The 55,995-nt window shown below is 34.7% G+C and overlaps 1 protein-coding gene across 1 annotated transcript; it reads left to right on the top strand.

Annotated features, from left to right (window-relative positions):
* Positions 1 to 21,780: 21,780 nt before the first annotated feature.
* Positions 21,781 to 44,940, top strand: LOC142346099 (uncharacterized). Its single transcript, XM_075398601.1, has 4 exons — positions 21,781 to 22,069; positions 22,693 to 22,886; positions 39,975 to 40,106; positions 43,586 to 44,940. The coding sequence occupies exons 1-4, from the start codon at positions 21,865 to 21,867 to the stop codon at positions 44,717 to 44,719; spliced, it is 1,665 nt and encodes a 554-aa protein (XP_075254716.1). The 5' UTR covers positions 21,781 to 21,864; the 3' UTR covers positions 44,720 to 44,940.
* The last annotated feature ends 11,055 nt before the right edge of the window (positions 44,941 to 55,995 follow it).

Raw genomic sequence — 55,995 nt, 5'->3', positions numbered from 1 at the left:
TTTTTAAGTCGCCGTCTCGCTCAATGCGCAGGGACACCTATTACTTAATCAATAAAGATACAATTGCGCTGGCCATGAATAATGTGGTACAAAATATTTGTTCAAATTGAAAACCCGACTGTACCAAGGTGTCACAAGTAATGATTTGATTTTTCTGCTGTTTGATTGAAAAAATGAGAATTTTCCGATTAGCCTAGATTGCTTCAAGTGATGTCTAACAAAGGAAGTTAATCAAAATAAATCAATTCCACAGAATTTTTTATGAGACTTAACACAATAAAAAAGAAAAATTTTAATTTTTTTTCAAAAATAAAGATGAACGGAAATATATTAAAACAAGCGGATATGACACAGCAAATGCAAATCTGGATAGAAAAAGAACTGGGTTTCCTCCCATGGAATTGGGTTACCTTATAGTTACGTAATATCATTGATGAGAAAATTTTTTTGTGAAAAATATTTTTCTTCAAAAGTAGCATAAAGTTCAAATTAAGCAGTTCCGTGATAAAATTATGTACTAATTCAGCAATTAAAAAGTTGGATAAACATCTAGCCAAACGTGATTGTTACTATAGTTAGACCTAGTTTTTTTTAAATGCAGACAACGTAAAACAATTCTGATTTAAATTTTGCGTTTTTGTTTTCTATTGCTCCAGGATTTTCGTACCACAAAACGTAATCGCAATTTTTTTAAGAAATATGAAAACTTAGAGGTTGAGTTCAATGCAATATCAAAACGAGCAGTTACACGTTTGTGAAAAAAACTTCACTCTTCCTATCATAAAAGTTAAAACCTATTTCTTCTTGAAAAACTTAACATTTTTGATGATTTCGTAGAACAATGTAATCTTGAAACCAGAATAGGAGAGGAAAATACTTTTATTTGTAGTTGTAGTTTTGCAAAGAATCAAAATCAGTTTTTTTCACTGTATCAAAAATCATCAGCAATATTTTAGTTTTGATTATTTCGGCTAGAGTTTTTGCCATTTTGCTCCAAAATCTATATAAAACAATAAATAAACTGATGCAAAGTCTTTTTGTGTCTTTGCAGTGTAGAACAAACATTCTCATTAGCTCTCTCATTCAGAGCCAATTGAAAAATGCATTTTAAGATTTCCTCTGATCCGGAGAACTTCAGAAAACACTCTTTCTTTTTTTTCGTTCTGATTCACAGAGGTTTCAGAATGGGTACAGAAAACTTTTTAAAATTGTTCTGAAACAGAAATCAGCGGCCGTGAGGAAGCCATTTTTCAAGAACTTTGCCAGATGTCTATAAATTGTGATAAAAATTTGCTAAGCATTTATACCTATACCTTGATTAAAAATTCTAAAGGTAATCAACAATAGTTTCCTTCATTTGCCAACCAAATTTTTGCAAAAATTCGGCAGATAGTCTTGCTCACTTCTAGCATTAAATCAACGATTACAAAAAAATGAAATTGTTGTTTTCAGAACGTTTCCCTAATATTGTAATCTCAAAAAATCTGATTTCAGCGCTATTAGCCATTTTTATTTCATTCTTGTACTTTTTTCCGTCATCGCTTTTTTCTGGAGGTACTATTCGATATTTGGTTACTATAAAGATATATCCTCAAAATTTTTTTCTGAAATTACGTTTTTTAAATCACCAACATCATACTTTTTGTGTAAAACCCAAAATCTCACAACTGATGACTTTTAAATTCAATCATATAATGCGAGTATTAATAGTTGTCGCATTGTAGTTTCCACCTAGAGAAAAAAGGTTTACAATTTGTCAACAGTAATGAAACAAAGTTTCTTAACTTCTACATCTGTAAGCTGCTCACTCATTTTTCCATCTTTTTGCAATTGTCAATGTATCTCCTTTTTTAAAGCTAGGAACTTTTTTAAGTTCAAGGCTAGAAAAGAAAATGATTTCAATGGTGTAAAAGCGTTAAAATTGAAGTTGGAAATGAATTGCCGGAAAAATGTATTTTTACGCTCTTGTTATATTGTTTATTTTTTTTTAAAATGTTCAAGGAAAGTCAAGGAAACACTTTTTTGAAAAGTGGAACAAACTCGGAATTATTTTGTCCGCTAATGATTGCTTGCTAGCTCTGATTTACAAAGCGTATGTCGAAACTGCGCAAAATAACGACACTGGCAAATCTTTAGGAAAGTTAAACAGCAACGTTTACCCGGTTCTTTTAACAATTAATGCGCGACTCAGAAGAAACCCACCGACACCGAGCTCTTACTTTGGAAACATGTCTGTTCTGGCCGGATATGATTTCACTTTGCAGGAAGTTACCAGTTTGAATTTATTCGATATTGCACTGGAAATTCGAAGGAGTATTTTAAAAGTGGACGAAGACTTTTTCCAGTCTTTTCTGGACACTCTATCTGGCATGCAGTTTTTCAAATTCACTGGGATGGGGAAATTTTCAAAATTTTAATGTGCACCTGGATTTAGACTGACGAGCGCAAAAAGTGATGCGATCATAGTGATCATAATTCTGAATAAGTAATGGCAAGTAGATTTAATATAAGAGCTGCGCTCTACTAAAATTGAATTGGCATTAGAATTAGATCCGGGAAGATGGCTACCCAGGTGGCTACCAGGAGGCCGACTTGACCGCACGATAGTCTGACCAGAGGAGGGTTTTGGGCGCACTTGTAATGGACGCAGTGTTTCGGACAGGCGCTGGTCTGATCGGAGATCACTTCTGTCTGGAGTGGTCTGATGAGATTATTTTTTTCTGCACCTCAACCACGGTAGCCTATCGTTTTTCAATGCACTGTGCAGAGGAGTTTTAGATTAATAGAGAAAGCACACAAAATTGTCAAGAATTTTAAAGATTCGCCGTAAAGCTCAATTCTAGATAATTCGAATGACTGAGAAGCTTTGCTCTATCAATTACATCAAAAACAAGGATGCTCGTTAATGTGCGGTTGCATATGATGTTCGGACCCGAGCTCATCTACATTGTTGACTTAATTGTCAACCAAATTAGAAGATAACCAAAGATTGTCAACCAAAGAGAAAACAAAAATAGATAGTTGACTTTAAAAAAATTGTTACACAAGCTCAATACCCATTGAAATACATAATGCCATGCTTCAATAAAGCGCTGATGAGATCTGCAATTAAAAAGACTACGAGGAAAAAAACAAACAAAAAAATCAGCAAAAACAAACATTTCACGGCAAAAACTCAATTTTTAATTTAAAACCACCTAGTAACAACGTCAAAATGCATTCAGATAAAACCTCAACTCTAGTTACACAGCAGATGGGAGTTTTCCTTAATGAGACTGTGTAACAAGTCGACAAAAAGAAGAAATGATGAGAAGAAATTCAAAAATCAATCAACTTTTTTAAACCAATTAATTTCAAAAGTCTCAAAAATCATTAGCTTATGACAAAAAAATTCTTACTAAATTTACTAAATGGACTAAAGATGCAGAAGAACTCAAATTACTGAAGTCAATAAAATCATTAGCTATTATCCAAATATTTTGTATTTTTATTTCAGTTTTCATTTATACTAATTCAGTTAAAATTATATTGAAAGTTCAAACAAGTTCATTCGGGTCGCATTTGAAAATCATTGGAATCTTTTATTACGCGATTGTGCTAAAGGAAGAGAAAAAGAAACAAAATTTTAGCCCTCAGAAAAATTTTATGAAAACGCATATTTTCCAAAAAAAAAAACAAAGCATCAATTACGGCATAAAATAAGCAAAAATTTTAATTTTGAAAAACTCGGAATTGGATGGGACATCTCAATTGTGAAAATAAGTTACAAAAAGTCGAAAAGACCCACAAAATCTGAAAATTTTGAAAAACTTTGAAAATCTTTGATATCATAAACTTCAAGACTGTTCACTATAAACTGACTGCTTTGGGCAACATCATTCATTCAGTCTTTAATTACATTTTATAAGACCGGTCAACATTTAACGGCTACCTGAGGAAAAAAATAAGCAAAAACAGGAAATTCAAAAAGAAATGAGCCAGAAAAGTGTCGAGCCATTAGAAAATGAAAATTTCAGTAAAAACTTTTCTGTTTTCAATTACCTTTTCCACAGCAATGGGATTGTTTTTTTAAACAATATGACTTCAAAAAATCAACAAATTTGAGCAAATACTTTAAAACCACAAAATTTTTGCCTCGATGGAACAATAAGACTGCTTGTTATTCATATTTATTGAAAAGACATTATAACAAGTCATTGACCATGAAAACAAAAACAGGCATAATCCAAAAACTCAGTAGAAAAATTAGAGAAGAAAGTGTTGACGCCATTTAAACCATAAGTTTTTCTCTGAAAAGTTTATCTATGGTCCATTGAGTGTATTCCCTCAGCCAATGGGAACTATCAATTTTAAGGTAATGTGATAAGATTTCAAAAGGTATCAAATTTACAAAAAATAACAAAATCAAAAAGTTTAAAAAACTGTCTGAAAACTCGTGCATCGAAATCTTAAAACTAATAATTGGAAGAAGCGCTAACTAGATAAGTTTCAACAGAATTAAAGAAACTCCTGTCATCACTGAGGCTTACTTATAGCTCACACAAATACGTTTAAGTTTGGTTATTGTCCATAAAAAAATTTCGGAAAACTTAACAGCCGTTAAGTTCAATAGCTTTCGACAGAAGTCAATAAACACGATCCGTTATGCCTCCATGGGAGAACAAGATTTTTTGTCATGCGTAGTTAATCAATAAGATATCAATATCAATCTTATGATTTTGAAAACAACAAGCAATACAGGAAAAAAAGTTCAGTACAAAATTGCGAGAAGAAGGTTTTGAAGCCATTTAAACCATTAACTTTTCTCTGAAAATTTTATCTATGATAAATTGAACGTCTTCATTGATCTGATGAGAGCTAGTAATATTAAAATGTTGTGATATGATTTCAAAAGAGACCAATAATACGAAAGTATCCAAAAATTTTATAATTTTTTTCTAATATTGTGGCATTGAAGTCATATAACAAACAGTTAGAAGATAAAACCGATCAGCAGATTAACTGTGGTTGATGCTGGAAGGAAAGGGTTCTTGTCGTTACTGAGACTGACATACAGTTCACGAAAATAAGTTTATGATTTCTTATTGTTTAAAAATTTTTTTCTAAAATTTATTTTTAAAGTCTTAACAGCCATTAGCTGTCCACTCAAAGCACTAGATAGGTTCACTTAAAGCTTATTACAAAACCAATTGCAAACTTACTCAACGAGCGTATGGTATAGGATTCCAAAAGTTTAGTAAAACTTCAAAAAAAATCAAAAGTTCATTCAATATTACGAAAATTCAGAGTCGAAGCCAAAAAAAAACATGATCAATTCCTTGAAAACGATATTTTTTTCCATTGAGCTTCTTTAATGAGGTTTGTTGTTAACGGAACCTCAATATGAAAAGTAACTAGTCTCTAGGTGACTTAAAAAATAAAAATAATATGGAAAATTTTCCAAAAAGAGCTTTCAAATGGAATTCGATTTTTTCGATTTTAAACTTCCCTCTGAGACCAGAACTAGTCTTTTTATTGCCTTTCGTCTATTAGGAACACAAAGTTTTTTCATTTTGTGGCCTAAATTGTACCTTTGAATTCCTTTTTTCTTAAGAAAAATCTTAATTTGAAGAAAAATTACACTAAAAGTGAACAAAATCATGCCAAATATTCCTTTTTCACACAAAATTTCAGTCCTCGATAACTCCTAAAAAACGAAATTAAAAAAAGTCTTTTTAATTTTGAATTCTATGCTGCACGTGCTTTTTAATGATACCACTCACATTTCTCTACGCTGAATATATCGATCGGCCAAAATTGTCTGAGCAAAAAAAAACCATTTGAGTACACAGTTCCTCCCCCAGGGGTCGGAATCACATCAACTTTTTATAATCACAACAAAATCGTATTGGCTGGATTCAATTTTCGGTTCTGAAAACTCTTAAATTATTTCATAATTTGATCGCCCGATTTTACGGTCATTTTCAAACTGCATTTTGTAGTTTCTCTCTGAAAATGCTAAATTTTGCATATAGAGTTAATATTGTTCAATTTTTGGCTAAGTAAATAAATACACACATAGCCATGCATGGCAATTTAAATATAATGCCAGCTGTTGATTTGACTTGTTTCACGAACGCAAAATTTATTGACAGTTCACGGACTATCAGTGTCTGAAAGTTATATACAATTTTTTGCGTCAAAGAGAAATGACTGATTTGGCCATTATTTTTATAACTTATTATAGATGCCCCCTTAAGTTTCCGATCATTTTTTTCAAAATACGGTACCCAGCTATTTTTATACAAAAGGCCGTCCGCATTAATCATGTAAAGCTATCATAAAAGTTCAAAACCCACAGAAAGAAAAGCTTAATTAATTTTTTCAATGCATTGGGCCACATAAAGTATATGATTACTTTATATGGCGGCCCAATGCCATATATAATATGATTACTAACAATCAGATATGACCTAGTTTGATTACAAAAATCATATATGACATACAAGGAGGCTCGGTAAGGTGCGTACGCTCCTAATGTTTTGACCTCGCTCATCCACATTCTTGACTATAAGCAATAATAACATCAAATAACAAACAATATTTACGACAAAAAATCGATGTCTGTATTCGAAAAAATCATAAAATTTAAACTTGCATCAGATAAAACCTAATCAAAACAAATTAACCGAGACTTCACTAGAAAAGATGTGGGACCTGTCCTCAATCCTCAATCTGGGTAACAGGTCGGCAAAAAACGAGCAAAAGGGTGCAAAGTTCAAAAATACGTCTCTATTTTTGAAATAACCTGCAAAATTATAAAGTTCATTTGAACTTTGCACGAAAATGGCATTGAAGCCGATATAACATTAAAATTGACAGTCAGGGCATTTAAAAACATCAATCGCGAAATATTTCAAAGCCAAAGGGATCTACCATTTCTCTTATAAATCAGAAAGGAAACAAAAATCCGTTAAAATGTACAAAAATTTAAAAATCTGAAGCATTTTATAAAATCTCGTAGTAACAGCACTAACGAATTCGAGAACCAAAAGGTTGAAACTAAAACCGTTATAAAGATTAAATAATTGAAGTAAAGTATAGAAAAGTAAAGTAAAAATTGAACAGTATAGAAATATCGAAACTTTTTTATGGAACTAAGTGGTCAAAGCCATCAGTCAAAGCCATCAATTATAACCAACTGAGGAAAAAGTGTTTGCATTCACAGAAGTAGTTGTGATTTCTTATTAGTCAGATTGATTAACATGGCGAGGAAAATAGCAGCAAAAGGAGACCGTTGAAAGAATCTTTTTAGATGTTAATTTGAAAGTCATTAAAACACAGCATGAACTGAAATCCTTAAATAAGTTCATTTTATGTTCTGTGGGAGCCAATGAGACCTATCATTATCAGGTATAAGTCACAAGACAACAGAAAGAAAGACAAATAGGGGCAACATTTTAAAAAACTCTACTAAATTTTGTAAGAGGTATCAAAAGCAGTAACGATTTATCAAAAACAAATAACATATTCCTTTTTTCAATGTTTTGAGCTTTTCCAACTACGCAGTTGGACCTGTCAATAATGTGATAGTTCGACAAGGAAATAAAGTGAACTTATGGAATGTGCAATAATGCTCAAAATTAAAAAAAAATGAATATTCGTATTATGCAAACTAAGAAAAGATTAGTTCAACATAAAATCGTTGGATTAATAACATACATAGTAAACTCAAAGCAAATGTTTTTGACTGTTTTTTTTCAGACTAGACGAGAAGATGAGAGAAATATTATAAAATAGTGACAGAGTTCAAAAATATACAGACATTTTTTTAAAACATATAAGTTTAAAATCATGAGAGGCATTAGATAACAATTGATGGCCTCATTTGGGTTCTCTCATACCTCCTAAAAGCCAGCTAGAATTTTCATGGGAGAGACTGAGTCATTGGATTACAAAAGTGTAACAAATGGAAGCAAAATTTAAGAAATCCATGAAAACCCTGAACTTACCTCTGAAACCATTATATATGGTCCTTGGGATTCATTTTTTGTCAATAGTATCAATCACTAGTTGAGCTCTGATTTGAAATTGTTGTCAGCAATTTACATAAAAAACTAAACATGCGGAGGTGTTTTAAAGAAAACCACTCCCCATTAAAATCTAAATGTTGTTAACCGTAAGGATCCATGGTGAGATCAATATCAGCCTTGATTTTGCTGCACGGCTAAAAGACTATTAAATTTTTCAAATATTGCGAAATTGATCAATTTTTGAACAAAATTTTTATATATCGAAAATAAATAAAGCTTTTTGTAAAATTATTGAGTTTAAATTTGCAAAAAATTGTCAAAATTTTAATTCCAAAAGAATCTCATAGCCAGTGGGAGTATAACTAGCCCTTTTTAGAGCTTGAACAGAATTTGAATGCAGTTTTAAGGTGTCTACTTACAGCAAAAAATAGGCTAAAAAGCATGATAAAGCTAAATTTTACCGGAGAAACTGGGATCGAACAATTCGGCAGCCCTCCTCTATCTCTCAAAGATAAAATCAATAACACTACCGTTAACAAATGAAACTTATTTTTGCAAAAAAGACAACAACTTGGTCAAAAGTACAAAAAATGTGATTAAAAACAACCGAATAGTCTCCTATTCACAGAACTTTAAATCTCGATAACTCCATGTAAAAGCGAGAAACAAAAAATCCTAACAGTTGCATGTTCACTCACAACTCTCTACGATGATTGTGTCGATCGGCCAAAATTGACTGAACAAAAAGAAAACCCATTTGAGTATATAGTTCCTCCCCCACTAAAGCTTTGGGTCGGAGCAAATATATGATTACTAATAATCAGATATGACCAAGCATGATTACTACGAAATTTGTATGATGAACGACCCGGGAAATCTCACAACTTAGAAATCTTAACTAGAATTAACACAGAAATCTTCAGGTCAATTTCACTCGATGTGAACCTATTTGGAAATACATTTTCGGAGCATACAATTGGACTCAAAACGATAAACATGATCATTAGGCATGAACAAGAAAGTAAGAAAACAAATTCTTAATTGGTTTATAGATAACTTTAGCTTAGTTGTATATATTGATACGATTAATAGAATCACATGGCAAGGGAGCAAATCCCACAAGAAAGTTAGTTTTATTATTTAAAAAAATTTAATTTGTTCCCGAAAATTTTATTAAGAGATCTAGATCAAACAAGGAACTTCTAAAAATTGTGACGACGTGAAAGTTTTCCCATTGACACCCTACATTACAGCGGCTTTTGACCCACGAGTGATGATGTTTACAAATTGGAATAAACTTTTCGACTGGTACGGACAATCTGACTTAGGAGGAGGAAAACCAGTCAAGTTTACCACGATCAGTTTGTATGACGATAGATTTTGTTTCATAATACCCGCCAAAACTGATGGAGATTTGGAGTTGATTCTATCAATTCCGAAAGAACAAGTCTCGGCGTTTAAAGAGTACGGCGACATTCCAAAATACTTTCAATTTTTTAATTGATTTTTGTGAGCGTAATGTCGATCATTGGTAATATTGGTATAACCATTTGTAATCTTTTACCCCCCCTCCCCCTGAGAAACAACTTTAACCATCTGATTAAACTAGAGATTAAAAATCTGATTTTCTTGACAGAACCTGGAATCCCTTAAATTTCAATGATAAATCTTGACATGTCTGAATAAAATCTTGAGAAAAATTTTTCTTGAAACGCAAGCAAAGGTCTTACAAGTTCTCACATATCTTGAAATTCTGCTATCAAAAATCTTTTCATGATTTTATTTCAGGTTTCGTTACACATAAACGTATTACAAAAAAGTGCTAATAATTTTAGCAGTTGAAAATAATTCATTGTAACCAAAACTAGTGACTTTTGTTTGGTCGAACTTTGTATTAGTAAAAGAGATACTAAATCATATGTTAAGATAGATACCTTTGAATAGATTTACAACTACAGCGCTGGGAGATTTCATAGTCTCGATCAGAAACATTTTGCGGAGTAATAGATGTAAATTGTGTATAGGATAGGTTTGACGTAGCCTTTTTGTTCAGCGTACAGTTGGCTAGATGAATATCCCAGGAACAGAGGAACCAGTTATAAGAGATGACGAGCGTCAGACGTTGGTGTAATGGTTAGCAAATTAACAAGTAAGAGATGCTATTTGGAATCCAATACTGATCCATTTTCTCAGTATATGCTCCTGCTTAGACCACCTAACAAGCACAAATTTGGAACAGGCAATGGTATAAAAATCGGTTTGGAGTTTTTAAGGTCGTTCAAACGCTTTGTTTTCTTCGTTCATTAAATGCTAGTTAAAAATTTATAGGTCATACGAAAAATTACTGAAATGAGATAATTAAATGTTTCTCGGCTCATAACTATAGTTTGTTAATTTTGGTTTCGTTTTTGAAATAACTGTCTCATCGTGCCAAGTATGCAAGTATTTTTTAAAAAAACACTCTAAGGATTTTATCAGAAATCCAAAAAATTTTTACTCATAGAAATTTGAGTTAAAGATTTGGATTGCGCAATAAATTTGTCAAGACAAGGTGTGCCAACAGCCGCATGTAGTTGGAATATTACTGTTAAAGCGCCCTGTAAACTATTTTGAGTAAAGTTACCAGTAATCACTTACAACCGCCCCTGGAATACCTTAAATTTCAAGGATTAATGTTGACATGTCTTAACAAAGTCTTTAGAAAAATTTTTCCCGAAACGCAGGCAAAGGTCATGCAAGTTCTCAAATATCTTGAACTTTTGCTATGAAAACAATTTGATAAATTTTTTTGCACTTTGTTTCACATAAACGTATTACAAAAATGTGCTAGTAATTTTAGCAATGCAAAAAACTTCATCGTAAATAAAACATGTGTCTTGTTAGGCTGAACCTTGTATTTAAAAAGGAGATACAAAATAATATTATAAGAGAAGTTTGAATAAATTTACAATTACACCGGTGGGCGACTTCACAGTCTTGATAAAAAACGTTTTGCTTTTTTTGTCTCTCCAGTACGTTATGCACTCCTCCTGTTGTAGATATGTTTCATTTCTTAAAATGTTATTGTGTAAAAAATGGCACGTGCGTTGGAGGTTAAAACAAAATTCAAACACTACACTGCTTGTAAGGCGGGGCAGGGTCTCAAACGGAGACGATCCAAAATATGCTTAGACATGGTTATTGATGACAAGATCTTACATCTGCTTGTTAAAAAGAAAACACTGGAAAACTTGCTAAATTTTTGCATGTTTTTTAACGAACAAGATATTGTTGAGAATAAACATGAAAGGTAAATTCAAACTCCGGAAAAAGAGAAAAGAATATGGAAAATTAAATTACACAATTAAGCTAAACCTCACGAAAAATCTTACCAGCGTTATAACGTCGAAAGATAACAAACCAATGTAAATTGGCATTTGTTTTGTTTTCGCCGCCGTGATTTTTATGCTCTCACTTGCAAATGTTGCGTTGTTATTTAACATGTTACTATGTAAAGTTTTAGGAGGAAACATTATTTTATATGCCCACTAACCGGGAGGCAGCGGTATGGATGTTAACTGTGTATAAGATAACTTTGACAGAGCCTCTTTTTTCAGCGTAGATATGGATAGATGAATCTCAGAGGAACAGAGGAACTATTTATAAGAGATGAAGAGCATCAGACGTTGGTGTAATGGTTAGCATAGTAAGCAAATAATTAAGAGGTGGTATTTGAATCCAGTACTGATCCATTTTCTCAGTATATGCTGCTGCTTAGACCACCAAACAAGCACAAATTTGGAACAGGCAATGGTATAAAAATCGGTTTGGAGTTTTTAAGATCGTTCAAACGCTTTGTTTTCTTCGTTCATTAAGTGCTAGTTAAAAATTTATAAGTCATACGAAAAATTACTGAAATGAGATAATTAAATTTTTCTCGGCTCATAACTATAGTTCGTTAATTTTGGTTTCGTTTTTGAAATAACTGTCTCATCGTGCCAAGTATGCAAGTATTTTTTTAAAAAACACCTTAAGGATTTTATCAGAATTCCAAAAAATTTTTACTCATAGAAATTTGAGTTAAAGATTTGGATTGCCCAATAAATTTGTCAAGACAAGGTGTGCCAACAGCCGCATGTAGTTGGAATATTACTGTGAAAGCGCCCTGTAAACTATTTTGAGTAAAGTTACTTGTAATCACTTACAACTGCCCCTGGAAAACCTTAAATTTCAAGGATTAATCTTGACATATCTTAACAAAGTCTTTAGAAAAATCTTTCCCGAAACGCAGGCAAAGATCATGCAAGTTCTCAAATATCTTGCACTTTTGCTATGAAAAACATTTCATCATTTTTTTCGAATTTTGTTTCACATAAAGGTATTACAAAAATGTGCTAGTAATTTCAGCACTGCAAAAAATTTCATCGTAAACAAAACTTGTGTCTTGTTAGGTTGAACCTTTTATTAAAAAAGAGTTACAAAATAATATGATAAGAGCAGTTTGGATAAATTTACAATTACACCGCTGGGCGACTTCACAGTCTTGATAAAAAACGTTTTGCTTTTTTGTCTCTCCAGTACGTTATGCACTCCTCCTGTTGTAGATATGTTTCATTTCTTAAAATGTTATTGTGTAAAAAATGGCACTTGCGTTGGGGGTAAAAACAAAATTCAAACACTACAATGCTTGTAAAGCGGGGCTGGGTCTCAAACGGAGACGATCCAAAACATGCTAAGACATGGTTATTAATGACGAGATCTTACATCTGCTTGTTAAAAAGAAAACACTGGAAAACTTGCTAGATTTTTGCATGTTCTTTAACGAACAAGATATTGTTGAGAATAAACATGAAAGGGAAATTCAACCTCCGGAAAAAGAGAAAAGAATATGGAAAATTATATTACACAATTAAGCTAAACCTCACGAAAAAATCTTACCAGCGTTATAAGGTCGAAAGAGAACAACCCAATGTAAATTTTTGAAAGTTTTGTTTTCGTCGCCGTGATTTTTATGCGCTCACTTGCAAATTTTGCGTTGTTAATTAACATGTTACTATGTAATGTTTTAGGAGGAAAAATTATGTTATATGCCCACTAACCGGGAGGCAGCTGTATAGATGTAAATTGTGTATAAAATAAATTTGACATAGCCTATTTTTTTCAGCGCACATTTGGATAGATGAAACTCAGAGGAACAGAGGAACTATTTATAGGAGATGAAGAGCATCAGACGTTGGTGTAATGGTTAGCATAGTAGGCAAACAATAAAGAGATGCTATTTCGAATCCAGTACTGATCCATGCTTAGACAACATAACAAGCAGAAATGTGGAATAGGCAATAATATAAAAATCGGCATTGATTTTTTAAGGTTGCCCAAAGATTTGTTTTCTTCGTTTATTAAGTGATCGTTAAAATTTTACAGGTCATACGAAAATTTTCTGAGATCAGATAATTAAATGGGTCTTGGCTGATAACTATAGTTCGTTATGTTTGGTTTCTTTTTTTGAAATAATTGTCTCATCGTTCCAAATATGCAAGCTTATTTTTTAATAATTTTTTATTGATTTAATCAATAATCCGAAAAAATTTGACCTGTAGAAATTTGAGTAAAACTTTTGGATTTCGCAAATTAAATGTGTGAAGACACGGTGTGCCAACAACCGTTTGTAATTGGAATATTACCGTTAGAGCTTCCTGTAAATTGATTTGTGTAAAGTTATTTGTAATTATTTACAACCGCACCTGAAATGCCTTAAATTTCAATGAGAAATTTTGACATGTCCTAACAAAATCTTTAGGAAAATTGTTACCGAAACGCAAGCAAAGGTCATGCAAGTTCTCACATATATTGAATTTCTGCAATGAAAATGTTTCATCATTATATTTCAAGCTTCGGTTCACATAAACGTATTACAAAAATGTGCTATTGTTTTAAGCCGTGCAATATATTTCATCGGAACCAAAACAAGTGACTTTGTTTGGTCGAACTTTGTTTTTGTCAAAAAAATTCAAAATCTTATGATAAGATACCTTTGAATAAGTTTACAACTACAGTTGGGTAAACACGAAAGGTGAATTAAGACATTGCAAGAAAATAAAAATTTGGAAAGTTAATTGACACCTTTAAACTGAATCTCACGAAAAAGAAATCTGACCAGTGTTAGAATATCGAGAGCAAACAATCCATTTTAAATTGGTATTTGTTTTGTTTTCGCCCCGAGTTTTTATACGAAAAATTATAGGTCATACGAAAAATTTCTGAGTTGAGATGATTAAATAGTTGTTGGCTGATAACTATAGTTCGGAGGTTGTCCAAACAATTTGTTTTCTTTAGTCATTATGTAATAGTTAACAATTTACGGGTCATACGAAAAATTTTTGAGTTGAGATCAAAAAAATGGTTCTTGGCTGATAACTATAGTTCTTTAAATTTGATTTCTTTAATTTTTTAAAACAATTTTTTCATTGTTCCCAATATGCATGATAACATTAGCAGTGTTCAGAATTTAATCTAAACTTGTTGTTATTTACGCAAATCTTTTTGATTGACCGTTTTGACATTGCGAGTGACTCGGTATCATTATTGGTATCATTTTTTCACTTTAATTGTTTAGGCCTCATAGTAGTAGTATAGAAAAACAGAAAAACGTCATTTGAAGCCATCTTTAGTGAACTCAGTTCCCCTCCTACTAAGCAGGCTGCAATAGATTCGAGCTCTCAGCAGTCGTTTGCGAGATTTTTCCGACGTTATTCGGTAGTGTGTAGTTGTTCAAAACTGAACCATGCTTTTTCCATTTTTCAATGATGTCTTCATTTTTATCAAAAAAAGCAGCTGTATAGATGTAAATTGTGTATAAAAAAAATTTGACATAGCCTATTTTTTCAGCGTACATTTGGATAGATGAAACTCAGAGGAACAGAGGAACTATTTATAAGAGATGAAGAGCATCAGACGTTGGTGTAATGGTTAGCATAGTAGGCAAACAATAAAGAGATGCTATTTCGAATCCGGTACTGATCCATGCTTAGACAACATAACAAGCAGAAATGTGGAATAGGCAATGATATAAAAATCGGCATTGATTTTTTTAAGGTTGCCCAAAGATTTGTTTTCTTTGTTTTTTAAGTGATCGTTAAAATTTTACAGGTCATACGAAAATTTTCTGAGATCAGATAATTAAAAGGGTCTTGGCTGATAACTATAGTTCGTTATGTTTGGTTTCCTTTTTTGAAATAAATGTCTCGTCGTTCCAAATATGCAAGCTTATTTTTTAATAATTTTTTATTGATTTAATCAATAATCCGAAAAAATTTGACTTATAGAAATTTGAGTAAAACTTTTGGATTTCGCAAATTAAATGTGTGAAGACACGGTGTGCCAACAACCGTTTGTAATTGAAATATTACCGTTAGAGCTTCCTGTAAATTGATTTGTGTAAAGTTATTTGTAATTATTTACAACCGCACCTGAAATGCCTTAAATTTCAATGAGAAATTTTGACATGTCCGAACAAAATCTTTAGGAAAATTGTTACCAAAACGCAAGCAAAGGTCATGCAAGTTCTCACATATCTTGAATTTCTGCAATGAAAATGTTTCATCATTATATTTCAAGCTTCGATTCACATAAACGTATTACAAAAATGTGCTATTATTTTAAGCCGTGCAATATATTTCATCGGAACCGAAACAAGTGACTTTGTTTGGTCGAACTTTGTTTTTGTCAAAAAAATTCAAAATCTTATGATAAGATACCTTTGAATAAGTTTACAACTACAGTTGGGTAAACACGAAAGGTGAATTAAGACATTGCAAGAAAAAAAAAATTTGGAAAGTTAATTGACACCTTTAAACTGAATCTCACGAAAAAGAAATCTGACCAGTGTTAGAATGTCCAGAGCAAACAATCCAATTTAAATTGGTATTTGTTTTGTTTTCGCCCCGAGTTTTTTTAAAAAAATTATAGGTCATACGAAAAATTTCTGAGTTGAGATGATTAAATAGTTGTTGGCTGATAACTATAGTTCGGAGGTTGTCCAAACAATTTGTTTTCTTCAGTCATTATGTAATAGTTAACAATTTACGGGTCATACGAAAAATTTTTGAGTTGAGATCAAAAAAATGGTTCTTGGCTGATAACTATAGTTCTTTAAATTTGATTTCTTTAATTTTTTAAAACAATTTTTGCATTGTTCCCAATATGCAAGATAACATTAGCAGTGTTCAGAATTTAATCTAAACCTGTTGTTATTTACGCAAATCTTTTTGATTGACCGTTTTGACATTGCGAGTGACTCGGTATCATTATTGGTATCATTTTTTCACTTTAATTGTTTAGGCCTCATAGTAGTAGTATAGAAAAACGTCATTTGAAGCCATCTTTAGTGAACTTAGTTCCCCTCCTACTAAGCAGGCTGCAATAGATTCGAGCTCTCAGCAGTCGTTTGCGAGATTTTTCCGACGTTATTCGGTAGTGTGTAGTTGTTCAAAACTGAACCATGCTTTTTCCATTTTTCAATGATGTCTTCATTTTTATCAAAAAAAGCAGCTGTATAGATGTAAATTGTGTATAAAAAAAATTTGACATAGCCTATTTTTTCAGCGTACATTTGGATAGATGAAACTCAGAGGAACAGAGGAACTATTTATAAGAGATGAAGAGCATCAGACGTTGGTGTAATGGTTAGCATAGTAGGCAAACAATAAAGAGATGCTATTTCGAATCCGGTACTGATCCATGCTTAGACAACATAACAAGCAGAAATGTGGAATAGGCAATGATATAAAAATCGGCATTGATTTTTTTAAGGTTGCCCAAAGATTTGTTTTCTTTGTTTATTAAGTGATCGTTAAAATTTTACAGGTCATACGAAAATTTTCTGAGATCAGATAATTAAAAGGGTCTTGGCTGATAACTATAGTTCGTTATGTTTGGTTTCCTTTTTTGAAATAAATGTCTCGTCGTTCCAAATATGCAAGCTTATTTTTTAATAATTTTTTATTGATTTAATCAATAATCCGAAAAAATTTGACTTATAGAAATTTGAGTAAAACTTTTGGATTTCGCAAATTAAATGTGTGAAGACACGGTGTGCCAACAACCGTTTGTAATTGAAATATTACCGTTAGAGCTTCCTGTAAATTGATTTGTGTAAAGTTATTTGTAATTATTTACAACCGCACCTGAAATGCCTTATATTTCAATGAGAAATTTTGACATGTCCTAACAAAATCTTTAGGAAAATTGTTACCGAAACGCAAGCAAAGGTCATGCAAGTTCTCACATATCTTGAATTTCTGCAATGAAAATGTTTCATCATTATATTTCAAGCTTCGATTCACATAAACGTATTACAAAAATGTGCTATTAATTTAAGCCGTGCAATATATTTCATCGGAACCAAAACAAGTGACTTTGTTTGGTCGAACTTTGTTTTTGTCAAAAAATTCAAAATCTTATGATAAGATACCTTTGAATAAGTTTACAACTACAGCGCTGGGCGATTTCATAGTTTTGATCTGAAACATTTTGCTTTTGGGTCTTTCCCGTACGTTATGCACCCCCTAATAGCGTAGACATGTTTCATTAACTAAAAGATTATTATGTAAATAATGGCATGTGCCTCGGTGATGCAAATAAAATTCACCCGCTACATGGGTTGAAGGAGGGCTGGGGCTCAAATGGAGAAGATCCAAAACATGCTAAGGTATGGTGAATTTTGACAACATCTTGCATCATCTTGTTAAGACGAAAACACTGGAAATCTTGCTAGATATCTGAGTATTCCTCAATGATAAAGATATAGTTGGGTAAACACGAAAGGTGAATTAAGACATTGCAAGAGAATAAAAATTTGGAAAGTTAATTGACACCTTTAAACTGAATCTCACGAAAAAGAAATCTGACCAGTGTTAGAATGTCGAGAGCAAACAATCCAATTTAAATTGGTATTTGTTTTGTTTTCGCCCCGAGTTTTTTTAAAAAAATTATAGGTCATACGAAAAATTTCTGAGTTGAGATGATTAAATAGTTGTTGGCTGATAACTATAGTTCGGAGGTTGTCCAAACAATTTGTTTTCTTCAGTCATTATGTTATAGTTAACAATTTACGGGTCATACGAAAAATGTTTGAGTTGAGATAAAAAAATGGTTCTTGGCTGATAACTATAGTTCTTTAAATTTGATTTCTTTAATTTTTTAAAACAATTTTTGCATTGTTCCCAATATGCAAGATAACATTAGCAGTGTTCAGAATTTAATCTAAACCTGTTGTTATTTACGCAAATCTTTTTGATTGACCGTTTTGACATTGCGAGTGACTCGGTATCATTATTGGTATCATTTTTTCACTTTAATTGTTTAGGCCTCATAGTAGTAGTATAGAAAAACGTCATTTGAAGCCATCTTTAGTGAACTTAGTTCCCCTCCTACTAAGCAGGCTGCAATAGACTCGAGCTCTCAGCAGTCGTTTGCGAGATTTTTCCGACGTTATTCGGTAGTTTGTAGTTTTTCAAAACTGAACCATGCCTTTTCCATTTTTCAATGATGTCTTCATTTTTATCAAAAAATGTGTACTCTTGCGGGATAATTTCTGAAGATGGTTTTTTTTCGTATCATTGAGGGCGATATTTCTTCTTGCACAAAAATAACCGTTTCGATCGAGATATGATCTCACTCTACAAGAATAAACGTGTTTCACATCGACCTTTTTATTTAAAACTAAAGCCCTGAAACCAAAATTACTCAACTAACCAACTAAGCCACGTTTTTGCATTGAATGATGGTGTGACAAAAGTTTTTTGCATCTATTTCAACAGTTGGTTCTAGTTCTTGGAGATTTCAATATGTGGCAGAGAACTCTTGACTATTAAAAATATCTTTCAAAAAAAGAATTAGTTGCATTGGCAAAATGCATACACAGAAAATTGCGCAATATGTTTTTTTTATTTTTCTCTCTTAGATAATTAACCATTTTTGCTACTTAATTTTTCATTGAACAAATGTTGAAAAATTATCTTCTCCTGAGATTAAAAAACTCTTGCCTTTTTGGATTGTTATAAATTCGAGAGCATTATAAAAAGGTCAAATGTTTTTCTCCTTGGTGTTGTCAAAAAATAGCCGCGTATTTACGTTAACGATTGACTCAACAGGTTAAATATTATTATCTTTTTCTATTTTTATTTCGAATTCAATTATTTTTTTTGAAATGTGTAACTTATAGGATGGCAAAAAATGCATCTACTATTGCCATTCAAAAGTTTACATTTTTTTTGCAGTGTTTTCCTGTTAACGTGCAGTAAATTAGTTTCTGCTTTCAGTGTTTTCTTGTGACTGTTTTTTGAATGGGACTCAAAATTACTTTATGAATTCTGATTATTCAATTTGGTAATCCTTTAAAATTCGCCGTGGTTAACAAATGGTTTTTTGACTTTGCAGCTATCTGATTCTTTAAATTGTTAATAATTTATGAGTTTTATAGTTGGTTTAATGTGCTGTGTCTGAGTTTCAATAAAAATTGGTCGCATCACCGGTTTTTTATTGAGTTAGAGTTTAAATTAGTTAGTTTGATTGTACTCATATTCAACGAGTTAATGTTTTTGATGCTACTTGGTTTCAAAAAGCTAAAATATTTTTGAGTTTATAACCGTCTTTGTTATTTGTTTCGTTGTCTCGTCGCCAAATATTATGAGCGACAGGTCACGTCAGCCTTTCAGTGGGTAATTGTGAAGCTATATAGTGGTTCTATTTTGTAGCTCGATTACATTGACAATTTTTTTTTACATTGACGATATTCTTTTTCAGGAAAGTTTTGATATCGTTTTTGATTGCTGCTGCTTTTGCTTCATGGTTCGTTTTAGTTGTTTTCGATATTTTTACATTTCATCTTTTGTTTTTTTCTACAGTGTTGCTTTCTGTTGTTTTTCAAAAGTTTTTTCGAAGCTATTTTTTGTCAGAAAAAAGCAGAACTTGTCTGCTTTTTAGAATTTCTCTTGCATCAGTTTGTGCATGGATATTCATTACCGAAGGCAGTTCTTCCAATTAGACTGCTAGTCTCGCCTTCAGTTTCTAATCAATTTGTTGGATTGTAACAGAACTTGTCCAGCTATGTTTTTTGTTTCCGTCCATACATGTACATAAGATTTTCACTTATCTCTAATGCTGAATTGTATCAATTTTATTTTCGTATCCTGATTAGCAGAGAAAAACTGATGTTTATTATGTCAACGATAACACTCTATATAACACTTTATATAACACTCCATAGATTTTCTTTCTTATTTATATCCAATTTTCTCTTTTCTCTTCTACAAATTGAGCTTCTCTCAATTTCTCAAACTGAATGGGTGCGCTCAGAACTGGTACGTAATTCTCAATTTCTAAAAATCGGTCTTCGATGACAGAAGCTTGCTCCGCAATAAAAAATCTGACCTAACACTGAGTTTTGGAAAATGTTGTGTTCGATGTGTTTGATGTGCCCGAAAGTTGAACAAAGTCTTGGGTAGCACAGTGTGGTCAGAGTTGAAATTGTCTATTAATCTGATCAGACAATTTCAACTCTGACCAGACTGTGCTGCCGAAGACTTCATTCAACTTTTGGGCACATAAAGATACCTTTTGGGCGGAGGCAGTCGGATTAGACATCAGGTTGCTGCCTCACATTTTTTGCATATTATCTCAAAAGTTTGGGAGATTAGTAGGGTCTGTCCCTTTATAGCCACCACAAAACATGAAACCCCCCCCCACACACGCAAAATTATCGCCCCCATTGTATTTGAGTTAATGCTTGGGGGGGGGGGTTCGTTACACGTTGGCTATGCTGGGGGGAGGGGTGCGGTGGGGTTGTTTGGATATATCCAATCGTTGCTGCTGGATGACTTCAGAATTCTGGCCTTGAGTCAAATTATTTTATGAAGTTGAAACTATCCAGCCAGATTAATCATTTGCTCAAAATCAACACCCATTTTAGCCAATTTTTCAGTTCCGGGAAAATTCGTCACAGATGTCAACGATACCACTCTATATAACACTCTATATAACACTCCATAGATTTTCTTTCTTATTTATATCCAATTTTCTCTTTTCTCTTCTACAAATTGAGCTTCTCTCAATTTCTCAAACTGAATGGGTGCGCTCAGAACTGGTACGTAATTCTCATTTTCTAAAAATCGGTCTTCGATGACAGAAGCTTGCTCCGCAATAAAAAATCTGACCTAACACTGAGTTTTGGAAAATATTGTGTTCGATGTGTTTGATGTGCCCGAAAGTTGAACAAAGTCTTGGGTAGCACAGTGTGGTCAGAGTTGAAATCGTCTATTAATCTGATCAGACAATTTCAACTCTGACCAGACTGTGCTGCCGAAGACTTCATTAAACTTTCGGGCACATAAAGATACCTTTTGGGCGGAGGCAGTCGGATTAGACATCAGGTTGCTGCCTCACATTTTTTGCATATTATCTCAAAAGTTTGGGAGATTAGTAGGGTCTGTCCCTTTATAGCCACCACAAAACATGAAACCCCCCCCCACACACACAAAATTATCGCCCCCATTGTATTTGAGTTAATGCTTGGGGGGGGGGGGGGGGTTCGTTACACGTTGGCTATGCTGGGGGGAGGGGTGCGGTGGGGCTGTTTGGATATATCCAATCGTTGCTGCTGGATGACTTCAGAATTCTGGCCTTGAGTCAAATCATTTTTTGCAGTTGAAACTATCTATCCAGATTGATTATTTGCTCAAAATCAACACCCATTTTAGCCAGTTTTTCAGTTGCGGGAAAATTCGTCACAGATTACAGTTACTTCTGAAAAGTCAAAAGAGTCACAAGAAAGCCTTTCGTTGATATTTGAGTTGCTGTCATTGCTTCATTAGTCATGAATCTGTCGGTTTCAATTTTGATGTTTGTGGTGTTCATTTCGTGTACGATTGGGAAAAAAGCCGAGAAGTCTTGTGGTGAGGATGAGAAGACGTCAGGGGGAGGGAGAGAGAATGGACAAAGAGTGCGGAGGTACAAGCCTGCATTGATTGCAGCCCCTAGACTTGGGAGAAAGACACGGTCTACAACTCCATTCTTGAGACGTAAGTGTGGAAATAATCCCCCAGTTGAACTCCAACGGTCATCTTGCAAGATCTTGCAAGACTCTTGCAAAAAACGTTTATCTTGCAAGATGAAAGATCCGGACGTTTATCTTGCAAGAATCTTGCAAGATCTTGCAAGATAACCGTCACAAAATTTTAGTGGTTTTAAACTTGAAAACAATCAGAAACGTTGATTTTCTTTCTAAGCTCGAATTTCGTTTTCTCGCGTTCTCCCACGCCTAGTGCAGCTTTCTCTCCCCGAAGTTTAGTGAGATTGAAACCGAAAGACCCTTCACCGTTTTACTAATTTTTTTAGTCGATTCTACGTCAACTCAATACAATTGTGACTGTTTCCTCACCCCATACCCTATAATTACCCCTTCCCCATTCACCCGAACCTATCCCTGAAGCTTTCGTATAACCTATTGTAAACAAAATGATGTGCGTTGAGCCATTTGTGATTGAAACATACCATCATAAGGCTGAATGGAATTAAATCGCAACCCTAGGTGCTAAAAATAGACGATCTACGGTTAAAATGATTGCAGTGAATATAATCAAATAGCAATTCTAAATAATGAAACAATTTTTGAGCTGTTGCAATCCAGGTGAGTTGCATTTAGGAATATCATCTTGGAATACTGAGAGTGGAGTAACACACACTGTCAACAGTCCAGTTCAGGAGAATGAAAAGATGGAAAGTGGGAATGATGCACCAACTACTTTTCATATAGTTCCGGAAAAAACGACCTTCTACAAAATGCTCCAATCCTCTTCCGAAGAGGTACCGAAAAGTGCAAATGCAGAACAGCATCAGGTAAAAGATATCTTAACGGGGAGGGGGTGCAAATAATCGGGGGGGGGACACAAACGGAAAAGATCCCAGAAATCAGTTTGAAGGGCTGTACCCTCTAAAAAATTAAAATTTGACAGATTTCCAAGCGTCCTAACTTTTGATAGAAGAGAGTTAATTACAAACATAGTTCATAAAATTTTAAATTTTTTGTCATTCATAGTATTTAATGGGTTCCATAGACTCGAAAGAAGTCCTAGTAATATTAAAAAAATAAATAAGAAATGCAAAGATTCTGACCTATTGTTCTACAAACAGCTATGATGAAACATTTCCGTAAACAGATGCATTTTCACATCTGATAATCAGTATTTCGACCAATTCGCATTTCACTTCTTTCAAAACAGTGTTAATTTTTGTACATATACTCATGTTTTGTTTTCCAAAGGGCGAAAAGCGATGTGGATAAAAGCTCGGGATATAACGTCAATAGTTGCTCTTGAACGAAGTTCATAGCAATTATTGTAAACCTGTTTGTCTTTTTTATGCAAATTTTATGCCTGGCTTTTGGGCTTTTCTTCTAGATCATTCTTTGACTTCTCATGTGACTTTTTGGTGCTTTCGTTCTTCACGCTTGATTCGAACACCATGGTTAGAAACCCAGCGTGGTCAACTGTTTTTGCATCCAGAAAAAATTGATATACGCTACAACCCCTGAATTAAATTGCCTAGCCTGTTGTTCAAGAGCAATTCTTCCGGCTTTAGTCGGTGCATGTTTAATAGCCGCCGTCAGCCTCTGAAACGGCTATTATTTAGGCTCTCACTTTTTTTTACAATTCAAAGAATTTGAATTGTATTGGGGCGTTGTCTTTTTCTAAAGATCTGTTTACACATTTTCATGATTTTTGAAGTCAAATAAAAGTAGTGATTTTCGTTACGCCGAAGCAGGAAGTGGAGCGAAAAAGCGAGTGCTTTTGCGGTGTGAAATTTTTTTCGCTCTAATTTTTAAGTAGAGTGAGTAAACGAGGTTTGAACAAAAATTCGCTTTCTCGCTGGTGGTTTTTTGTTCACATGCGGCAATTTCACTTTGGTTTTTAATGTTTTTTTCAATTTTCTGGATCGGATTATTTCTAAATGTTTTTCCCAATCCATTCATAGTTCATTCTAGGCCTAGGTTTTTGTTAGAATCAATTTTACATTTCCCGCTACGGGTTTTTTGCTCTCGCTAGCGGCATTTTGACATTGAGTTTGTTTTTTTTTTGTTTTTTTAATCTGATTTTCGAAATTTTTTTCCCAATTCACTCATAGTCCGCTCTAGGTCTAGTTTGAAGCCGAATTAGAACACTTTTTGACATTGAAAAAAATAGAGTAAAATTCGGTCAATTTATCTCCTTTTTTTCTTTTTCTGTTTCAATCCCGATCTGCACCAAGCCCGTCAACGGCGGCTATTTTCCGGCAATCTGCGGCTATGTTTCAAAATAAGCAACATAAGACTACATGGCTTGTTTTAGTAAAGAAGCAGAAGATATGATTGCTTGACAAATTTCCCTGAAAAACATACCATAAAATATCTGTAGGGCCTCTTTTCTGACCAATTTTTGTCAGGATTGTTTAAAAAAAACAGGCTGCCATAGGAATATTTGTCAGATTTCATAACAATTGGGGGGAATTTGAGAGGACTGATTAATTATGAAAAAAAAGTTATTCGAAGAAAATATGTCTTTTAGTGCGATCGCCAGTTTTTTAAAGCATCAACAAAAAAAATAACTTCAAAACTTGTAATGGGAACGTAGCTATAATAATAGACTTTTATAAAAATTCTAGCAAAGCATTCAAGCGGAAAAAGAGTATCGGATTTTTCTCATTGTGGTCATAGACAAAATAATGATAGCCAAACATTGTAGTGTAATTTTGATATTTGAGGATTGAGACCGCTCCTTGTACGACCGCTAAGCTCAGTAAAGACAACTAGACCTGTAGTTGTCATGGGAAGCACCCTAGCATTTTATTGAAAAGGAAAGCAGCTACTCTATTCAAAAGAACAATATAAAATTTTTCGAAAAATTAATAATAAAAGAATATCATGATAACTTGACCATTACTTGATGGTTCCAAAACATATAGTTTCAAAGCTACAGCGGTCATCGAGAAACCCTTGATGTGTTTTTTTAGACTGGCACATCAGAGGGGTGGCTACATATCATATACTTCCTACCAACTTCTATGAAATTTGTTTCCTTATTTCCTCATGGTCTCTTTATATTTTCATAATTTAATTGTTTCATCGGAATGTAATATTTTTAGTCTGTTCCTTGACTTTTTCTGGTCCGTTGAGGTAGCATAGTTTGACCTGAAAAGCCCACAAAAAACTTTTTGAGTTTTTGTTGCGTTTTTTTGCGACGATTAGGACGAGAATCATAATTTCACTTGGAATTTGGATCACCTCATTAAGTTATCACTTCCAGAGATTGTGAACTGATGAAGAATGAGGCTGAACTATAAAGATTATGAACTAATGGAAAATAAAATTTTTATATACATATCAGTATATAAATTTACTTATATATATATATATATATATATATATATATATATACATATATATATATATATATATATATATATATATATATATACATATATATATATATATATACATATATATATATATATATATATATATATATATCTCATATGCAAAATCTGTAAAAAGATCGGTCATTTCACATCGATTTGCAAGGCGTCAATGCCCGAAAGGAGAAATTCTCTTACATACAGCCAGGACAATAAAATTAATCCATATCAGCAATTTCAAAAACAAACAAGGAGGGTATGACATATAAACGAACAAGAACCCGAAGGAAAAGAAGAATCGGAGGAAGAAACAGCGGACGCCGAACCAGCGTTGTACATCAAAGAACTGGTGGAGGACAGGTCAACCGGCAACACAATCAGACCGTCCCTATTCAAAGAAATAAAAAACGTGTATCAACAAGAGCTGGGAGGAGAATTTTGGGTCAAAACAAACTGCCATAACCAAAAACTGGACTGGCTAGCAAACACCAGATTACCAAGATCTGATATGCAAAAATCAACAGCAAGAAACATCTTCACAAAACACCCAGCTACAAAAAAAACAAAGTTCACAGGAAAGAAAAAATATAATTGTTTTAAAAACCAAGACATCCAAATAATTGGAGTGCTCCACAACTTTCAAATCATGATCATCGATAACCTCAAAATAATACTTGTGAATCATATCCCTCAAAATAAACGTGATGGAAAGGGACATCTTACACAAACTGGGAAATAGTCTAACGGCATCCTTGCCAACTGGAAAGACAATTGGTTTTATATCGGACCTGTCAACAGAGCAAAATATAATAAAATGGATACTCAAAAAGTATCGACATCTATGCACACGTTTAGGCCCCTCAAAAATTATATGGCAAAATCAACATTCAAAGGAAATTTCATTCCCACAGAACATAGGGGCAGGAGAGTACCCCTGCACATTACTAGAGCGAGTAGCAAAAATCTCAAAAAAAATTGACGATAGAAGCCCAAAGGTAATAACCGTCGAAAAAGACAAAAGCGTCAAAATTGCATTAGATTCCGAGGAAATAAACGACTCCATACATTAAAATAAATATCAAATGCAAAGCATAGAGCACCTCACAGATGTAGTAGCAAATTATTTCTTCGAGAAGAGCAACAAAAACGGAAGATTTTAATTCTCTAAAGTAGATTTAAAATACACATACAGCCCAATACCGTTAGTTTCTCAACTGTAAAAAGGTTGCAACTTAAACATATTAGGTGGCAAAGCAACCGGAAAATACAGATTCCTAAACTGATTCTACGAACTAACAGATATGCCAGCAACGTTCCAAAAAACGAAATAAAAAACTCAACAAATTTGCATTCCTTGATGATATACTGATAATCACAAAAAGCACCATAGCTGACCACGAAAAAAACTAGACGAAATATTCCACTTATTGGGAAAGGAAAATTGGCAATCAAACTACAGAAATGCGTATTTGCGAAAACAGAAATAACCTGACTGGACATTCAAATAACACCAACTGGTATAACACCAACCAAAAAGAAATGTGAAATAATAGACAAGCTAGAGCCACCAAAAACGCTCAAACTTAGATCCTTTAAGGGTTGCATCCACCACCTTATAAAAAATACACCCAAACTGGCCTAACTCTCGGAGCCACTTAGACCGTTATAATAAAAATAACACTAACGTACAAAACAATTTAGACTGGTAAGAATAACACAGCCGCATTCGAAAAAATGAAAAGCGAATAATTAACATTTCAGAAAACAAACATTTCGAAATTATTTACGAAACCAGAGTTAAATGCGACGCTATTGATAAAATACTCGGAACAGGTTTGGAACAAAAACATGGCTCCATATGGAAACCTGTCGCCTACACAAGACTGTTGCTATATAAACTCAATGAAATATACAGCAACAACGAATTAGAGTTCTTGCTATCGTGTGGGCATTAAAACACTTCAAGTACTACTTATACGGTAAAAATTCCTACTACAAACAGATCATCAAGCTCTCCTCCGTGCACTCAAAAACAATAGAGGAAATAAAACAAATCAAAGCAGACTTTCCAGATGTGTGGACAGATTACTACCATTTAGTTGTACAATTGAACATATCCCCTGTGAAAACATGGGATTCGCCGGAAAGCGAGGACGGCAAAGAAAATTGTCGTAAATACCATACAAGAGACAAAACATCTTTTATTAACACAAAACATAAAACCAATCGGAGTGATTAAACCAACAGGTAAATTCAAGCAATCAGACAACAGCGCACAAAATGAACAAAAAGACGTCACACATACTAGACAAAACGCACACATAACAGAACGCTCTTTTTGCCTTAGTGAACTCAAAAACAAGTGGCCTCGCTTATTTCAAAATCCCAAACCAGAAAACAGTTCAAAACTTATAGCAGTTCCAACACGCCAGAATCCATATAGAAACACATTTGACATCCATGTCAAAAAGCGCAAATGTGAACCAAACAAAAAACAATTGCTAAATGGATATAAATTTGCCAAAAAAAACTTTCGCGACAACAGTACACAAACAGACCGCGAATCAAATAAAAGAAATGGCCTTAGTGCCCCCAATGACGAAAAACACACCGAAGTTTTTACGTCAATTGTTTAATTCCCGCTCTCGAATATCGTCACAACATAATGAGGATATTTAACGAGGAATTCCTAGCAGAAAATTCGAAAAATGACCTTACCCCTATTTTAGACCTTGCCCAAAAAAGAGATTGGTTATACCTAAAGAAGGCTAACCCTTTATTTTACAAGATCCACAGAGATCTCTCAGTTACTCAAACTGGTTGTCTCTTATTCGATAACTGACTTGTTATTCCGTCAAAATTACGATCAATGGTACTCCCGACCACCCATAAGAGGCACCAAGGCCAAGCGGGAATGCTCGCTCAAGCAAGACTGGTGTGGTACCCACACATCCATAGCAAGATTTTTGCTCAGGCACAAAGCCGCAGGCACTGCATTGACAAAGGTAAAAACTTAAAACCTCTTTTGCCAAAAAAAATATCTCGGAACACTGCCCACACTTTCCAAACCAAATGAAGAAATCCAAATAATTCGCTGGACCCATACCATATGCGAACAACACTTTAAATAATTACATACTAGTAACAGTCGACAGGCTTTCAAGATTTCCCCATGCAGGAACAAATAATAATTGTGACTCTAACACAGCTGTAGAAAATCTTGAAAGTTACTGCAAACTACAAGGAAAACTTCGCTCCAATAGGTGCGGTCAGGCCCAAGCACCTAAGGCAAAAGAATTCGAAATATTCTGCAAAAACAAAAAACATAAAATTAATATTGGCTTCAGCTGGTGACCTTAGAGGCACGGGCATGGTCAAACGACTTATAAAAACAATAAAAAGCAGATGGAGAGTTCAAGATATAGAACCCAACTGGTGAAATGCAACACCTGCAAATTGTCTAGCAAACACTATCGGAAATATCGGATTAATCGCAAGCACCACAACCAAAATCACTCCATTCGAAGCATTTTTCGGCAAAAAACCAAATACTGAGATGTCAAATGTCACTACAAAATCATCACATAACAATCTCACATACAAAAATTTAACTTAAAACTGTTTAGACAAGAAGTTGCTGAAACACAACGCCCGGAGAATGGAATAAATTTGGAGACGAGATGGTGGATCCGAGGACGACCTCGACATCAGATATAGAGAAGAGACTGATGTAAAAGAAATTAAATCTTCAACATCAAGCTCCCAACAACCAACTGGTAACACAGTACAACCCGAAGTCGTAGATAGCGATGACTCTGGAAATATTTCCCTAGCCAAAACTCCTGAAGCCAAGAATCTACCACGTAGGATATACCTATCGGAAATTCTTTTCAAACTAGATGATAAAACCCCAAAATTCATAAAAACTCGAAAAAACATAGCACGAATTTTTAGCACGAAAAACAAAAGAACCACGTCAAACTCTAGCGCCACAATGGAACAGCATAGCAGACGAAACAATGACAGGATACTCACCACACACAGAAACAATAGACGCAGCACTTCAAAAAACACGGTAATGAGAAGAAATGACCGATAGTAACTGAACAGAAACCAATAACAGAACCATTAAAAAACGAGCAGAAATCAAGGCTAATCCCACATGGTCGCTTGCAAACCTGTAGGTGAAAAAGAGAGAAATCAGGAAAAAATAATAAAATTTTTGATGAAGCAAGCAACTAAATGTAGCAACAAAAAGCCGACCAATGGGAGAAACCAAGCAACAGAAATCAGCAACTTCAAAATCTCGAACTGGAAAAAAAACCGCAACTGCAGCCCGAATAAAGTACAAAAAATGGCAGCACAAAATCAAAAGAGACAACAGCGACCCTAGAGCCAAAGCAGCTACGACACCTAAAAAGCCAACCAATTGGCTAAAGAAAGAGGTATCAAGAAAACGTCCTCGGACCCCGAAGAAAAGCCCAGGCGAAATTTTTGCCCAGTGCTCAAAACAAGTTGCGCTCAAAAAAAAACCGAGATATTCGACTTGAATCGCTGATTCATCCAACTGGATATGTCAGAGATACAACATTCAGACAGTAATGAGTTTAGGACATCGAAAGCGACACACACACTACACAGAGAATCGTAGCAACAAACAATCCCACAACTTTCATGCTCACATCACCAGACAGCCCACCAATCGAAGGTTCAGAGCCCCAAGTTCTTGACACCCAATTAGAATTACACAATTCAGCCCCAAAAATTGATAGAGCGGCGGAGAAAATAAAGGGAAAAACGAAGACGCCACCAAACCATGCACTCCAAAAATAAGTCTGCCTGGAAGACGCATCGGGCAACAAGTTGAACAATGAAGAGACAGAAAGGCAGTTGAAGTTGAACATGGCAATAGAACATTCAAAGAGAACAGGCCAACATAATCTCCATCATACCAGCAGATCCACAAAATATAAGGGAATCAAGCCCCAACAAGATTCCAAGCGAGCTACACGACCAACCACTCACAACGAAAACACAGGAACTAAAGACAACAAACTTCATTACAAGCAGCACAATATTACAGGAGTACCATACACCAACAGTGTCCCCGGGAAACGACAAGATTTCAGATTTGAACACGGAAAAACTGAAAAACTTATACGAAACACTTTAAAAACGTGTTTCGTCTCAAGAGGGGGAAGTGTGATACAAGAATAAACAATCTCCTGCAACTGTAACCAAGAACATGTATTATTTACTTATAAACCTGTATCTCGTTATTTTACTCATTTGTAAATAGCTTCACCAACTGACGTTAACTGCTCAGTTGATGCCACCTGTTGGTTTGATGTTTAACCTTACATAACAGTATAGATAGTCCAAAACAAGGTTAGTTGCCATATGTTGCCGTCGCCTTGTCGCTCAAAAGATTTTGTTGCGCAGAGTTTTCATAGAGAAATGCTATATACTAGGGATACTAATATTCAAGATTCTAGATCTGATAATAGTTTACACTTACGTAACTCAATAAAATAGAACCAATTGGTCTCGGATACTACATCCAGCCGAACATTGTCACCACAAATATTACGACAATTGCCATAATCAAACACCTTACTTCACATGGCGCAGTCAGCAAAAACTACATTAGGAGAAAACCATTTCTGGGAAGTAGACGCCACTCCCCCCACTGAATTAAAACAATGGTTTTCCACACTTAAAAAGGCGACCATGGCACGCGACAACGGAGAGGTAGACCAACTACACAAACTCAAACCACAAGCAGCGGATCTGTTCTACCCCACACTACCTACATATGAGGACGAATTCGAAGGAGAGACAGAAGACGAGGCACGAAATAGAGAACAAAGAAAAGAAAGAAGTAGGGTTGACTTCGAGAACGAATGCGAAGCTATCGAAAGAAAAGGGGCTCAAGCAGACAGAATACCGTGCGACGAGGCAGACACAAAAGCAAAAAGCGTCCTTTATCTATCCCTCGGAGTCAAAGCACGAAATGCTCCTGCTGCGGTTGCAAATATGCACCAACTTTTAATAAAACAGGCTGCCATAGAAATTTTTGTGTCTGATCTCATAACACTATGAGGGAAATTGAAAAGTTTAATTAATTGTGAAGAAAAAGTCAATCAAAGAAAGTGTGTCTTTTACCGAGATCGACAGTTTTTAAAACATAAAGAAATAATGTTAAAACTTGTAAGGGGAACTTAGCTATAAGATTAGATTTATATAAGATTTCTAACGAAGCATTCAAGCGAAAAAAAAGAGTATTGGGTTTTTTCCTTATGGACATAGACAAAATAATGATAGCCACCCGTTGTAGAGTAATTAGAATGTTTGAAGGTTGAGACCGTTCATTGTACGACCGCTAAGCTCAGTAAAGGCAACTAGACCTGTAGTTGTCATGAGAACCACCCTAGCATTCCATTGAAAGGGAAAGCAGCTACTCCATACAACAGACCATATTTTTAAAAATTTCGAAAAAATGATAAAGGAATATCATGAGTTAATAACTTGACCATTGCTTGATGAAATACATAGGTTCAGAAGTTACAGCGGTCATCAAAAACCTCCTTTATTTGTTTTACTAGACTGGTACATCATAAGAGATCTCTACCTATCACATACTTCCTACCAATTTTTACGAAATTCATTTCCTCAATTCCTCATAGTCTCTTTATGTATTCAAAAATTAACTTTCTTCAAATAAAGTGCATCAATTTTATCGGAATGTACTTTTTTAAATTGGTTCATTGATTTTTACCTGCCCATTGCTGTAGCACACTTTGACCAAAAAGCCCTCTTTTTACCTATTGAAATTTGTTTTCATATTTTTTTGCGACGATTTAGATGAGCACCATAATTTCACTCGGAATTTTGATGGCGGCATCAAGGGTTTTTTACAGGGGAGAATGTGAGCTGATGATAAATGAGGCTGAAATATACAGATTGTGAACTAATGAAAAATATATATATATATATATATATATATATATATATATAACATATATATATATATATATATATATATATATATATATATATATATATATATATTTGTATATGTATATATACATGTAAATATATAAATATATAATTATTAATATGTTTATATATTAGTAGTGTTTTTATATTTTGTTTATATTAGTGAACAACTTAGCAACTAAATGCTCTCGGCTTTATAATTTTGTATTGTTTGCGGTGAAACCAAACCCGCTACAAAAAATTTGGCCAGAGAATTTTTTTCAAGAGCATGTAGTTAATCAGAGCGTATTTTTGCATTCACTTTTCGAGAGATTATAGAGAAACAAAAGCATCTTATCAAACAATCAGAGAATATTAGAGATACTCCTACAATTGAGAGTTATTGAAGTTTTGTCAAAATTTTCAATTAATTTCAAGTTTTTACGGAACGTATTATTATAAATTTGTACGTTAAATTCCCATTGAAATATCGTAGTTTTTTTGAGGGTGAAATGTTGTAGTCGGAGTTACAAGCGTTTATCGAAGTTGTGTAAATAAAATTATCAGAATTAATCATTGTGAGGTTTTTCACCTTCGATAAATTTATTTACACAACACGAGAACAAATTAAATTCAGTTACAAGAATGTTATCAACAAAAGTGCAGGCAAAAAAACAAGTATTTTCCAGGTCGTTTCTGCAAATTTTCAAAATTGACTAAGCTGGGTTTTCTTGCAATCCGTCTCCTCTTTTCGCAAGATTTTATGGTTCGCAGCACTCTATATAATTGTTTTTAAAAACGGTCCTCAAAAATTCTTGATTTCATTAATTTCAATTTTTTTCTTGTCGAAAGCAAGTAAAAAACACCAAGATGAACGGCAATTTGGTCAACTTAATTTTTTTCGCCAAAAAGCTCATTTTTTTGCTCAGGAGAAGTGCTTGATAGCTTGAATTGCAGCAGTCGTTGAAAACGTTAGTTGAGGGGCCCGAGAGCTGCCAAGTTGGTTGGTTGGTATAATCAGTTTCTGTAAATAGAAATATGCGAACTTTGATGCCATTAGTTTCACTTGAACCACCGAACGCCGCTGAGATGTGTTGCAATGTATATGCCTGTTTAAGGCAATTTATGCTGATCTTTGAGAGTGTTTTCTGTTTTGAATTTCTCCAGGTTGGTAACCAAAATACAAATGTTGGAACTCCAAATGTTTGCTGTCATTTCGCGCGCCCTGCTCCTCCAAAAATCTCCAAAGTGCTCTGCATTTGATTCACTCTCAAGATTGATTACTCTGAAAACTGTCAGCCTGTGTGGTCTCGGGTAAATAATGAACGTTTAATGTAATTAGTGGAAAAGTATATAGTGAAAGGGAGCACATTTGACAACGGAACATTTCGCTGACCTTGTCAAATTTCATCAGAAATAAACAAATAGTCGACTCTGCAGGATAATTCGTGAATTAAACTATTTTCTTAAGATAATCAATTTATGGTAATAAACTGCAAGCTACGGAGCCAAAATATAAACTTTTTATCACTGGATGTGCAGAGATGTACAAGACTGCTTAAATAAGTTGTGCCGATTTTCGAGAGATTAATGTTTTTAATAGCCGCCCTCATCTTCTCAGCCGGCTATTATAGCGCTCTTATTTTTTTACAATTCAAAGAATTTGAATTGTATTGGGGCGTTGTCTTTTTTACGACTTGAAGAGGAGTATTGGAGAAGTCCTTTTTTTACGACTCGAAGAGGAGTATTGGAGAAGTCCTTTTTTAAATCAAATTTATTGGAGTGATTTTTGAAGCGGGAAATGAAACGCGTGAAGAAAATTGGAGTGATTTTGGTGCTGAACAAAATTGAAGAGCGGAGCAAAAAGAGAGTGGTTTTTGTTCAAACCGCTGTTTTTGAGAGAGCGAGAAATTGATGTGTGAAAAAATTTTCTCTAAGCGAGCGAAATTTTTTTGTTCACGTGCGGCTTTTAAAAGCAGTTTATTTGCAAGCAGTTTAATGCTAATTTGGAGGTTTTTGATCAGTTTTGCTGATTTTTAGACGAAATTTAATGATTTTTTTGCCTGTTTTTTTGTTTTAATGCTGTAAGTGGAATTTGAATAGAAGCCTGTTACTTAAGGAATATTCAGATACCAATTGACTACAGTTTTCTTGGAATAAATCATTTTTTTCTTAGGAAAATTGACAGAAAATTTGAGAAATTTTAAACCATTTTTCTTCTTTTTTTGCAGTTTTTAGTTTTTTTAATAACAATCTTAGACACGTTTCTTAGCATATTATGTCTTGCCCATTGTTTTGTGCTCTAATTTCGAAAGAACTTTACTCGGCTTGATGTTTCCTTGTACTATAAAAAAACTCATTAATTCTAGTTTTTTTGTTCAATTTTTTTAATGCTATTTTGTGGAGGTTCAGGGTTCACAATAGTTGTTCTAGTTGTGTAGTCATAAGTATGGACAATTTTCTCCTTCGAGTCGTTTCCGGAATTCTTCCGGCTATGTTTTTTTTAAGATCTGTTCACACATTTTCATGATTTTTGAAGTCAAATTGGAGTGGTGATTTTGGTCACGCCGAAACAGGAAGTGGAGCCAAAAAGCGGCGTGAATTGTTTTCGTTCTAATTTTGAAGTAGAACGAGAAAATGGCGTTTGAACAAAAATTCGCTTTCTCTCTAGTGGTTTTTTGTTCACATGTGGCAATTTCACTTTGGTTTTTACTATTTTTTTCGATTTTTAGATAGGATTTTTTTCTAAATGGTTTTCCCAATCCATTCATAGTTCATTCCAGGTCTGGTTTTTTTTGTTTAGTTAATGATAATTCTTTGAATTGTACGTCAGGACTTGTCCTGCTATGTTTTTTTTACTTCGTCGAACAAAAAAATGTTTCGCTTTACCTCATTTTGCCGCTTTTTCAACATTTTGCGTGAAATATTTTTGACTTCTCTAGGCTAGTTTCTCTATTTTCTCATTCTGTTAAAAGTGATTTTGAACATCAGTTGCTCAGCAAAGCAATTCAAAATGAACAGAGTCAGTATAAAAAATTGAAGTCAGAAACAGAAACGGGATAAACCCATAAAGCCCAATTTTAGATGCCCGTTATTTGCACGTCGTTCCTATAAGTCTTAGTTACCCTTTTTAATGCTTATTGGTATTGATAGTAGCCCTTGTAGCCTCTCTCTAAGAAACAGAAGTATGTTCAACTACGAAATGCCATCAAAATAAATCGGACTTAAAAATGTTTTTGTTCAAAAATATATTTTTCAATATCTTCTATTCTTTCAATCCCAATCATGCATATTGGAATCAACGGCAGCTATTTTCCCGCAATCTGCCGGGTATGTTTAAAATTTCACATTGGTAACCAATATTCAAATGTCGTCTTGTCATTTCATGCTAGTTTTCTGCTTAGGATTTGCTAGTCTACTGCTCTCAAACGAAGTTGGTACCAATTACACTTTATTTAGATTTAACTTGATTAACATAACTATCGTTATCAACCGTTTATTGAATCATTTTTCATGCGTCCGTTTCGCTTTTCCACAAATGAAAAATTTTGTTTTTATTCTACAAACTTTGGTCAGGTAAAACTAAAAGTTTGTGCTCGAATGAATTAACATATCTTGGGAGGTTTCTCTTGAACGGCTCTGCTACTGTAGTACTCCTCAATTAATCAAGTAAGACTACAATGATGAGAACAACCACGATTCGCAACTACTGGGAGTAACTGTGACAGCTTGTCAAAAGCAATAGGAGATCTTTTCCATTGGTAGGTTTGGCCGTGTGAAAGTACTGACGACAAACCACCTAACGCTTCCTATGTCTGGCACCAACATAATACATTCCTGAGAACATTTTTCCCGGTGTATCCTATCAAAAAATTGTTCTTTGTCGTGAATTGCTCTCAGTGATAATGTTTCTCCAAATACTGTTGAACAAGCTAATGCGACCCGGTGTCATGTTCTATCATGTCTTACAATGGCGTTTCCACGTCCATGACATACGACAGCATGGCCACTGAGTGCATTCAGAGCCAGTGGGGCAATATGGTAATTGTCTCAATGTCGTAGTTTCTCTCAAACATTTACTCTAAGTCTGTACTTCAACTCAAAATTTTGATTTTTAAAAAATTAAACTCCAATTTTTATTGGAAGGCATTATTTTTTAATTTGTCCGTCGAGTTTTAATTGTCCGTTGAGGTAACATAAATTGACCAGAAATCTCCTTTAAATACCCATTCAGTTTTTGTTTCGCATTTTTGCGGACAACTTGGACGATCTTGCTCGTAAACTTAATGCTGAATCAGTTTAATTTTTTAATGAAATTCTGAATACTAGCCTTTTCTCTCACTGATGTCCGCTCCTTTTCCAAGTCCGCAACTTTCAAAGATATAAAATCTCTTCTTTAGTGTATATAATGACAACGCAAAAGAATCCAAATTCTTGTAGAGAGCATCAATTGCAGGATCTTGTTTAGAGTTGTTTAGATCAATTGGAGTTTTCTGAACAAATCATTTGATGCTAGGAGTGATCCCACGCAGATTTATTTCGACTCGGATAATGTTTAACCAGCAAACTTGACTAAGTTAGAGAGATTAATTGGGACGCGTTGTCACAGGTAATGACACTAGATTCACTCGGCACAGTGGTGTTCTTGACGAAGAAGGAGATTGTACAGGCAGTAACAAATACTGATAAAAGCGGCTATACCTGAAATAACATCATTGACAACTGAAAACAATTATGAAAGTTTGACTGAAATGAATGCATTTTCAATGTCAGTTTGATTACTTTCGTGAGAGGACTCAAAGCAAGGTATCTTTTCAAAAGTAACTTTAGCAGAGTGATTTAATGCTTATGCTCTTGCACTTACCGTAACTCGCAATTAGAACGTCTCAAAGACTTCAGTTGGTTCAATTTTCATTTTTTCAATCAAAATTTTTGCTATGCGCTGGTCGAGAACTTCAATAACTCCATTGGGGCGCACTACATTTTTTTCCTGGAGTGTTGTGGGCGAAGCACTGCATAGTTGAGAGAAGCTCCCCTACAGGCTGCGTTCACAAATTGTGCTAAATTTTTTAAGGCTGACTCCAATTGATCTAATGATCTGTCAATGTGCATTGCTCTGAGCAGAGTAGTTGCCCAGGAAACAGCTTGGAGGTTACAGGAGCCGTGTATTTGATGAGAGTGATAAGTTTTTAAAATAGCTCTTTTTCGCTAAAATGAAAAGTTTTTGATGCAAGATTGTTTGGGAAGTAAATGAAGGAAGTTTTTCCTTGTGATGTAGATATTTTAGCGCCCTAATCGTAGCTTTAGTATTTGGCGCTAGCCCGTCAGACGCTAGAATTTTAGCGGCGCTTCCCTATTGACCTTGTAGGTATAAATTTTTTGCTCTATTTTGCAAATTCGTCTATATGACTTCCCTGTTGTCTTCTCGATTGATTAGTGGAATTCGCATGCACCGACTTTATCAATGTTTTAGTGCTCCAGACGTTGTAATAATCTTTGATCTTGATTGCATTTATCTTTTTTTTGCCTCAAAAGTTGCTCGCTCTAAGAATGTTTTTCGAAAGTGAGTGAAAAATTTGACAATTTAAGCGAATATCTGGACTCTGGACTCACTCAAAATTTTTCAGAGAGCAATTGCAAATATCTGTATTGAAACTTTTCAAGTTTACTACAACAAGGTGGCACAATTGCACTAAGTTTGGTTTTTTGGTCAGACAAAACACTCACATTCCCGATAAAGTTTGTCTAAGTATTGATCGGTGCAAAGATTCTGCACCTGAATTAGGTTACAACTCGTCAAATTGAGCTGAAATTTTGTTTGAATTTTTTGCGAGCGCTCTAAGGTTACTTGAACTTAGAATGTGCCCGAATTGACTTCCAATTTATCCCGAAGTCGTGTTCTTAGCCGCACTCAATGTATCGAGTTGTGGTGATTTGATAGATATTTTAGATATTTTGAAGCACTGAAAAAAATAGCTTTGTCTTGGGAAATAGTACTGTACCTTGGTTTAAGTGATAGTTCTTATCGGTACTTAAATTCCGATTTTTTTTTGCTTTAAACAAGTTTGCGAATCTTCAAGAGACTGCATATTGCACGAACAGTTGTCTTGCACTCTTTTTATGTCGCTATGATCACATGTTTTTGACCTTAAGTTATTCTTCTTGTTTTCTATCTACTGAGTTGTTCTCCAACAAGCTGTATGCTAAACTGTGATGATGGTCTGGGTTGTGAAATGAGGAAAATCCAATTGGTTACAACTTTTTTCTGTCCTTATTTTGATCTTCAAACGCCAAACACCAGCACAAAACGTCTCCACCCCAGATTATAAGATTGGATTTAAGGAGCGCTATGAGTTGTAAATTGTAATTTCTTTATACATTTGTTTTCGTGGGGATAACTGGGCTTCTCCATCCGGCACAAGTGCAAATATCTCCATGAGGTTTATATTGCAAAATTTTGCTGGACAGATTTTTTGTCTGACTCTTCTGACTTTTTGTCTTCAAAAGTGGGATAAACAGGTAAATCCCGCAGTTGGCTGAGCAGCTCTATTAGAGCCTTACGCCTTACTTTACAAGTCTCTAAAAAGGCAATTCGCCAAAAGCGTTTTGAGGAGACAATTCCATATTGTAAATGACCGTCCTTCACCCCTCGACCTCAGTCACCAACCTTCTCAGACCCCCCCCCCCCCCTCAGACCCCCTCCCCCCTCCAACACTCCGCGATTTGAAGATTCGATCCCTTCTTCGTCCAGACCTCCCAAATTCTACTCCCGCCATCGTTCGCCCACCATTTCTGCGACCCTTCAATGTAAGCATCATTCAGCCTGAGCTGGCTACTGCCGGAGCGAACCACTCGAGGATCGTTTGAGAGCAATTGTTCCGACGTTACTCGGTTATGTTTGTTTGTGGATTGGTTTGTTTTTTGATCTGGTCCTTTGACTTACCGTCCTCAAACAGGATATAAGCAGGTAAACCGAAGGTGTTAAATCTCTGTTCGTTTCTATAAGTCTATTACATTTCATCAAAATTGCCAAGCTGGTATAAGTACGTTAGTTGCAGAGTAATTTTGGGAATATTTCCAACGCTCAATTCCAACCCTGTCCTGCCTTTAAGTTGTACCCCTACCCCTTCCAGTAAGGCTGGTTTCGTTAGGCTACCTAGTACGAACAACGCCATTCCCTCTTTTAAATAAATAGTTTGTTCGAGTTACTTTTTCGCCCTCAAAATTTTTAGTTGTGCGTAATCTTAGGTTTTCTCTCATTCACAATTTTGGGCAGCTGAAGTCAGGTTCGCCAGTTCTGTTAAATTTCGAATAAAAAGAGAACTCAAGTTGGCTCAATTTTTTACTCTATATGAGGTCTAATAACTTATTTGAAGCTGGTTAATTTCTATGGACCATATAACCATTGACCCACCTCCTAGCAACGTAGGTCAGAAGAGAGCAGTGTTGGCCATCCAAGAGCAATTCATACAATATCATTTAGTGTACAGTCTTGCATTGGAGGGCAATGTTTAGCTGTTTATCACTTTATAATTGTTGTATCTTCACTGTAAAATTTAGGAGCAGTCGTCCGAGGGTATGAGCTCTGTGCAAGACGTGATAGAGAATGAGGGCTCAACACTGATTCACAAACTGACGAGTGCTTTTTTGACAACTGTTGACCCACATCAAACTCATTCTAGAGCTAAACAGGTTCCAAAATACATTTATTGTTTCGACCCCACTTGTGGGGGGTGGAGGACGAGAAACTTTTTTTGTTCAGACAATTTAGGCCGATCGATATATTCATCGTATAGAAATGTTAGTGGTATCATTAAAAAGCTCGTCCAGCGTAGAATTCGAGAATAAAAAGCTTTTTCGAATTTCATTTTTTTTCGAGGAATTATCGGGGATTGAAACTTAGTGTGAACATGGGATGTTTGGCTTGATTTTGCTAACTTTGATGTAATTTTTCTTCAGATTACGATTTTTTCTATTAAAAATTTAATTCAAAATGCTATTTGACGCCACATTTAAACTTACATTTCACGTAAACTTAAATTCGTGAACTGTGGGTCAGTCTCAGTAATGACAGGAGAAATTTATTCTCTACTGCTATCAAAATTGTTCTGGTTAGTGGTTTAATCTTCTAACTATTGGTTTTATGACTTCGATGGCACAAGACTTCAAAAAAATTTTCAAAACATTTGGATGTTTTCCTCTTTTTGGTAGCTGTTGAAATCTTATCACATTAACCTCATTTTGATAGCCCCAGTGGCTTAGAGAAGACGTTCAATGGATCATAGATAAAGTTTTCAGATAAAAGGTTATGGTTTAATTGGCTTCGACTCTTTCTTCTAACACTTTTCTACTGAATTTTTGGTTTATCACTTTATTTGTTTTTGGTTTCATAGTCATAAGACTTATTTTGATGTCCTAATGATTCCCTATGCATGAGAAACATCCTGTTCCGCACATCGTGGCATAACTGAACCTATTTATTGACATCTGCTGAAAACGACAGAATTTAATGGTAGTTAAGACTTTATAAATACTTTTTCGATTTTTAAAAAATTTTAACTGACTATAAAAAAATTTTTGTGATTTTTAGTTCAATCTCAGTAATGACAGGACCTTTTTCTTTTTATTGCTACCAACTTTAATCTGGTTAGCGATTTTTTCTTCTAGTTATTGGTTTTTTTACTTCGATGACACAAGATTTCAAAACGAGTTTTACAATTTTTGGATATTTTTGTATTTTTGGTTCCTGTTGAAGTCCTATCTTATTATCTTAAAATTTAATGCGCCCATTGGTTTAGAGAAGACCTTCACGGACAAACTTATCAGATAAAAAAGTTGGATGGGTTCTTCTCGCACTTTTCTAATGATTTCTTTGTTCTACGTTAACCGATCATAAACTTACTTTCTTGAACTGTAAGTCTGTCTTATTAAAAACAGGACCCCGGTCCTTTCTATTGCAACCAAAATAATTATTCTGGTTAGCGATTTGATCTTCTGAATATTGGTTATATGACTTCAATGCCACATGATCGCAATTTTTTTTAATTTCTGGATATTTTTGTTTTCTTTGAGTTTTGTTGAAATCTTATCACATTATTCCAATATTTATAGCTCCTATTGGCTAAGTGAAGACATTCATGGGATAATGGATAAAGTTTTCGGATAAAAGTTTATGGTTTAAATGGCTTCGAAACTTTCTTCTCGCTTTTTTCTACTGAATTTTTGGTTTCTGCCTGTATTTGTTGCTGTTATCTTGGTCATAAAACCTATTGTGATGTTTTTTTGATTGTCTATGCATGAAAAACGCCCTTTACCTCCCATCGGGTTTTCTCGCACTTTCTTCTTGCACTTTTGTACTTAATTTGTGTTTCTGTCTGTATTTGTTGTTTTCTTTTCAGTGATAGACACTATTGGGATGTTTTATTGATGACCAATGAATGAAAAACATTCTTGTTGTCCAATCGATGTATAACGTAGCGTATTTATTGTCTTTCATCGAAAGTTATTGAATTTAATGGCATTGATACTGCGGGTTGTCACAAAAATTTTTTGGTTTTATTGTAATTGTTTTTTTCTTGATTTTTTTAAAGTCTTATTTTTACAAAAGAAGAATCCTAAAGCAGTTGAAAATTTACTTGAAAATAGAAAATTTTTCACTGAAAAATTCAATTTTGATTGGCTTCGACAATTTTCTAGCTCATTTTTTTGAATTCGCTGTGTCCGCTTGTTTTTTTTACTCTAGGTAGCCGTAAAAAGCTGACCGGTCTCATCAGCTTGCAATTAGGGATGGAAGGAATGATGCTACCCAAAGCAGGCAGTTTAAAGCGAATTGTCATAAAGTTTATGGTATTAAACATATTCAAATATTTTTTAAACTTTTCAGTTTTGGTTGTTCTCTTCGTCAACTTAAAATATTCTCATCATTGATAGGTCCTATCCAATTCCGTGTTTCGCAAAATTTAACATTTCTATTGATATTTTGTCGTGTAACTGGTGTTTTGTTTGTTTGACAGTATATCTTTCCATAAAAGTTTTTTTAGCGGTGTATTTGTGTTTCTTTTTCTATTCTCTTAGCACATTTGCGTAATAACAGATCCCAATGATCTTCAAATGTGGCCCAAATGAACTAACTTAATTTTTAATATAGTTTCAGCCGAATTAAATTAAATAAAAATTGAAATTGAAATACATAACATTTAGATAACAGCTAATGATTTTACTGGCTTCAATAATTTGTAATTTTTCGAGTTTTTCTGCATTTTAGTCAGTTCGGATTAGTCGAAAAAAATTGAATTGGTTTTATAATAACCTTTTAGTAAATTTACAAAGAAGTATTTCGTTAAAAGCTAATGACGTTTAAGACTTTTGAAATTGTTAGGTTTAAAAAATGTTTATTGATTCTTGAACTTCGCTTCCATTTTTCTTATTTTGTCGACTTAGTACCTAGTCTCATTAAGGAAAATTCCATCTTCGGTATAGTTAAGGAAAAGTAAATTTAAAGTTTTTAGTAAGTTTACTAAGAAATATTTCGTTAAAAGTTAATAATTTTAAAGACTGTTGAAAACATTAGGTTTAAAAAAAAGTTTTTTATATTTTTGAACTATGCTTCATTAATTCATATTTTGCCGAGTTGTTACGTAGTCTCATTAAGGAAAATTCCATCTGCGGTGTAATTAAGGTTTTATCCGATTGCATTTTGAAGATAAACTAGGTCCTTTTAAATTTAGATATTTAGTTTTTGCCGTGAAATTTTTATTTTGCTTATTTTGTTGTTTGTTTTTTCTCGTTGTCTTTTTTTGACAGATCTCGTGGGTGTTGTAATGAGGCACTGCATTATATAATTCAATTAGCAGTTACGTTTTGTAATGAGTTTTTCAAACTCAAACATCTATTTCCGTTATCTCTTCATTTGGTTGACAATTAAGTCAAAATAGTGGATGAGCTCGGGTCGGAACATCATTTGCGAACGCACATTAACGAGCATGCTTGTTTTTTTTCCATTCTCTGTCACAATATTAATCTGTCAGAATCAGTCTTTGAAAGTTCTGATTTGTAGCAAAATTATTGAAATACATAAGCGAAAATCTCGCTGAGGCCAGTGTCCAACATTTTTTGACATTTGTGAGATTGTCATAAGAAGCAAACAAAGTGGTTACCAGAACTTGTTTCAGCCTGTTGCTTACAACAATGATGAATCGTCGCAACCTGCAGATCAAATTGGCGCACCGGCAGAATTTGTTGAGGATGACAGCTTTAGAAGCTCGAAACTGAATAAATCACCTCGTTCGGCATTTGTTTGTGGGACTTGCAAATGTAATCTAATCAGTGGTGTTGCTGATGTTACCCATTGCGAATGGGAAAACGATTATGTCAAAATTTTTGGCATTACTTTTTCAAATGTCACAATCGCCAAACTTATTCACGATCGACGGTATCCAGAGAACAATTACTACTTCAAAGGAAATTCTATAGTGGCAATTAAAGATTTCGTTGAGATTCCCGGTCAGAGTAAAATTATATTCGAAAAGAATGAAAAACTTACACTAGAACATTTATCAACTCCACGACGGTTCCACACAGTTGAATTTAGAGAAAAAGCGCTCCATAGTTTTTACGACGACGCCTTTACGGTGGCAAGACTAGTGTTTACCGAATTGAGAAATTCTAATATGTCGTTATTCCCACATTCCCAAAACTGGAAAAGCATCCAACCGGAAGAAATAACAATAAGAGGGAAGATGACAGATATATCTTCATTTGCCGATGTAAGTAAATTACAGACCGCATTCTTGGATGGAGTCTCCAGTTCTCTTGGAAAACAGCTTTTACCACACAACTTTGTATTTTTAAATGACAAGCTGTCACTTGTCAATGTGGTTAACACCAATGATGCAGTTTTACCTCAATTCTTTGCCAGTGGATCAACTTCTCCTGCCATGAGCATTACAATTGACCTTTGGAACATTGGGAAAGAATCCCTTGACAAGAATATTGTAATCAACTTAAATGGAAAAAAACTGAGCGATCCTCAGCGAAATGCCCTCATCAAGTCTTCAGATATAAATTTGTGCAAAATTTTCTGTTCAAACAAAGACTGCGTGAATGATCAGGATAAAATGAATTCCAAAAATTGCGCAATTTGTGTTCGTAACAATAGAGGAAAAAACGAAACATTGGAAAAAGATATTTGCGATTACGGAGCTGCCACAACAGCTTCAACTACTGTGATCCCTCCTTCAACAACCTCAATGGACTATTATATTGATTACTGGCCTAATGAAGGCAGTGATTACCTCGACCTGTGATTTGAAAATTAGTCATTAAGATTGCAATAAGAAAATTAGTCATTAAGGTTGCAATAAGTCGATTCAAAATCGAACTGTTGATTTTAAAATGGAAAAAATCAAGACCATCAGTTTTGGAGATATTTTAGTTCTTTCACCGTGATGCTTTGTAAAAATATTAAGATTGTTGGAAAAATTATCGAAAGGTCTTCTTTCTTCAGTTAATTGCGAATAGCAGCTAACCTTACATATTTTGTTGAATTTGGTTGAATTAACTTGACTTTATAATGAAGTTGATTGAAAATAAAGTATGTGTGACTGCATGGCAAAGAAGGTTCATTGAGATTGTGTATCAACGTTTCTGAAATGTTGAGTAATAGCTTAAACTGCGTCGCTCTTCAAAAATTTCAGGGACATTTCTAAGAAAGTATATAGTATGTAGTACTTACGGCGCAATTGCTGTAACAGAAATTTTTTTTAACAACACTATCAGTGCTCTCGGTGTTTTTAGGACTCAAAGAAGATTATAAGTATTCCACAGATTCGTATGACTACAAGTTTGTATTCTATAGGTTTCCCACTTAACTAAAACATTTTGATTCATGCTTTCTGTCAAACAAAATTTTTATTAATTGTCTCAAACAAAGTTTGTTGCAATTATATTAGTACTGTCCGTTTTTTCAATGGTATTTTTTTGCTTGACCGACTCTTCGCCTTACCCACTGGACTTTTAGTCAAAAATGGGACAAAAAGATAGCGCCCAGCGGGTATTGAGTGCTCTTTGATCCTTTCAGCTCACTAGTCTCCAAGAAAGTTAGAGTACAATTCTGGGAACTGTACTCTAACATATACTTGCGCCTGAGGCTGAGTTCGAATTGCCGAAGGCTTCCCAGAACTAAATTCTAATCTTATTTAGACCCCAATTTCGCAGTTCAAAACACAAAGAGAGAATTCAATTAATATTTATAGTAACCTTGCAATTGTGCATGTTTCCAGAGAACACTTTTTCATCCGGTCGTTTTAGAGATGTTTTCATTAGTTTTTTTCTATTTCTAGTTCTGTATGCTCTTCCTGCTCACCAAACAAAACAAGTTGTAGTTGCAAAACGGAATTGTTTTTGAAATCATCGTTCGCATCAATCCAACAATTGAATAATCGCTCAACCCAAATAATATTTTTTGAATTTCTTGATACTATTGTAGGAGCGAATGGATCGCAGAGGTTGTCAACCGGCTCTGCTGTGTCACTCTCATTGTCACTCTTTCTGGTTTTTAGCAACATCAGCACTTTATGAAAAAATATTTCTTTATATTGACTCAATGATAGAACTTAAAAAATCTTTTTTGCCGAAATTGTTAGAATTTGTGACTGTTTTCTGTTTTAATTATCCCCTTTTGTTATCTTTGAAAATTGTATGCTTTGTCCTGTGAGGAAAAATTGGGTTTCCAATAAAATTTTCCAAGAAACAAGCCTTAAGGCTTCCAAGAACTTTTTCCAAGAAGTTTGCTCAGTTGATTGCTCATTTTACAACATTTTGTAAGGTTGAACTCCACTTCAAACCATACTCATTATTAATTGCTCTCAAACGAAGTTTGTAGCAATTATATTAGTCCTGTCGGTCTTTTTTTATGCGACTTTTCGCGTGACCGATTTTTCGTCGGACGCTTTCGATTTTCGTCATCAAAAACGGGATAAACAGGTAGTGCCCAGCGGGCATTAAGTGCTCTTAGAGCTTTTCAGCTCTGTTTCAGCTCAAACTGCTTTGGAGACTTAAACTTATGCTTATGGTGTGAAAGGCGGTTCTTAGAGGTTGAACCCCCCCCAGGTTGACACCCCCCCTGTTGACACCCACCCCACCCCCACTATTGCCTCAGCCCCCCACTGCGCTGTTGCCCCCCCAACCCAGTGTCGCCCCCCATCAGCCCCCGGTGCACCCCCCCCCCCCCCTCCCTTGGCTAGCTACTGAAGAAGCCAACCGCTCGCCGGTCGTTTGAGAGCAATTCTCCCGACGTTAGTCGGTTATGTTAAAAAAATCTTCAAGTGTACGTAGCGTTTTGGTACCATAGTGTATGTTTGTTATGAGCTGAGGCAAAAGATTGCAAGCAAGTCAACCAGCTCGGAGACTGAAGGAGCCTAGGCAAATTCTGTTTGTAGAGCGTGCACTTTCTAAATAATAATATCACAACTAAAATTGTTTTGAGGAATTGATGACTGATTTACGTAATACGAGCTACATGTTCGATGTTTCTGTACGCTGGTTTTCAAACTTGCTCCGCACCCACTTCTTGTGTCGCGCGGTTGTACTATACACTGAAAGAGATTTTGATGTTCATGGAAATTTATACTTTTTTTGCAATTTTTTTCAAGTTTTTTGAAAATTTTTTTATTCTCGTACTCACTAAAGTCTTGAGTACCACTGATGTGATGCTGCAATTCTTTGAAATTTTTTGATTTTTATCAGCCCTAGGTGTCCAGTTGTCAAAGAACCTCCTCTAGGGTTTGATAATATATTACTGCATTGCTTCTAGTGGTAATGGAATGGTTTCAACATTTTGACGTCACGAATTTCTGCAATTTTTTTTACAAAACGTGCATTTTCGAGTTTTTTGACATTTTTTTCCTTATTCAGGTCTTTCCAGACCCAGGGGACAAAAAAAATCCGCAGGGGGTTGATAATAAGTTACTGACAAATTTCTAATGGGCATAGTATAGTTTTTTAATGTTACAAATTTTAGCAATGCTTTTTTTCAAATTTTTTTGACATTTTTTTTTGGTTTTTTTTGATTTTTTCAGCCTCAAGAGCCAAGGAACTTCCTCTAGGGTTTGAAAATAGGTTACTAAATAACTTTTAGATTAAATGGAATGTCTTGCAAAGTTTTAACATCTCGAATTCTAGCATATTTTTGACTTTTTTAGCCAATTTTTTAACATTTCTACTCATTATTAAGATTTTTTGATCCTCACAAGTCAGGAAGCCTCGATCAGGGTTTGATAATAAGTTCCTGGAAAATTTTTGTTGGTCATGGATTATTCTTCATCTTTATAACAAATTATAGCTATTTTTTTAAAAACTTTTAAGTTCTAAATTTTTAAAAATGTTTTTTTAAGTTTTTTTTAAAATCTTTTGTCATTTATCTATCCTCAAGGGCCACGGAACTTCCTCTAGGGTTTGAAAATTTACTATTGCATAGTTTATAGATGTAATGGAATGTTCTTCAAGATTTAAATATCACGAATATAAGCAATTTTTTTATAATATTTGCAATTTTTCAGAATTTATTATTTTCCGGCAACAGAGGCCCTCGAACCTCCTCCAAGTTTTGATAATAAGCTGCTGCATAGTTTTTAGAGTTAATTGGATGGTGATCAACTTTTTTTATGACTCCAGTCTTAGTAATTTTTGGATAAAATTTAAACATTTCAAATTTTTGGAAAATTTGTATGTTCCAAGTGTATGGATCTTTATGAGCCTGTGAAACTATTTCTGGCTTGAAACAAGGATACCGGATATTCTCTTGAGACAATGAATTGGTTCTTAAGACATTAATGTCATGCTTAATGTCGGCATCTTCTTTGCGTAATCTCATCATCTCTGATCCTCATTATCAATGAGTTATATTTGAAATGTTTTTTTATCATAACTGATCTAACAGGCACTTTTTAGGAAACCATTGTTAATTGCTCTCAAAAGCAATTTGTAGCAAATTTATTAACTGTGTTAGTCTTTTATGCAATTTTTCGCGTGGCCGATTTTTTGCATTTGACCTTCGTCTTCAGAAACGTGATAAAGATGTAGTGCCCTGAGGTCACTAAACCGTGGCTAGCTGTTGACGAAGCCAACCGCTCGCCGGTCGTTTGAGAGCAATTTGCCCGACGTTATTTTGTGTGAAAGGTGAGCGAAAAACTGATTATGTTCAAAATCTAGTGTGATGTGAAATGTGAGATCTTGAAAAAAGTGGGACGCTCGAAAAAGTATGAAATAATGACTTCTTGCTTGATCATCTTTCAAAATTAGTGATCGAGCCTAACTTTTTTTTGACTTTTGAAATTGAGGTCTAAGTATGCAATTCACAGAAATTGTTTCGGAAACTTATACTTATGGCGTGAAGGGTGGTTTGCGGAGGATGACCCCCCACAACTTTTCCCACTTAACCGTGCGGCAACATCAGACCCCCTCTCACTTCACCCTCCCAATCCCCACTTCTGCAAATCCTTCAGGCTGTAAGGGCCCCGTAAATCGCCCTCCTACCTCCCCCGCTGTTCCCCACCCCACTGTTGCCCCCATCATCGCTCCTCACGCTGCGCTCTCCTCCCCGCTGCGCTCTCCTCACGCCCCTTCAATTAAGCTAAAGCTAGCCTCACTATACCGGGGCTAACTACTGACAAAGCCAACCGCTCGCTGGTTGTTTGAGAGCAATTTTCCCGAAGTTATTCCGTTATGTTCAATTATATGTTTCCTGACGGACTTTCTAACACTTGAAGTAATGGTTAAGTGAGTCTGCTGGAAGTCACAGAGAACTTCTGGCGTTGATCGAGAACCACGAAGCGGTTCGAGATATTAAGTCAGAATTTTAAAGTGACTTCTGCAGAGTCACTTAACCATGCTTGAAACACGAAACGCGCACGGTTTAAAATGACCAAAGTTAACGGAATTCAACTTCTGTCTAAGTAGCAACCTCTGGCATTTTAACATCTTCTTTTTACACGAAGAGACATTGGTATTTTCGACTCGTACTTGTGGTTGAAGCAATTTATTTCGTAACTTTTTTGATGACTTCTGCCGCAGTAAAGGGTTTTTGAGACCTCAAGGTTCCCCAGTAGCAATTCTTTACTAGGAAGAATCAACACACCTGTGCCTCTCCCACAAACCTATCAGTCTTTTTTCAAAACTACCCCTCAACGCCCATCTTTTCCAAAACAATCCAGCCACCCTCCCATCCCAACCTCCCAACTAGTCCTCCCCAAATTCCATCTACCCCCTCTCCTGCCTCCCTATCTGCCCCACACCTACCCCTGCAGGTCTTCAGTTGAGAAATTAAATCAACAAAAAGTTAATGTCAGGAGGGTAATAAGGGTTCATTAAATCTCCATTAGTCTCTAACTCCACCATTTGTCGAAGCAACATAGACGACATGAGCTCATGCTGGCAAATGAATTGTTTAGGAAGTGCAAATTTCACAACGCTCCATTTTTAAGCCTAATGAGAGTTAAGGAGTTGTTTTTAATAAAACAAGATTATAACGTTGCTAATAAGAGACTATCGAAATAGCATGCAGTGCCTAATCGTAGACTAAAAACCAAGAAGACCGTACCAACTGAAAATAGCATTTTTTAAATACCAAAAGTAATCTCAAACAAAAATAGCGATAGTAATGCATCTTCTTGTTTACAAGTTTCTGTCAAAGTATTCCCCATCCAACGTGCGTTCCTCCTCTCTCAACCTCCCAACTATTTATACTCAACCAGCCTCGATCTACCCTCCTCTGACTCGCCTACCTCCCTCTCCATCTCACTCATACCCCTGCAGGTCTTCACTTGATTATTTTTTCAATTTTTGTCATCAAGGAACCAATAAACAGGTAATGGTCGGAGGGCATTGAATCGCAGAGAAGCTCCAGTAAACCTCTATTAGTCTCTAAATTTACCATTCTCGGAGGCAGCAGAGAAGACATGAACTCACGGCGGCAAGTGAAATGTTTGTTATTTTGAAATTTCTCACTCAAAACATTTCCGAAACCTAACGCCCTCTAGCTCTACCGTATTGCAACTAGCTTCACTCAATTTCCATCAAACACAGAGTTCTGGTCCCCTATTCTAACACCATCAGTTATTCTTTTGTTTTTACAGTCTTCAGTTTGTACAAAAAATTAATTATTTATTTCGATGCTAACCTGTATCTTCGATTACTACTTAAAAAGCACTTTGGGTTTGGACGCAGAGTGCCTTTTTGTTAAAAAAATAGATTTTGCGGTACTATTTTTAGTAAAATGGTGCTCGTTTTCGGTCAAAAAATTTCAATTGCATCGAATTTCAGAACCCACAAAATTTAAGTCTAATGGGAATGAAGAAAAATTTTTCATATCATTGGGATGTTAACAAAAAAATCGACATGACATGCGGTATCTAATCGTAGAATAATAAGAGATAAATTAGCATGAAAATCAAAAACAAAAAAATGTTTTTCTGTAAATGACACAATAATCACAATTCTATCAAAGCGTTGCTGAGACTGGAACAAATTTTTAATGTCACAAGACAATCTCAAAAATATGCTGCTAGCAGATACATTCTGAAAGCTAGTATTTTTTAACAATAACGAAAAACAAATAATTGCCCTGTACTGAAATCACTTTGTATCTTCACGATTTGCTGCCAGTTGAAGCAAAGCGTTATTGCAATAATAATTTAACCCTCTCAACTACCTCAAATCATTTTTTTGTCCGCTATCGTTTTGTTTCACTGTTACTATGTTGGGGCAGCTCGAATTTTGGAACAAAAAGTGTTGAGAGTCAGAGTATTGCTTCAAATAATAAGTAAACAAATCTGATATAGAAAACATGAAATAAAATCTCAAGCAATATAGGAGAACAAGGAGGGTCATTAATGTGCGTGCGCACATGATGTTCCGACCCGAGCTCATCTACATTTTTGACGTTACTGTCAACCAAATGGAGATAACAAAAATTAATGATCCAGTTTTTAAAAAATGTTAAAAAATCTAACTAAAAATTGAGTTTCATAATGCCATGCCCCCTTAAAGCTTTAATGAGATCTGTCATTAAAAAGACCACGAGAAAAAAACAACAAATTAAGCAAAAATTACGGCAAAAACTAAATATCTAAGTTTAAAAGCACCTAGTAACAACGTCAAGATGCAATCGGACCAAACCTTAACTACACAAATTTACTTTTTCCTATCTTTACAGCAGACGGATTTTTTTTTCAAAAGACGAGGTAGCAAGAAAAAATAATGAGGCCACATTCGAAAATCAGTCAATATTTTTTAAACCAAACAATTTTAAAATTCTTAAAAATCGTTAGCTTTTAAATAATTCTTGATAAATTTACTAAAAACTAAGTATGGAACCAATAGAACCTGTCTTTGGTTGACTAGGTCATAGGAACGGACTAAAGATGCAGAAGCCCTCAAAAAATTACAAACAGTTAGCCAAAACACTAATTATTGAACCCATTAAAATCATTAGCTATTATCTGAACATTATGCAGTTTTTTTTCAAATTTTAGTCATACTAATTCAGCTAAAATTATATTGAAAGATTAAATAAGTTTGGTTGGCCACATTTGACAATCATTGGGAACTGTTATTGAGAGAATGTGCTAAAAAAGTGAAAGAAACACGAATACACCACTCAAATTTTTTTGAGACTGCATATTGTCCAGCAAATAAAATATCAGTAGACATTTTGGTTTTGAAATACGAGGAACTGGATGGGACCTCTCAATGATGAGAATAAGTTACAGGTTGACAAAAAGAACAACAAAAACTCCAATTTTTAAAAAATATTTGAAAGTGTATCATATCATAAACTTTAAGACTATTCGCTATAAACTGACTGCTTCGGTAACATCATTCTTTCAATCCTCAATTATAAACTGATGAGACCGATCGGTATTTTAGGGCTCTCTAAGAAAATTTAAAAAAACAGGCACAAAATGCAAACTCAACAAAAAAATGGGCGAGAGAAGTGTCGAAGCCATCAAGAAATGATCTTTTCAGTAAAAATTTTTCTATTTTCAAGAAACTTTTTAACGACAATGGGATTGGTCTTTTTTAAAAATTTCATTTCAAAAAATCAACAAATATGATTAAATACACTAAAACCACAATTTTTTTTGAGAAAACCGTAGTGTCAACGCCATTAAATTCAATAGCTCTCAACGGAAGCCAATAAAAACGCTAAAATATGCCTCGATTGGACAAAAAAGGATGTTTGTCAGTAATAAGTCATCAAAAAGACATTACAATAAGTCTTTGACTATGAAAACAACAACAACAAATAGAGGCAAAAAACAAAAATTCGGTTGAAAAGTGCGATAAGAAAGTGTCGAAGCTACTTAAAACAAAAATTTTTCTCTGAGAGCTTTATCTAAGACCCATTGAAAGTTCTCTTAGCCAATGGGACCTGTCAGCATTAGCATAATGTTATAAGGTTTCGAAATGAACCCAAATTACGAAAAGAACATCCAAAAATTGGAAAATTTAAAAAAACTAGTGAATCGATGTCATAAGACCAATAGTTAGAAGATAAAACCTCTAAGTAGATTAATTTTGGTTGAATTAGAAAAAAGGGGGTCAGATTGTTACTGAGACTTTCTTACAGTTCATGAAAATAAATTGGTGAAAGATTGGTAAATGTTCAAAAAATTTTGCAAAAAATTATTTTTGAAGTCTTAACAGGCATTAATTCCAATAGATTTCAGCGGAAGTCAATACATATGCTAAGTTATTACCCGATGGGAAGAGAAGCAAATTTTTTGTGTTTTTTCTTTCATAGGTAATCAATAGGTCATCACAAAAAGTCTGACCATAAAAAAAAACAACAAACACAGGCAAAAGCCAAAAGTTCAGTAGAAAAGTGCAAAAATTAAGTGTCGGAGCCATTTAAATCATAACTTTTTATGTGACATCTTTATCTATGATCCACTGAGCGCGTCTTCTCTAAGCCAATGCGAGCTGTCAACTTTAGGATAATGTGATAAGAATTCAACAGGATCCTAAAATACAAATGATTCAAAATTTTAAAAACGTTTTTGAGATCTCGTGGCATTGAAGTCATAAAACCAATATTTGGCAGACGAAACGCTACTCATGTTAATTTTTGTTGCAATAAAAAGGAGAGGGTTATATCAGAGGGATACAGAGACAGACTTACAGTTCTCTAAACCAAGGTGAAGATTGGTATAAAATTCAAAAAAAAAAATTGGAAAATTATTTTCGAAGACTCAACAGCCATTAAATTCAAATGCTTCCAACAAAATGGGGAAATCAACAAAAACACTCAAATACACCTCAATGGGAGGATAAAGATGTTTGTCATGCATGGGTTAGCAATATGACATCACAATAGGTCTTATAACTATGAAAACCAACAAACACAGGCAAAAACCAAAAATTCAGTAAAAAAGAGCGAGAAGAAAGGGTCGAAGCCATTCAAACGATAAGCTTTTCTCTGAAAACTTTATCCAGGATCCATTTAAAGTCTTCTCTTAGCCAATGGGAGCTATGAAAATTACGATAAAAAGATAAGATGTTAACAGCAACCAAAAATACAAAAATACCCAAAAAATTTTTTGAGCTCTTGTGGCTTCGATGTCATAAAACCAATTATTATAAGCTAAAGCAGCCAAACAAATTAATTTTGGTTGCCGTAAAAAGGGAGGTGTTTCTGTCACTACTGACACTGACTTACACGTCAGGAAAACAAGTTTAAGATCGGCTAACGATCAAAAAAAATTTTCGAAAACTTATTTTTTAAGTCTTAACAGCCGTTAACAACTGTCCACTCAGAGCTTTATATAGGCTCATTTAATAATCATTAAAAAAACCTATTGCACTTTTAGCCATTGAATTTTTGACACAGCACTCCAAGACTGAAAAAGAAAACCAAAATGTCATTAAGAATTGCGAAAACTGAGAGTCAAAGCCAAAAAAACATGAGCGTTACTTGAAAACAAATTTTTTGTTCATTGGGCTTAATTTGACTGCAAAAGAGATTTGTCGTTAACGGAAGGAATCTCGATATGAGAGGTGACTAGTCTCTAGGTGCCTTAAAAACAAAAAAACTGATAACTTTCCTAAAAAAACAGCTCTCAAAGAGAATTCAATTTTTTTAATAGTAAACTTCCCTATAAGACAGGAACTAGTCTTTTTATTGCTTTTCGTTTATTAGGAACACAAAATAGATTCATTTACGGCTTGAAATTTACTTTTGAATCAGAATTCTCGTAGAAAGTATCTCAAATTGACGAAAAGTTATACTAAAAAAGAACAAAATCATACCAAATATTCCGTGATCACATTAAATTTCAATCCTCGATAACTCCTCGAAAAAAACCGAAATTCAAAACGATCTTTTTAATTTCGAATTCTACGCTGGACGAGGTTTTTATTGATAGCCCTCACATTTCTCTACGATGGAAATATCGATCGGCCGAAATTGTCTGAACAAAAAACATAGCCGGTAGAATACCGGAAACGACTCGAATCGTCGTGCATTATAATCCCTAAACTGACCTTACCGAAATCAGAACTTCAAAATAGACAAGAGAAAACACAGTTCTTTCCCATTATAGCCCCCCAATGAAGACATTGCCCCCCATTATGGTATAAGCATCAAGTCAAGTTTGGGAGGCTATAGGTTCTCTGACCACTAAGCTGGGGGAGGGGGCTATAATGGGAAAGACCCAAAAAATTAAAAGCAGCTCATTAAACCACATTAACGTGTTTTAAAAATGCCGACAATTTTTTACGTGCGGGGGGAGCTAGGTGGGGTGGGTGGGTATACAGGTTGGGGAGGTGGGTAGTGCTGGGGTAGTTGGGGGGGGGGGGTAGTTAGGTGAAGGGAGGGGGTAGTTTTGGGGCTAGGGGTAGGTGGGGGGTTTGAAATCGGGCGGGTTTAGGTAGGTGTTGATGGGAGGGGGGTAGATAGGTGGTTGGGGGGGGGGGGGTTGTGCGGTGTAGTTTAGACAATTAGTGGTGACTTATATAGGAACAAAAAATCTCAAAATGACCTTTTCACCTTGAACATTACCCGCAGTTCCTAACTACTACACATTGCAACCGAAGCTAATGTTAAAGACCAAAGTTCGAAAACAAAAGTCAACAAGCGAAAACGGAGGTAAATGCTCGAACAGAAAGAAGTCAAAATTCAAGTCATGAACAAACTTGATTTCTGCTAAAAAACATAGCCGGTAGAATACCGGAAGCGACTCGAATCGTCGTGCAAAATAATCTCTACCCTAAATTGAAATCAAAATAACGAAAAAACACCAGAAGTAACAAAATTATTAGACCAATATAACATAAAAAGCGTTAAAAATTTTTCAGTTGAGGGGTGTGGGTAGGTGCTAGTGGGGGGGGGGGGGGTTGGTTAGCTGGGGGCAGGTAGGTGGTGGTGGGGGTGTAGGTAGGTGGGGTGGGGGTAGGTACGTTGCGGGGGGGGGGGGGGGGGTGGGGGGGGGGGGCAGGTTGGTACGTGAGGGGGGGAGGTAGGTAGGTAGGTACGAAGGGAGGGAGGGGGGTTAGGTAGGTACGTTGGGGTTTGGGGGGTATGTAC

The sequence above is a fragment of the Convolutriloba macropyga genome, chromosome 9 (assembly GCF_964194025.1).
Source record: "Convolutriloba macropyga chromosome 9, txConMacr16.3, whole genome shotgun sequence".
In the NCBI taxonomy this organism is placed as follows: domain Eukaryota; kingdom Metazoa; phylum Xenacoelomorpha; order Acoela; family Convolutidae; genus Convolutriloba; species Convolutriloba macropyga.
This window is presented reverse-complemented; position numbering and strand designations above follow the sequence as displayed.

Excerpts from the sequence above, each read along its gene's own strand:
- LOC142346099 (XM_075398601.1), top strand. The coding sequence starts at position 21,865 with ATGAATCTGTCGGTTTCAATTTTGATGTTTGTGGTGTTCATTTCGTGT. Across the intron at positions 22,070-22,692 it reads TACAACTCCATTCTTGAGAC|GAATATCATCTTGGAATACT; the intron begins GTAAGTGTGGAA and ends AGTTGCATTTAG. Across the intron at positions 40,107-43,585 it reads CTCATTCTAGAGCTAAACAG|CCTGTTGCTTACAACAATGA; the intron begins GTTCCAAAATAC and ends AACTTGTTTCAG.